Source organism: Porites lutea, chromosome 1, assembly GCF_958299795.1.
Source record: "Porites lutea chromosome 1, jaPorLute2.1, whole genome shotgun sequence".
Classification (NCBI taxonomy): domain Eukaryota; kingdom Metazoa; phylum Cnidaria; class Anthozoa; order Scleractinia; family Poritidae; genus Porites; species Porites lutea.
Window position 1 is genome coordinate 33,042,867 of NC_133201.1, and position 72,089 is coordinate 33,114,955.

The following is a 72,089-nucleotide window of genomic DNA, read 5'->3' on the forward strand; positions in this document are numbered from 1 at the left end:
GAATATTAACCAGTTTTGAAAAGGAAAATAGCACAGCTTGATGAAATCAACTTTTTAATCAGCATTCTGTTATATTTTTACTAGTTCTTAGAATCCACATTTCTTTTCACAGTAATAAAAAAATTTCACGTACAAAATCTCTACAGATTGAAAACAAGACAAAATAAGATTTTGTGTTGTTGAATGGGTGCATTTCATTCGTATGCTGAAATATGGCCATGAAACAAACAACTCTCCTTAAGTATATTAAGATGATGTGTCCCGCAGCATGTTGAATGCCTACTTTAAATAAGTAATTTGGCTGTAGTCCTAATTATTAACAAAGATATTATTTTGCCTTTGGGATTTTCGACCACGCGCTGGGAAACGCTTGTAATTCTTCAAACGATATAGGATTTTGTGATATGGTCGACCTTAGTTGTGAAAAAGTGTGAAGATTAAAAACAAAACTTTCGAAACAGCTTTCAAAAAACGTGAATCAAACAAAAAAGAAAAAAACAACACTTCCGGTTACGATGACGCAAACAGACAGTTAGGCAAAGGACAACGATATTCCAAGACGTATGTTTTTTATCCTTTTTTTTCTGAGAAGCTAAAAACTCCCGATAAAGGGAAAAAGACGCTCACTGTCTTGTATCCATTTCTTGCCAAATACTTAATCACAACATTGCAGCACAATTATGATTTATGAAAAGTCTGTCATAATCTACTTTTCTCACCATCGAGAATAAATTAGAATTGAATATTGCAACAGTATCTTCTTGATTATAAGAAACACTACAAAACAGCAACAAGTTATTGGTGACCAGGCCTTACTCTTAGTTGACAGAAGCTTGGTAACCCGATCATGTGTCACATCTAAGAACTTCACGTAAGGCCATAGGTGGGCAATGTAAACTCCATCTGAAGTGCCCAGTACTTTCTGTCTGTAACTGACCGTGGTTCCTGGGTACTTTTGAGTCTGTCTATATCTGTCAGAGCCAGCGGTTGTTTTACGTCATTGTAACGAAGCCAACGCCAGCTCATGAGACTTGGTTTGACGATCAGTTTCCTCGTCTCGTTTCATGTACAATATTTTATTTCTGTTCTTTATTTCCAATTCTATTTCTGTACCTCAGATTTAATTGCAAGTCATACCCAGTCATTTTGCAAACGAGACGAGAAAAGGGTGCGCACAAATTCACGCGAGGGCGCGTCCGCTAACAACGCGTAAAAATTGGCGGTCAAATCTTCATAATAAATAAAAAGCCAACTGACCACTTAGTATCTGTCGTTATAAAAAAAAGGTTTGAGCCCAGAAGATACGATTATTCTGGTTGACGCAAAATAGAAAGGATTAACAAAAGACGTTTAGGGAGCGCTCGCAAAGGCCATTTTGTGTGACGTCAGTCAAGACTCATCACTGCTAAAAATATTTACGAACAAGGCCAAGCTACCCACTTAAAACAGTCCCCTATTCAAAACAGGAGGCCATTTTGGTTTCGAATGTACCGAGAAGGGGGGGGGGGGGGGGGGTGGTGGCCTTTGGGGCGTATAGCGTGGCGAAATCAGACGGTGACCATTCACCCCGATACTATACAACCCTTAGCACACCCCCCTGGTACACTTAAAATCAAGATGAACACCCGTTACGCAAGCGCCCGGTCTACTTCTGGAAAGTAAGAGACTGTCAACAGTCAAAACGCAAACAGAAGCTTGCGTTTACGGTTTCCTCGCACACCAGAACGATGGAGACGTTCATAATAAACCGAATTCCACACCTTTTACAATTAACTGGTATCATAAAGCGAACATGATCAATTTCGTGATACGAGGCTGGAGGTGCATGATGCTCGACATCTAAAACTGATCTGAAGTCACTGCACTCTAGTGCACATGGGTGCTCAATCGCGTTCCCAGAGGTCGCGTTACTCTACCCCAGCGGAAAGGCAACGGGAACATTGGTAAAGCGGCCTTTGGGAGGGAACGAGGTTGCATTCAGCTGTCAATCATGATCATGTAAAAGTTATCCGATTAGAAGTTGCAAATTGAGACGTTGTCACTTTCGTAATTATAAGTATATTTCATATTCAATTTTCCCCTTTATTTCTGCTCTACCGCACTCCGGGACGATTCTCCATAATGTTAGTGTTGATCTTCTTAGCTGCACTGTTATCAGTGCAGCATTCTTCAGCAGAAACCAAGGTAAGAAAATTCTAATTCTATACTTCACAATCTGGCTATTTTATCTGAAGACTGCTACACCATCGTGTAGTACGAAACTATATAGTAATAAAATGCCTAGTCAAATCTTCAGTTTTTGTGATAAAATATGTACTTCTGGTACTTCACAAACTGGATAATTGTAAATGTTCTACCATTCCTTTATGGTCTACTTAACAAAATCCTCGAAGGATAGTTCTTCATAAGGCTCTTATCTACTTGTAGTTATAATAAGTTATCATCTCTCGCGAAAATTATCGAGATATTATATAAAACAATGAAAATTTCGGAGATGCTGTGAATTGCAGACTTGATGAGGTTAGTTTTAGGTAAGAACATTACCTTTCTTCGCCGCACTTTTCAGCATACTCACCCTACCCAACGTAACCATGAGTTAGAAACATGTTATACTCCATCAGCCCTTTAAATGTTTTTTCGAAAACTATTGAATACAATATTTCTCTCAAAAATTGCGAAATTTAAAACTCCCGAAAACAGCCCTTAAATTTTCGTTTATACATGTACAGTTAATAGGAACCAAGAAATACCTGTTTGTCTGCATGTCAAATCGCATGTTTCGCCACTTACAACCAAAGGCCAAGATCTTCACATGATCACACTGCGGAAAAAGCCCACGCAACACACGTAAAATATATCCAATTTCCCTGACACACGTTTACACCTTAAATGAAACATAAAGGCGCCACAAAACGAGGAATCATTACGCCGTGAAACAAGGACAGTCAGCTGAAACTTGCCGACGCAAAAATTTCCACTGCGAGGAGGACGGTTTTAATACGAGTAAAGAAACAGTTTTAATAACAGAATTGTTCAACGCAGTTAACGAGGCGTAACGCAACGACGTTCTATTCGGCAGCGCATATTTTATACAATCTTTTTTTACTATAAGAATATATTTTATATAATGAATATCGAGGCTGAAATTTGAGAAATTTTAAGAATATTTTAAGAATAAACCCCAGGCTGAGGTTTTGAAAAGGATATAATTTTGTGTGTTCAAAAACTGTAAATACAATAGAATTGTATGTTTTCAACTTATTCCATTCTCTAGACGATAAAACTTGCAAACAAGACCAAAAGTCCTGAACTAACTATAACTGATACCCCAATATATACCTTATTCTCCTTAATTTTCGCGGGTTCTTAAATTCGCTATTTTCGCGATTTTAAAAAATTCGCGAACTTAAAGACCTGCGAAAAATAACGACCGCGAACTTTGATCTGGCGAAATTTAATGGACATAGCAAAATCTTGTATTTGTGTTTTCAAGGGTCCTAAGCAATTTTCAACAGAAGGTGTTAGTACAAGGAGCTATCACCCATCAACTTTAGATTTTAATCAGTGTCAAGATTCGCCTCAAGTTCTTCTTCGGCATCTGAGTAATCATCTTCACACAGTTCCTCCAATACGTCCTTTATACAGTCGTCAAATTGACCATCCTGTACCGGCTCCTTGTGGTGTGTAGTTACGAGTGTCTTGTATCTTTCCATTATTGCCCTGTTCCTTGGTGTATCGTCCTTTTCACATATCCCCTCAACAGGAATTTCCAGACCTCCCTGAATCAATGGGGATCGACGATAGTTTTCATCAGTAACTTTGAAGATGAACCACCCCACCTCTCAATAAGAAAAAGCGAGTAGCTCTAGAAATCTCTCTGGGCAAATGGCCTATAATTGAATCGGCCAGGCGACCACGGAGCCGTTTGTTAGCTGCAATTGCGTAACGATCGTAGATTGTTTCGTTCGTGAGAACATCTCAAAAGCTGCCCGACGATGGGCTTCCAAATTTCTTTGTAAACATGGAATCCACGAAGGGCTGTACAACCATCTCAGCAGTGACATTGGTAGGCGCCACATCGCTAAAGAGTGGGAAAAGGCTGGCATCGCCCAACTATTAGATGAATCGTTTAGTCTTCCCCCTGAGGATCCATTTGAAGAGATTGAAGGTTCTATTGAGATCTCCTAGAAAGGACATGTAAAGATACTCTCAATACTCGATAATGACTCGGAAGAACAAGAAGACTTTTTTTATTACTGTAAGACTGACTTCTAGAGGAATACAGCTGCCGCTAAGGGACAGCATATTGGTTTTGTTTCAATTGTTGAGTAACGTACAATTTTTGTAAAAAAGAAAACATAAAGTCACTTAATCGTCAATTTCGCGAAATTAAATTCCCTGCAAACACAATTTTTCTCCGCGATCGCGAAATTAAAGACTCACGAAATGTACCCCGAAAATTTTCGCGAAATTAAAGTCCCGCGAAAATAAAGGAGAATAAGGTACAGTGAAACCTCTATTAAGCGGATCCCCAGTTAAGCGGCACGCTCTGTTAAGCAGACACAAAGCCTGGTCCCGAAACGAACGTCTGATATTTCCCTTTATAACGAACCCCTATTCTGCGGACACCTCTATTAAGCGGACGCGGACACTAAAATAAGTTGTATTTGGCTATTTTCTATTGCTAAAAACCTCTATTAAGCGGACATCGGACTGAATTGACAATGGTAGTATTGGATTACGTTCTTGAAATACCAGGGTCGTAACGAGGTATATAGGATCAGGGATCACAGCGCCGGGATCTGGGATCACAAGCCGTGGGATCGGGATCAGTAGTACTGTAAGGGGATCAGGGATCCGGCTCCTCTCTCGGATATAACAACCAAGACCACAAATGCTGAAATGCGCCTTAATTGGAGGGACCTGCCAACGTTCTAAAATTCAGTTGTAATTTTGCTTTAACATTTGGATCCGGTACTAAACTGTATGCAATCCGATCTAGCTGAATCGTCCAAAATCCAGGAAACAAAATCCGCATAAATCTGGAAATAAATTGATGCAAAATTGTGAAGCCAGATTCCTTTTAAATTTCTTGTCGCTACACCTTTTCAATTTTATACTAGCATCGTAAGCCGTTGTTGCTCATACGCCTGTTGCGATGGTAGCCTGCGTGGCGCAGGCTATTGCGATGGGGATTCTCTTATCATCCTGGTCTTGTAGAATTCTGTAGCTACTTTGATCGCTGGTCAAGCCAATCTTTGCCCAAAGAGATCTCATTTGGATCTCATTTTTCTGGAGCAGGAGTTACTGAGCAGCGTGGCGCCTATATACGCACACACGCCCGTACAGCTAAGATAAGAAAATAAAAAAAATTATTTCCTGAAAAAGCATTTTTATTGCTTGAAAATCAAGATGACTGATACCTCGTTCGCACTATATTGGTGACTTTGTGTTAGTGATTACTCAGTTATCCATTTATTATTCCACAATCCTAAGGGTGTCACTCGCCTTTTTTTCATAAAGAATGTACCTTACCGACAGCTCTAGAGATGGGTAAAGTAAACAATAACTAACTAACTGCACTTTCCTGCGTATCAAATCACTGCAAAAAATGCTGGAAATAGCATTTCCGAGACCCTAAATTTGAAAATTTTCTGGGGGAGCATGCCCCCTGACTCCCCTAGGCTGGGCCGCCTTCGGTGCTGCAAATCTTTATCACCGCATCGTACACCTTCAAGATCTCAGGCTACGCCCCTGAAGCTACGCACACTATGAGTAGTCTACAAGGATAGTTAGATGGTGATGCACGACTACAGGCGTCTAGTTTTCTGTCGTTTTTATATGATATGCAGCTAATCCAACCCAGATTGAATCCAGGGATCAAAAAATTTTCATGGGGTCAGGGATCAAGATTTGCAGCAATTTTGGGATCAAGGAGCAAAATTTAAGGTCGAAATGTGGGATCAGGCGGGAGAAAATATACTTCGTTACGACCCTGAAATACGTATTGAAGTCAGTTAATGTTTTTTCCATTTACAAACAAATTAAAGTTAGTAATGAAAGGTAATGGACTCGAACTCTGGATAGCTTCTTTAACAACATGCAACTTTATCACAGTACAGAGTAACCGTTGACTGTTGATCGTTAACAAACATTGCGCAATTTTTTCAACCTAGCTCTATTAAGCGGACACTTGGGAAAGTTCCGAATGTGCCCGCTTTTAAAATAGAGGTTTCACTGTAGTTCTAAAACGAAAATGTCATTAGCTATAATTTAAGAATAATACAGGAATAGTTCCAGCCTATAATCGGCAGACAAATAAAAATATCCAGTCTGGGCCGGATAAAACAAAATTCTTATAAAAAAGGGTGTAATCCACCCAAAATGCGAAGAGTTAGTGGTCGCTTTAATACGGGAGGCGGTCGCTTATTTTACAAGAATCGAACTGCATAGGCCCTTTACGAAAAGAAGTCCGGACACAGCTACTTTTCGGGGGGAATGTACATGTATTGTATGCAATTGTTAGGTTACAATGTATGTAAATTCATGTTGTTCCCATACGTTCTTCACATATTCTGAGTCTAGCGTACTGAATACAGCGAACACAGACTACTAAGATCAGACCATTGTATCAGAATGTCGCTAAGAAGAGATTAAAAACAATGGAAAATTCTAAAACCGCCATACTAAAAAGTGATCACGGTCGCTTCGCTTGCGAGAGGTGATCGTTTACGAGAGTTTCCAACTATAAGGCTTTGACTGGGAAATTTTGGTGTTTTGGATAGGTGGTCGCTTACGAGAGGTGGTCGTACATAGAGGTTCCACAGCACTGTAATTACAATTTGTACTAAAACTTATACTTTTTGGTCCAGGAGAAAATCCCTTACTACCAGCTGTTTACACCCATGAAGTTAGTGAGATCAGCAAGCTTTATCTACCATCAACATACCGTGACCGCCACCAAACTGACCTTCCTGAGAGCACCAGTGCATTTCGCTCGCCTCATACAAGTGCCACTTATTCCAGCAGAAACGCTAAGCGCCGATGCAAACCTTGTTATAAAAATGGTCATCGGGACTGACATTGACATCGGTCAGGGAGAAAGCGATCCCTCGTACGTGATTTCCGACGGTCAGTTTTTTGTTGGTGTTCAAATACGCGACAAAAACAATTACAAAACTTCGACACCTTGTCTTCTTATGGAAGCAAGCAGCGGCAACATTTTTGGTAGTGATCGTCGTTATGGTTCGCCTTTGCCAAAGCCCGCCGAGTCTTACTACCCGGGAAGGGTTGAGACCAAGCTAAGCCTGTCTGACCGGTGGGGAACCTGTTTTACTTTCCACGATGGCGGCTTCAGCAGAGAGATGATTTTCCAACGCAAGCTTAATCCTCAAAACGGCCTATTTCTGGAAATATACGCTGATGACAGCAGCGAAAAAGTGGGCATCAAGTACATTGAAGTGAGCATTGTTCGAGAAGGCTGACTGAAACGACAAGCCGTGTTCGTCTTGTTACTGTGGAACCGCGATATTACGAAGGGACAAGGATGTGGCAAAATATGTTCTCTATAACGAGGTTTCGTTATGCCGAGGTTCTTTTCCACATATTTTACTAGTGCTAAGGGCAAAGATTGAATAATCACCCTCCACCTGTGGCAAAAATGCAGCTATAGTAGAAACGAAAATCGCATTTAGTTCACGTTCCCAAAATACAACTTATATTAAAAAAAAGGGAGCGACGTCTTGTTTCACCTCTGTAAGGGGTGGATTCACTGAATATATTTAAACATGGAGGTTGTTAGGGTAAAAAATATCGGATAAGAAAAATTTTTGATATTTTGTAAAAAAAATCCCCTCACAGCACCAATGGAAATGTAGGTATAGACATTTTTCAAGGTAAGACTTTAAATAAGTAATTCATTTATTCACACGAAACTCCTCTGGACCCTGTGTGCAGATCGAGAAGGCGGATAACATCGTTCGAGATAATCCTAATTCTCCACATTATTCCAAAGCCGAATCCAGTAATTGTTTTTCTAATCTTTCACATATTTCCAACTTCAACAAAATCTGCTTACCTCGATCTACGAAAAGATTTTCTTTTGTTTTTAAATAAAATTAACATGGTTCACACAATTTCAGATAAACAAATTTCAAGGATTTTTCAAGGACAAATTACAGTTTTCAAGGAGTAAGATTTATTTAATAAATCGGAATTCTTTAACCCCCTTTGCCTCACGCCTATTGGCTAAAACACGTCATGGAGTCATTTACGATTTTTACTTCTTCGGCCATCGTTGATCACGTTCAGTATTTTATACTACTATCCGCAACAAGACTTTGCAAAAGGACTTGGTATGACTTGCAATTGCATTTGAGGTACAAATAGAATTCAAAATAAAGAACAGAAATAAAATATTGTTCATACACAAAAATGTTTTTGCGCTACCCGTGAGTTTCACAGGTTCTTTAACACCGAGGATAAGCCAAATTTTGCGTCGGTAAAATAATCTAATTTTAAAGGGAAAAAAAAGCCTGGCGTAGACAAGGTTGTGAATTTCAAGGACTTTTCAAGACCTAATAAAGAAGTCAAGTATTATTCAAGGGCCTAAACCGAATTCAAGGACTTTTCAAGACGACTGGTAAAATTCATGACCTTTTCAAGATTGTCCGAACCATGTAAATAAGTAAATATTTAGAGGTAGCTCATTTATATTAATAGGTGGTTCTTCGTCTGCCTGTTTCCTGGTCGAATCCGAATTTCAAAATGTTGGCTTTTGAGGAGAGTGGAATACCCGAGTACCGGAGAAAAACCTCTCGGAGCAAAGGCGAAAACCCAAAACAAACTACTCACCGCAGCATACAGTATACATGTATACATACATGTATTACAACATGACGTTTTTACATACAAACGATCCCACAGTTGTTTGGAACCCCAGTGAACATACTAGTCATTAACCAGTACAGTGAATGCCTTCGGCATTCCCGGGGGACTAAAATCGTCACCAACTGAAATCATACTATTATTTCCGTTCGGTTTTTGGGATGATGGCATTTTGTAAACTGAGAAAAAAAGATGCAAACCGGGGGTACTCCCCTATAAAACTGACGGTGGTGCTCGTCGGAAAATGTCGAGAACACCCTCAAGATGTACCAGAATCTTGTTTTACTAAACGTGCTCTAAATTCATTTCCACTCCTAAGAGGTACCAATTAAACAGAAACAAATTATATAACAGGCACTGCAAATTTTGATAGCAATCAAGATAACTTTCGAACACTTTCTTCTTAAGGACTTTTTGAAAGTATTGTCATAAATCAGCAGTCATTTTAGGTATTAGCACCCTTAGCGGTACCAATCCACAAAATCAACCCCCTAAAAGGTACAACGAGCACCCCCGTCACTTTTATGGGAGAGTAGCCCTCCCCCTGGATATGCAAAGCAGCCCAAGTGGATGAAGAGTTTTCATTCGGTTTAGCGCGATTCACATTAGATTGTGAAATAGTATCATCGAAGGATTTGAGGACTCGTGTAAGTGAGTCATATAGTTGACAAGAAAAAATGTTAAAATTGAGTTTGCATCTGCTTACTTTACATCATTTGACAGATTTCAAATAGGAAATTTTTTGTCTTAAATAATTATATATTTATTATGAAAAATTTTACCGATTTCCGTAAAACGGTGGAAACCGGTATGGGTCAGCGCTCTCATCATATATTAATATAACAAAAAACAGAAAATAAAATCTAAACTACGGATAAAATTGAACTACAGCTTACGTTGTACACAATGATAAGTGTGGGGAGTATGAATATAGACTTTAATAGCCAGGCCTAAATAAACCGAAGCCTTATTTATGTACTTATAAAATTATTTTATTTCAAAAAACTAACTTATACTATACTAATACTATACTTAACTTAAGGAGTCAGCCATTAAACGTAAGAGGAAGGGGTTGCGTGATTTCAGAAAAAAGAACTCATTAATAATTCATAGAGAAAAAAACAAAAGAAATGAATGTTCAACTGGTGTCTTTATATCTGATAAAGACACGGCTAAACTTTACGTCCAATTTTTTAGACCAAACTAACTCCAAATCTATTTATTAGTGCAAGAATGAGTTGATCTTTATCAAGAGACTTTGAAGCCGTTCAAAAAAACTTGCAGTCGTGTATTATCAGGTTTAAAAATACACTTCTACTCGTTTTTTTTTTTTAACTGTAAAAGTATCATGTTTAACAAAATTGCTTTAAATCAATCATATAACACAACTCTAAACAACGGACCACTTAGCTGACTAGAAAAGAAGTAGCCTCTCCCGCAGACATTCTTAGGCGTGCGTCACGCGTTCCTTCCCCACGAACGTTCGTAGGGAAGGAACGCGTGACGCACGCCTAAGAATGTTTGCGGGGGAGGCTAGAAAAGAAGTGGCTTTATTCCATTGAAATGGTCAAATCTTTTCTGTACTCAAGCTTTAGGGAAACGTACAGAGTTTCTGGTCTAAACTTAGGTCACAAGTCCTCCAGATAGTCAGACAATGGATAACGATATTCCATGATGTTTTTTTTATTTTTATTTTTATTTTTTTTTTGAGACGCTAAAAACTGATAAAGAAAAAACAAAACAAAAACTGCTCGCCTTCTTGAATTCATTCTATGCCAAACGTTGCACCACAACTTTGATTAATAAAAAGTCTGTTATAATCTACTTTTCTCACCATCGAGAATAAATTAGAACTGAATATTACAACAATGTCTCCTTGAATTCTAAGAAATTTCAAAACAGCAACAACTACATCGGTGACCAGGCCTTACTCTTGGTTGAGAGAGGCTTGGTAACCTGACGATGTTTCACATCTAAGAACTTCACGTAAGGCCATAGTGGCATACGTCGATGTGGGCAATGTAAACTCCATCTGAAGTGCCCAGTACTTTCCGTCTGCAACTGTCTGTGGTTCCTGGGTACCGTTGAGTCTGTCCATATCTGTCAGAGCCAGCGGTTGTTTCACGTCATTGTAACGAAGCCAACGCCAGCTCATAAGGCTTGGTTTGACGATCAGTTTTCTGCAAAGAAAATGAAAAACGCTCATTTAAGAAGTAGGAATAATGAAACGAGACGAAACACCACTGATGGCGCGCACGAAGTCATGAGAGAGTGCTATGGGTAACGACACGTGGATATTGGCGGTCAAATCGTCAGCTAGCCATCTGATCACTAAGTTTAATTGTTAAGTTTTAACAGCATAGATTTTTCTCGTTTCTATCGGACTATTTAATCTCCATCGGAAATACTAGCATTGTGAAAAAGAAACTTGATGAGAAAAATTATGTGGCACTAACTGGGCTTCGTAGTAAGTGCCCCCTTGGTAAATTTAAAACCAAGATGACCACCCATTATGTAAGCGCTCGGTTTCGACGGTTTTACAGGAAAATAGGACACTGTTAAGAGTCCAAACGCCAAGCGGCGCTTTCGTTTACGGTTTCCCTAATCACGAGAACGGTGGAAATGGTAAAAAAAAAACGGACTTCTACGCTCTTCACAATGACGATTTGGTAAACGAATATCATAAATAACGTGATACAAGAGTAAAGATGATGCTCGTACGTGATCTAAAATCAGTTGACCTGAAGTCACTTCATAGAGCCCAAACGCGTTCCCATGGGCCACGATACTCTAGCCCACTAAACGCCCTCTGGGAGGGAACGAGATTTCACTCAGCCGTCAATCATGTAAAAGTTATCCAATCAAAAGTCAAGAAGTTGTCACTGTCGTCATTATAAGTATATTCCATGTTTAATTTGCCCCTTTATTTCTGCTCTACCGCATTCCAGAACGATTCGTTCCCTAAAATCTGTCTCGTATAATGCTAGTGTTGCTCTTCTTAGCTGCACTGTTCTCAGTGCAGCAGTCTTCAGCTGAGACCAAGGTAAGAAAATTCTAACTCTATATTTCACAACCTGGATAAATGTATATGCTACCACAACATTATAGCATGGAATTCCTTTATGGGCTACTGTACATAATCCTCGAAGGATAGTTCTTCAGAAGGCTCTTATCTACATGTAGTTAAGTTATCAACTCTCGCGAAAATTATCAAGATATTACGTAAAACAATGAAACTATCATAGTTGCTATTAGTTGCAGACTTAATGGGTTTAGTTTTAGGTAAGAAAATTACCTTTCTTCGTCGCACTTTTCAGTATACACACCCGACCCAACAATGAGTTAGAAACATGTTACATTAAACGGTAAATATTTCTATAGTTCACTACAATATTTCTCACAAAATCGCGAAATTTAAAACTCCCGAAAACAGCCTTTCAGTTTTTGTTTATAAAGTTAGTGGGGACTAGAAATACCCGTTTCTCTGCATGTCAAACTGCATATTTCGCAACTTACAATCAAAGGCCAAGACCTTTACATCATCACACTGAAAAAGCCCACGCAACACGTAAAATGTATCCAATTTCCCAGACACACGCTTACACATTAACTGAATCCCAGGGGGGGGCGGGGGGAAGAAGGGTACCCCCAGAAAAATTCGGTGGGGGTGTGCAGCACGCTTTCTGAAACCCTTACCCTATTTCCGACCGAAATCTGTTATTTATCCTACCCTATTTCAGACCTGACGCGTGACCGGAGCGCGTGACAAAACGTCACGGCACGTAAACGGTTGACGTAAACATTACAAGGGAAATGGTCTTATCGCCTAATGATGAAGAAGTAGCCTCATCTAAAAAACATACCCAATTCAAGACAAGCATGTACAAACCATACCCTATTTCAAACCAAAATGGTCGAAATTAATACCCTATTTCAGACCAAAACAGCTAAAAAAACATACCCTTTGGCGCCGCACATACCTATATAGCCTATATAAGGGGGTACCCCCAACATAAGGGCACCACAAACAAGCAATCATTTCGCCGTCAAGCTTGGTTAATCCAGCTGAAACTTGCCGACGCAAAATGTCCGATGCGAGAAGGACAGTTTTAATACGAGTTTTAACGACAGAATTGTTCAACGCAGTTAATGAAGCCTAACACCCTTAAGTCAACAACGCTTACAGTGTATCGTCACAAGGTTGCCGCGCATACTTATAATACATTGTAATTACAATTTGCACTAAAACTTGTACTTTTTGTTCCAGGAAAAAATTCCTTACTACCAGCTGTTTACACCCATGAAGTTAGTGAATGCAGCAAGCTTTATCTACCATCAACATACCGTGACTGCCACTAAACTGACCTTCCTGAGCGCACCAGTGAATTTCGCTCGCCTCATGCAAGTACCACTTATTCCAGCAGAAACGCTAAATGCCGATGCAAACCTTGTTATAAAGATGATCATCGGGACTGACATTGATATCGGTCAGGGAGAAAGCGATCCCTCGTACGTGATTTCCGACGGTCAGTTTTTTGTTGGTGTTCATATTCGCGACAAAAACAATTACAAAAATGCGTCTCCTTGTGATCCAGTCGAAGGAAGCAGCGGCAACACAATGGGTAGTGATCGTCGTAATGGCTCGCCTTTGCCGAAGCCTGCCGAGTCTTACTACCCGGGAAGGGTCGAGACCAAGCTAAGCCTATCTGACCGGTGGGGAACCTGTTTTACTTCCCACGATGGCGGCTTCAGCAGTGAGATGATTTTTCAACACAAGCTGAATCCTCAAAAAGGCCTATTTCTGGAAATATACGCTGATGCCAGCAACGAAAAAGTCGGCATCAAGTACATTGAAGTGAGCATCGTGCGGGAAGGCTGACTGAAAGGACATGCCTAATTCATCCTATGTTACTGAAATGCGATTGACTTGATTCCTTAGTGAAACAAAAAAAATAAAAATATAAGAAAAGAAATTTGTAAAAGCCGATGCAGACCTGTGAAAACTATACCAAATTGAGTTGTGAATCATTCTTTAAAAATAGTATGATTGGGAATACACAATAAATATGTTTTGCATTACAACTGTTATTAGCAACTGAATGACGATTTTGGAAAAATCCACCTTTCAACTGTGGCAAAAAATTCGGCTAAAGCAGAAACGAAAATCGCATTTAGTTGACTTTCCCTCAGAATGACTTGAATTCAAAAAGAAGGGCGACTTCTTCAAGGGTTTCACCCCGGTAAGGGTTGGTGTTATCGAATATAATCAAACATGAAGGTTGTAAGAAAAATCGAGGAAAATGAGTTTTTGATTGTAAAACAAATTCTCCTCACTACACCAATGGAAATGTATGGAGAACAATGTGGGGAAAATGCGTGCTCATATAGAGCAATTATTAGATGTGGCTGAGTTATAATATGAATAATTATGCAGACCGAGGAGGCGGATAACACCCTCCAAGATCTGCCTAATTCTCTACATGTATCATTCAAAGGCCGAATTTAATAATTGTTGCAGTTATTATTCATTCAACATATTTCCAACTTAATAAAGCGTGCTTACCTCGATCTACGTAAAGATCCCGTATTCATATCATTGGTCTATTCCTCGGGAATCTCAGGATATGAAGGGACGTTTAGTCTAGCAGAAATTCTTTAAATAGCAATTGTTAACTGTTGAGTGGTATTTTTGCGAACGAGTGAAATCTTCTCCAGCCCTGGTAAAAACAGCTGACCTACCGCGCCTTCTGCTGCCCTATTTCTGTTGACGTCACTTCAGTACAATTGACCACTCCAGAAAACACCATAACGTACAGTAATACTGTTTGTTGGTCACTCCAAAATTTTGCATAAGCATTATCTGCCGTTTCTCTTGGGAGTTAAAATGGCTCCAAGAGAAACTGAAAACAATGCTTAAGCAAAATTTTGGAGTGACCAACAAACAGTATTATGGTATGTTATGGTGTTTTCTGGAGTGGTCAATTAGCGTGGATTGTATTAAGGCCGCCAAACATCTTCCAAACTTGGTCAACGCTAGCTGGTTTTAAACAATAAGCCAAGGGATTTATGCCAATCCGAAACAGGAATATTTTGAATGAATAAGAAGGGTTTTCATCATGGTTCCAATAAGATCAACTGACGTGATGCACCTGTGACGCCGCACTGAATGTCGAAATGTCGGTTACTGTAAAAAAAAAGCCCTATTCAAGACTACACTCAACCGTTCCACTTTTGTTAAGTAGACTTACCGATAAGCGCCAGACAGAGAATAATCTTTCACTTTATGCCGCATGTTACTGATGTCCAATCCATCATCAGCCATGATTTTCTTGTAGTGATCTTTCATGTGGTTGTCTGGGTAAACAACATCGTAACCAGGAAGTGGAAGAACGACGTCATGAATGGTGTACTGCCCGGATGTTAGATGCTCTTCCGTTAGTACAGTGACCGCGGTGCGACTGGGTTCGGAAATGAAGTCCACCACATCTTCCACTTGGAGATTGTCTGCAATAACAGTGTAGTTAGGGTTTTTAAACAAGTTGACTTATCTCGAACAGCGCTCAAGCTGGCTTCATTGGCAAAGTTTCCGAGCGGGAAACATTAGCGGGTTTAAGCAAAGAAAATATTAACGTCCCAGACGTTTATAATGCATTTCCAATGTTCTTGATAAGTGTTTGGAATGCGATATACCACATACAGTAAAAAAACTGACAAGGAAAGAGTAGTCAACCGTCTTAAAGGTAGGCACTGTTGGGACCTTGACTAAGAGAGGTTATCAACTCCGGTGCGCCCATTTTAAGGAAGCTCACCTCCGTAAAAGTCGCACAATATGTGGTAATCAGTGCACTCTGTAGTCCTTTTCAAATTTTCTAAGATTAAAATATCAGTCGTATCGAGATTTTATTTGCGCCGCATTCAATTGTCATTTGAAGCTAAAGCAAAGTCCTGTGGTTGAATCGCTGGTTGGGGAGAGCATCCAACATCAAATAGAGGCAGTAAAATTTATGAAATGTGTTTTGGTAAATTTCAAAAAAAGTTCAAGTTGTAGTAACCTGAGATCAGGGTCAATTTTAGTTTTGTTTCGCTTTGTAAATAACATTCCGGCGGGCAAAGCGAAACGAAAAGGGATTTTTTAGCGGTAGCCGTTAGAGAGAATGTATGAGAACCGCTAACATTGCGCCTGATCTCAGGTTAAAGTTGTAGTCATGCAGTGACAAGACAAGCAACAAAATTGTGATGCACTTGCAAAGATGAAGTTTGACTGTTTTATTTCTCCTTCAACTCGTTTCTTGGACATCGAGGTTGACATTACGGTCCTATTTCTTGTTTGTGGTACAAACGTTACTGAGAACGTACCGGTCAGCTATTGGCCAAAACGCCATTTGCAAGATCGCGTCATTTTACTACTACTACCAAAATCCATTTCGTTTTTCCTTTCACATTAAATTTGGTAATCCCAGCGAGGTTTAAAACAACAAAAGCGCTCATTTGAACAAGAAAGCAAAACACTGAAGTATTCTGGTATTAGTAGTCGTAACAGTAAAATGACGTCATCGCGTAAATGGCATATTACTTTCCCCTGTCCCTAGTAACAGTCCCAGGGGTCTTTGCGAAAGCAACTCGACTCAGCTCTCTTTTCCTTTCTAAGGGCCTGTTTACATGGAGGTGGGGGGTAACCCGCTTACATGGGGTAACCGGCCTGTCCATATAACCTCTCATTTTAACGTGATCACGTTTACATGTTAGGTGGGGTGATCCGCCGCATCTTACCTCACCTACCTGGGGTCCCCCACCTTCATGTAAACAGGCCCTTAAGCACCGAATTACTAAGGAGAAGTGACAGATAACATTAAATAGAAAAAACAAAACAAAGAGAAATCGAACAAAAATGGGATCATAAACGAGATAATTTGATCAAAATCTAGTACATCAAGTAATAGAAAGTTTCTGATACCCACCACTGTTAACTGTACAATCAGTTGACTTCTTTGATGTCACTACAAGGTCTCCTTTGACAGGTTGCAATCCATAGTCCTAATAAAGTGTAAACAAATATGAGCCTTCTCCAGGCGTTCAGATAGTGAAGTGCGGCGTCATTAATTTGGCCATTTGCATGATGGCATCATTTTACTACTACTACTAGAATCCTTTTCGTTTTTCCTTTCATATTCAAATTCGGTAAGGTCTAATTTGCACAAGAAAGCAAACTTCCGAAGGATTCCGGTCGAAGTAGTAAAAAGACGTCATCATGAAAATGGCCTTTTGCAACGTTTTAACAATCTGACCGTCTTGAGCTGGCTGAAAAATATTGGCATTAACAATAATTTCCTGCTCAGCAGAGATCACAAGGTCGTTGGCCAAGGTGGCCATTCCATATTTGTTCCTCAACCATTTCACATAGCTGGTCCAAAATCCGTGTTTTCATTTGAATTTCGACGATGCGTATCTTACCGATAATAGACAACGTCACAAATACCTTAATACGTTTAGAGGCCATGGAGTTCCACACATAGCTCTGATAGGCATGAACATACATGAGTCTTGTGTTCCTGGAGATACTCTGCAAAGCATTGACCAGTCCTGATGGGCCATGTCTAACCAAACCCTGTAAGAGATCACTCTCTATACACTTCCCCCTGGGGATCTTTTTCAGAGTTTCTTTGGCATTCTTAGTGTCCTTCCAATGCTGACGAGCTGTTCTTAAGTCATCTGGTTCCCCATCACGTGGATTAAGAAGGAGATCAATCGCTTCTGACCATTTGCTTAGAAGCAATGCAAGACCTGGAAGTGTTGTATTAAAAACATGTATGGTTACAGTGGCAGATCCAGGGGAGGCCCCCCCCCCCCCCCCCACACACACACACACACCCTTACTTTTGGACCAAACTGCTCCCCCCTTATCTCAAGGTCTGGATCTGGCACTGGGTTAGAAAGTGAAGTGAGCTCCTCCCTCAAAACAGGAGAACTATTGATAGAAATGTGATGGTGAATTTTAAGCTTGGTGAATAGACGAGGAAGATGTTATTCAGTCAATGAACAAGGCAGCTTGGAAGAAAACATCCGCATACACCCAACAGGAGTTAAACCTGCAAGTAGGGCCTTCTGGTTTACTAGTCCCAATGCTCTACCACTGAGCCACAGAAGACTGGTAGGAGCTAAGGCTACTAAACTAGGTTCATGTGACAAACATCCTACATACTGCTAGGATTAGTATATTAGTGATTTTGTTACAAATAGTTATGGTGAGTCCTGGAACTTATCTTGTGAAAAATCATGAGTCCCTGTTAAAAAAAATGAGTCTGAAATTAAAAATGCTTGGGCCTTTATGTAACCAGACAGTTAATCTGAAGACAGACTCCAAAACTCCCTATTACAGTACACTGAAATTAAAATATAGTCCTTCTATTTTAAAGCACAACAAAGGCTAAAAGAAATATGCATCATTAAACAACAACCATAATAACTGCAACAAACATTATGCCAACAAGCCGGCCAGATATTTCTACAAAATAATTAATATTCATTTTCAGATCAATCCATCAATCTTTGCATCCTACAGGATGCATGCCATGAATTGTTTTGGGCCTTTGGGGATTTTAATATGTCAATGATAAAGGACGTACAGGTAACAAAATCATTGGAATATCGCTAAGCTCTTAGTCAGTGACACAGGCTACTTGAAAGAAAAAAATCCAAGTACTCCCTATGACCCTCTTGTTAAGTAGCCCACATGCTGTACCAAAAAGCAACAAGGGACTTGTACGAGCTACTTGTGAGGCCACTAAACTAGGTTCATGTAACAAACATCCTGCTTATGTTCAATGATGGGAATGTGACGGCATCCCGACTAGTAACCAGAAGGTCACAGGTTCGATTCCTAATGGAAGTACTCTGTCACTATTTCTACCAAACCACCTGTGGCATGTGTAACTGACTTAATAACATCTTTCTCGGGAGCACTGTTGTGCCACAGTCACTTGGGAACAGATTCAATGCAATATGGCATGAGGGCACAAACAGAACCCATTTTGAGGGGATTATTTTATTAGTAGTAACTTGTTCTCTCATGGTCATTTTATTGTCTCAAGGTAATGTGACAATGTGCAAGTGCATAGGGCAAAGTATCGCTGGTTTGCAAATGACATCATGGCGGCCATGTTAGTGGTCATGAACAAACTTAACTCCATTAATTTTTCAAGTAAATTATTTGTAAAAAGTAATTTCATTGACCACCAACATGACTGTCCCGTTGCCATGTGGCTACAACGTTACAAACAAGGTGACAAACCAACTGAAGAAAAAGAAAATATACTCATGCTTCTTCCCCAAACAATTAAGGCTTTTTAGCCTTCTTTCTCACCCAGGGTGGGGGAAGGGGGGGGGGGGGGGGGTTAATGACATGATAATGTGGGTTAGGGTACAAGGTGCTTGTTGTCTCAAAGAGAATTTGCATACATTACAGACATCTCACATATAGGTATCAATGAGGTTGTTCCTTGTGGCTGTGTGAAAGGAAATTAAAAAAAAGCAGAAGAAAAAAAACAACAACAAAACATAGTAGTTACCTATTTTATGTGTTGGAACTGATGTGGTTCCAAACCGCTGCAGACCAAAGTAGTTGATAAAACCATTGACCTTTAATGACTCCAAACTCTCCTCAATTGTACTATGATCTCCAGTAACATTGCGAAGTGTGACAATAAACTGATTTCCTGACAGAGAACCAAGTTTTAGAGGCTCTTTACAATATCTAAAGTTCCCAACACACAAATTCCTTAGGGTGCTGTTAAGATTCTGTAACTGTTCAGCCCTGACCCTGTACACAGAGACCCACTGAGTGGTGATAGCCCTACGATCTTTTGTTCCAGCATAACCAAACATGCCTGATTTGATCTTCAGGAGTTTACTCAACAGGTTGATAGCATCCATAGTGTCTTTGTTTTCCTTATAAAGGACAAACCAACAATAATTCTCAAGCTCTGATGGCCACCTTGTGCCTCTTCGATTGCCAGTAGAGTCTTGTTTATGGAAAACTCTAACTGCTTTTTGGCTACCAACATCAACTGTGTCACTGTCTAGAATAGACAAAAGAATTCTTATGATAAGTGTTGATTCTAAAACTGTAACTCAAGGAAATATTTTTGTTGCTTGCTGTGACTATAGGCTGGAAAAATGTATACATGTATGTTAAATATAAAGATGAATGCCTCAATAAAATAAAGTGAACTACAGGAATTCTTTAATGTTAAGACCAAATCAAAGTACATAATAATTATTGTATACCAGCAGGTGCTTTCAATAAAAAGTGAAGTAGCCAGCAGGTTTGAATAGAGTAACCGACTGTATCAACAATGGGCCATTAGTCCCGTTTTTCTAAGGGAAGGGGGGTGTCTGGGGAGTGACGTGGTTGCCCAGAAAATTTTGAAATTTCAAAGCCCTAAAATGCGATTTTCAGCTTTCTGGGGGCTAAATTGAGACAAAAGACCTTGTTTTTCATTCAAGAAAATGTAGCTTTCATAATTCAACTTTCGATTTATCAGTCACAATCAATTCCTACAAGCAAAGATCAAATGATGAGAACTAAATTACGTACTTTAGCACGTAAACAAATTCTGGGTAGACCTATAAAGAAACTTCTGAAAAATTGACTGAAATATAGCATTCACATGACTAAAGCATAACGTAAAAGCAGTGGGCCTTCATGAAAAAACATCATAATTGTACCTCTCTAAGACTACATGTAATACCCAAACAAAAATTAATTATTATTTTTCTCATCACCAGCAGCATGCAGTTTAAATATACTAACCAATAACAAACTGATTTTTGTTAGGGTATTTCACTAAAATACTAACAAAGGAACCCTGACCTATTTCTTAACCCTCAGTTTTTTAATGCCCCATAATTTCAATCAAAACCTTCTTCCCTTTCAAGTCACACAGTGTCCCAGATTTTTCAAACCCTCCAGAAATAGGGCTAATTTCTTTTTCCCAGAGAGGTTAAAAAAACTCAGGATTCTTGAAACTGGACTAATTTTCCCTACCATTTCCCTACCCATTATTTGTACATGATTATGGAAGTTACACATCTGAATATAGAAAAGGGACTTCAAGGAATATTATTAGGAGGAGAAGGAAAATGAATGGGCATAGTAAGCATAATTAGCAGAGCATGAAAAACAGTGTACAATTAAGAAAGGTCACCTTGCTGCGCTTTTTAAAAACACATGAATTCTGCATTTCAAAAGCTGCCTTCACAATTTCGTTTTTTGCTGCTGTCAGTCGTAATTACAATCACCAGCAATGAAGCTTGAAACACAGAAACACACAAAACAGATCGAAATCCACCTATCACAAATCAATTTTGAACCCATTGAAGCAAACTTCTAATTCCTAAGGGGTTCACTTAGATGATTGACAGCAGCGAAGAACACAAAAATCAGCTGGCTTTTGAACTTCAGAATTCACGTGTTTTTGAAAAGCGCGGTTAAGTGTAGAAAGGAAAGCTGGGGACATATTAGTGAAATGCAACCTTGTCTTCATGGCCACTCCTCTGCCCCTCCTTTCTCACTCTGAGAGGGAGAGAGAGATGACTCTCGGAGGGGAGCAAGATACATCAAAAAGGCTGTTGTGGTTCAATTTTGTGGTTGGTTTAATCTTTTTTTCTTTGTTACAACCTGATTAACATACATTACCATACTCCAAAATAAAGCGAAATAAAATTTTCACCAAGGATAAACCACAACAAAGGCCAATCCTTATTTGCCTTTACAAATCCTGAAAGCAGAGGTCCTGCCATTTTTGTACAATGTTAAGCCTGTACCTGCAGGTTACCTCACCCTTAACAACCTCACCCCCCACCCCCACCCCCACCCCAACCTTCTCTCCGAGGGAAAAAAAAGAAAAAAAATCAAGGAGAAAGAAAGAAAAGAAAATGTATATATTATTGCAATATTTAATATAGATACCTAGAGCTGAGAAGTTTTCCCTGATTGCACGATGAACCAATCTCCTGTGATCTTTGTCATCATCAGGTGATAATGTCACTGACATTTTCTTTTCCTTATCATCGGCAACCGTCTTGATTTTGTCTTTATCCTCTTCGCTCAAAATATCAAGATCAAATTCTTTGCTCTTCTCATTTTGAGGAACCGACACATCTGTCAAACGCACAAGATTCCCTTTAAGATCTCGCTCGCTCACAATAAAATCAGCGTATCTTTGCTTGAGAACACCATGGAAGCCCGGTAAACTGCTGACAAATTCTAGAATTCCAACATCCTTTTCAGATACACTCACATATTTCAAACTCCCAGGTTTTGTTTTAGCAGAAACCTGACTTGGTTTTTTCTCGTCCTCATCGAAGATTTCCTCTGTTTTGTTAAGTTTATCATTTTGCACGTGTTCACCGACGTGTTGAACAGGGCAAGTCAACCATGCACTCTTTTCAGGATTTAATTTTTCTCTGCTTTCACATTGAGCCTGATTAGTCTTCAGTTCCTCATTCACACTTTGATTCCCAGTACTAGTTGACTCCAGGGATATTCTTGGACGTTTTGATTCAGGTTCAAAAACCCCTTGTTCATCTGCCATCTTGAAAGTGCGCCCGCAATCGATCTCACAGTCGATAATCGATAAATAGTCGATAAGTTGTCAAATTCTAAGTCCCAGTCTCCCTTCGGCTACACGCTGACTTCACTCCCAAGGTTCGTCCCGTTTATTTAAGATCATGTCCGCCTCTGAGAATACCACAATGAAAGCAGTTCTTTATAAGCCTGGAGGTGTGGAAAACCTATATACGGGTACAGTGGCGAAGCCTTCAGCAGAGAAAACTCAAGTATTAATCCGCGTTCGCTACTCAGCAATTAACCGAGCTGACACATTGCAGCGTCAAGGTCTTTACCCCCCTTTGCCAGGGGAATCTGAAATCTTAGGATTGGAAGTCTCTGGTTTGATAGAGGAGGTGGGCGATGAATGTGTTGGAAAATGGAAGTAAGTTCTTATGTAAAGCAGCTGGGAGATTAGACAAAATCAATCACTGATATGCTCAAAAAGCTTGTTGCTATATTTAGACACTCTTCAAAATACCCGCGGAAAATAAACTTGGGCGTCACAAAATTGGAATAAATTTAAACGGCTAAAGACAATTTTTGCCTGTTAAGACAATACTAGTTTACTAGTTCACTTGATTTTTAGCAATGGAAGGCGTTGTCAAAAATAATACCATTCTAGTCAGACTGTCCAAAGGAGAGGTAGATTGGACTTGTTGTTACCCATTGTAATCCCTGGAATGTAATGTTTGAGTAATTGGTATTAGATAAATGGTTTGAATTAAGGAGTCATATCTTAAATAACTGACATGTGAGCGTCCGGGTGAGTGTATTCCGTGTGGAACTACACTCGCAATGTCGACAATAAACGATAAATAAACAATCGATCACAGGTCTACATTCACCTAGACAATCATAGTCCACCCCTTGACAAATCAAGTCTGGTGAGAGCCTAGATCGCCTGGGATCCAGCTCAATCGACTCTCGATATGGCTACGCATATCGAGTTCCTTTCTTTAGTATCTACTTGTGCTGAAATGACTACAGTGTAGTTTGTATTAGTATGATCCAGTGTGAGAAGCATTGATGCATGAATGTGCAGTGATGCGGTGAAAGCGCCGTAAAAATAGAGAAAACGGGAGACTTTTGTCTAACTCTGGCTAAAATGTGATGAAGCAGATTATTATAGTTGAAGGGTTCAACCAGTAATCATTTTCACAAATAAAAAGAAAAGTAAAAGAGAAAGAAAACAAGTTGCAGATTTCAACACTGAATCGGGTCTTTTGCGCTAGCGAGTAACTATTGCAGTTTGAAAAACTGGGCATTAGTAAAATTTCGAGATCGGAGCACAGATCTTATTCCAGAATAAGGTTAATATAAAGATGATGAAGAAGTTATATAAAGGAGATGTCTTAACTACATGTTTAGTCGCTTTTTTCCCTGAATTTCTAGCAGAATCAGTTGCAGACATGTTGCGTTCCAAAACTTACCGCCGGTATGAGTCCGCCATTGTCTTTGTTTAAAATTCTCCCACTGAGAAAAAAATGCTGCATTGTTATTTCACATCGTGACTGCAAACAGTCTTTTATTTTTCTTCTTTTTTAATTCGCAAAATTTTACTTTTCCCTCACCGTGCGTGGCTCTGAGGTAAGAAGGACACCCGCATTATTTCACTGAGAAATTTCACTTCTGTCTAGGATCACCCACCCTAATAATTAATTGTGCACGCAAGGGCCAGCCCATGCTCTTTTTCAGTTCATTATTACATCTTTCATTGTGTGATTTCATTTTCACACTCCAGTGATAAATATAATTATGAGCAAAACCCTTATTCCTTTTATTTTTGTTTTCGCCATTGTCTAATTTACCTGAGAAGCAAGACAAGGCCAATATGCCTTAATTGGCTTCTTAGCTCGCTGATCACAAAACGAGCTGTAGCAGCTGTAAAGCAAATGTAACCATACCGGTGATGGCTACGAGCGTATGGCAAAAAAATCACTAGGCTCATAATTCCTGGTGTGCCTTAACCTGCGATCGGGCGTCCTTTTTTCGGGCATAGCGCGAAAGTCGGCGGACGGGTAAAGGGGAAAAAGAACGCCCCTTTTTGCCTCGCCTAAGAACCGCCTGATCGTAGGTTGGGTCTGCAAGTATTTGCTAAAAACGGAGAAAAACCGGGGCTGGATGTGCGTGAACGGAGAGGTAATATTTAAGGGTTTCTCCTCAGTTATCATTTCCGAGCCACCTCAAGCGAAACATTTACTCTAAAACGGCCTCACACTTCAGTTCTCGTATATCTCTCTGTAATCGCTTCTATCGTCTAAACGCGACGCGACTTTACGACGGCGACGGCGACGGCGACGGCACCGACAACGTCAAAAAGCGATAGGTTTATTGAGCAAAACAACAATTTTGAACGTGCATCACTCTTTTATCTATATTTCTGGCTGTCACTGCACGACTACGATGTGAAAATGCCTAATTTTACCTTTCATGGAGTACACGTAAACAAGCGACGAAGAATTTGCGTTTCACTTTCCAAACTTAAAGGAGGTCCCAAAGAAATCAGCTTCAGGGAAATTCCCAACATTTGACATTTTCAGCGAACTGGAATAAAGGCGAAAAATTGAGAAAAAACGCGAATTCATCACTTTTAAAGTGATGTTCTCGCTGCGGTCGCCGTCGTCGATGCAAAAACTCCTTATTAGCGAGCTTAAAAACGACGGCGATGGCTACACGAAAACGTCATCACTTAAAAAGTGAAATCACGCTGCTTCAAACTTTATCGCGCTTATTCCATGTCGTTCAGTTCGTCAAATGCCGGCTTCAAAATTTCTTGAGTTGAACTCTAAAAGACTGTATCGAAGTTCAGGAAAAGAAAAAGAAAGTCATTGTCTTGTGTTCATGTCCTCCACAAAACGTGGAATTGGGCAGTTTCACGTTGCAGTCCTGCGGAGACGGCAAACAGAATTATGTACAAACTAGAAAGAACGTATCTCTCCCTCGGTGTGGCGCTTAAGTTAAACCGGCTGCTGGGCGCGGTTGGAAACTTGCTCCCTTCTGGCCTCATAGCTCAGTTGGCAGGGAATTTATAATCCGGAGGTCGTTTGCCTCGCCTGTTCTCTAATTCCCTTTCAGGGTAGGGCTAAGGCTTAGTAGGGCCTATATATGGTCATACGGGCTTCACTTTATCGTCAGCTTTCTTTTAACTTGAGAGGTTTAATTCTAACGTAAGGGTCTAAGGGAAAGTTAAGTCAATGGCAGGTGATACGGAATGACCAACCATGCCTTTCTCGGTTATCTATAGACCTAGCCTCCCGCGCAGGCGTTTTTAGGGGAGCTCGTAGGAAGAAATACGAGCTCCCCTAAAAACGCCTGCGTGGGAGGCTACTATAGACCCGACTACAGGTGTTGTGTCGGAGTTGTACTCTTCCCTTAACCCTTTAAACCCTAAGAGTGATCAGCACCTAATTTCTCCTTGCAACATCAATGCTTTGTAACTGAGAATTACGGACATGATTGCAGAAGATAAATATGCTTGATATATTATCAATTTTTCCCCACTACTTCTGTAGGAAATGAATAGGAGCAACAAATGAGAATTCAAGTTTTGATCTCTTAGGGTTTAAAAGGTTAAGTTTCCCTCCAAATCCGCCCTAACCAGGACAAACCAAGTGAAGAGAGCCGAATTTGTTCCGGTCTCATCCTAAGCATTGCTGCTGGTCTTTCTTCGCATTCAACCAGCAACCATTTCGCGAAATTTTACAGACTTTTGCTCACCATTCAAATGCCAGAAAAATCTTTCGCAACTTTACGGGGGAGCTATATCTTTCCTCTTATCTGATATATCACTCTCAAACCTTCAAAAATTTTGACGTCCTCTTTGTGTTGTTGGATTATCGCTCCTTTTGTTCTTCGCGGAAAGTTGAAAAAAAGAGGGATGCTCTACTGCCCGCTTAAATAGCATGACCCCGCGACTAGTTATCTAGTCTATTAACTCAGCCCTTCCAGTTTCCTTAGAGCGGTTTTCATTTGAGTGTCGAAAAGTAATTGGTTTTGCACTTTCTACACGATGCAATTGGCTTAAAAGATTCGCGCCACCTTTTCATCCAATCAGAAGTAAAACCAAAGCCAATTGTGACGCGCTCGCATGCATTTTCCCGCGCTTTGCGTCAGCCACATGTAATTACTTCGAGTTTTGATTGGTTCAATGTATTGTCTGTGTCCTATGTGATTGGCCAGAGTAATTACTTTGGTTTTGGTTTTACGACACTCAAACGAAAACCACTCTAGCTTCACAAAATAACTTTAGGCACTGTTACGTTCTTTTTTGTAGGAAAGGTGACCAAGTTATGGCCTTGTTAGGAGGTAAGGAATGCTAACAGTCTGAAATACACAATCATTATATTGATTATAGGTTTCTGGGAAACTGCTCACCTACCCCTCCCCTGAGCCAACATTAACACTAACTTCTCACTAAGGGCAAAATGTTAGCTTTGGGAAGGGGTAGTTGGGCGGTTTCCCAACAAATCAAAAACAAAGAACCAAATAAACTATTGCTTCCTTCAAACACCTGGCTCATGGTGTTGCTACGTTTACTCTTCCTATGATAATCATGCAATTATTTATTGGACATCTAAATTTGTTATGTAAAGTCCATTTTCATTCTTCTAGCAACAGATTTACAGAATCAGCAGTAACCTGTTCTAAACAAAACACGGACGAGATCAAATCAACCTCTTTACCCTCGAAATGATAAAAACTTTGATCCGATCACATCCGATCCAGTTATTAGTTATTAATAAGGAGGGCGCAGGATATAGACGGCAGTGAAAACATCATTTACAACTTCAACTTCAACTTTATTTCATAAGACTATTGGTTACAATAGACTGGCCCGCAAAATAGCAATTGCTAATCTAGGCGGACCAGTTAAAAGAAAAATAAACTGAAAGGAAAAGAAGGGAAAAGGAAAAGGAAGGAAAAAACTACAATTTTAAGTTACAATAAATAATATTCTATCACAGTTTTATTTTAATTACATTAAATCTGAACTAGCAAACAAACAAATACATTAAGTGCATTTGCATTCTTTAAAAATTTACGGCCGTTACTGTAACTGACTCAATTAGTGAGATGAAGGCAAGTTTTCTTGGAGTTGAATTTAGAGAGCACGTCAAAGGGTAAAAAGAGAGAGGAGAAAAATGTCGTCGAACGTTTAAGTCCTCTAAAAAATGTCACATTTATGGAAGTTCGACGTTTTAGTCGTGCAGTCACAACGATGAAATGTACAAAAAAGCGTGATGCACGTGTAGCGTTGTTTTGGCGACCCCGTTACCGTCACCGTCGTTGTAGCCTGCGCCACAGACGAAACTAAGCCTCTGGTTAAGTCCGTGAGCGAATCAGCGCGGAAATCCTTGTTCTGGGTCCCAGCTGTTTACCAGGATTTGAGTACGCGCCATGATTGGTCTGTTAAAAAAGCCATTGTTGATTTGCCAATTAGGACGAAAGAAAATTCGAAACGCGCTTCCGGTAATTAGTTGAGTCCGTCGGGGGTCCAGAACAAGGAAATCGGTACTGCCTCTAGTCTCCTTCGCAGCCGTTATTAGGGTCGTCACGCAACGCTCCTCCCCACTAGTTAGTGCTGCATCGCACTAACCAAGGTTAAATTATGTCTCCAACACAGGCTACCGTCGTTGTTGCTTTTAAGGAACTCCCTACGTATTGTGAACAGCCTATCTAAACTACCTTCTAAAAATTTTTTTGGTTATTGCTTTTACAGGTGGAGGTTATGCTGAGTATGTGGCTGTTGATGAAGCACTTGTAATGCCTGTCCCAGACTCTTCCAAACTCTCGGATGCCGCGGCCATCCCTGAAGTTTGGTTAACAGCATATCAACTATTGCATTTTCTTGGCAAAGTTAAAAGCGGCGAAGTAGTATTAATCCATGCCGGGGGCAGTGGCGTTGGTACTGCTCTGGTACAACTGTCAAGGTTAGCTGGAGCAAGGCCTTTTGTTACTGCAGGATCAGAGGAAAAGATTAAGATGGCTGAGTCACTAGGAGCTGAAGGAGGTTTCAACTACAAAACAGGAAATTTCTCCGGTTGGGTGGAAAATGTTACAAATGGTACTTGATGTTGTTAACTTGTAATGGTAATAGGACTGAGTGGAGTCCAATTCGGTCTGTAATCATACGAGTGATTAACAAAATCGCACGACTGCCTAGCGGGAGTCCGATTTGTTTAATCACGAGTATGATTTCAGACCGAATTGGACGACACGAAGTTCTGTTACCAATTAATCATAACTATAACAAAATTTGTTATATTTTAGACTTTTTTCTAATTAAAACACAAGAAATTCCTAGAGTTTTTTTTTTCCAAGCAGTGAAAAAAGGCCATTTAAGCACGCGTGTGCGATGGCGCGTACTGTCCCATTACACCGTCCTATTAGTGCTAAAATCAGAACAGTTGATAGCCAATCAGATTTTGAGGATTTTGTAACAGTTATGATTAAGGATGAACAAAAGTAAAATCGTGGTGTTGTGACCTCCTCAGATACCGTGGGTGCCAGAGACTTTTTTCTCACTTGTGGTGGAATACTTCGGTTTTGCTTGCAGGCTGACAGGTGACTTGATCGAAACAAGGAATGACGCTTGAAAAGCCTCTGGCATCTAGTGTATTCTTGAGATTGCAACTCTGAGAAACTGAGCCTGTATGCAGATGTACCCTACCCCGCTTAATGGACACCTCAGTATTATGCACAGTTAGCTTTGTCTCTGAAGAAAGACAGCCCTCACATTTCCTCTAAATTCAACCTGCTCAGTACGGAAACCCCGTTAACAAGGACACTTTCTGTGGTCCCCATAGTGTCCGTACTAACAAGGTGTGACCGTATCATATTATGTTTCTGTCTCAAGAGCCTGTTCTTGCTCCCATTTTTCCCTCACCCTGCGGAAATAATATATTTCAACCTATCTACGTTTTCTGTTTGTACAGTCCCATAGCATAGATTTAATGCTTTATCAATTCACTATACTTACCATTAATGCATGTATTCTCCCAGGTCAAGGGGCAAATGTGATCCTTGATTGTGTTGGAAGCTCATTTTGGGAACAGAATATAAAGAGTCTTGCTGTTGATGGTCGTTGGATCTTGTATGGATTGTTGGGCGGTAATAATGTCTCAGGTAACCTCCTTGGACCTGTCCTCAAGAAGAGAGTTTCACTTATAGGAACAACACTCAAGAGTAGACCACTTGCTGTAAGTTATTATTCTCAGAAGTATTAGGATCAGAATAAAATGGAGCTAGAGAGAAAATCATAAAAAGAATCATCTTTTTAGTAAGATTCACGTGGTAACATATTTGTTAACCAGGCACCTGCACTGAAACTTAAAACCTAACAGACTCATGCATACCTCAATCCACTCACTAACCCCCTTCCCGCCCACTTTTAGAAAAAAACGTTTATTGCATCAAATTGTGCCGTGTAGGAGGGTTTTACCTGTTCGCTATGTTAATAATTTTTTCTTTGTCTCTGTGTGTGAAAAGCCAAGGGATGAGGGAATTTACGATCAACAACGGAAACAAGAACATCCCTAAAAACTGAATTTGCGTTCTTTTAGTCATACTTTGTCAAAGTAGGTGAACCCTCCTGAAGTTTAATTCTAAGCGACTCTATCCAAGTTCAAACCTGTACAAACTGTACTGAAGTGGTGGAAGGGAGCGTGTACCACTTTTCAATACCTATGGTGCCTCACTGTACTTTTTGATCATTTTGCAGTACAAAAAAGAGCTGGTAGAGGAGTTTTCAGACAGAATTGTTCCACAGTTTGCAAATGGGACACTCAAGACTATTGTGGATTCAGTTTTCACCATAGATGAAATCCAGCTTGCTCACAAAAGAATGGAGTCTAATGAAAATATCGGCAAAATAGTTTTACAAATAATGTAAGACTGTCAAATATGACCTTTAGCCAAGAAGAGTCAACTTTAATTTCTCCATTTTTTTTCCAATCGTTATCGTTATTTTTTTTATTTATATATTTATGATTGCTTTGATTGTACATATAGCTCAAGAAAGGAATTTTGTTAAGTACCCAAAAAGAATCGCAAATAGTGAGAGAGACTTTGCCAGCAGCACTGTAAACTTATTTCCTTGGCCACTTACTAAAGGGAGCTTATTAATAGTAACAATGACAGTGGTGGCAACAAATTGAAGCAACATAGGTTTAACAAGCAAGACAACAACTCTGTACCTGCATGACGTATGCATACGTTTTCAGTTGCTTTCCAGAACAGTTAGTTTCTTTGCCATCACTTTCCATCACATTATCTACAGAACAAACCAAAGAGGAGCATTTTGAAATTAAAGTTAGTAAAAAGCTTTAAAGGTCAAAATAGGTAATACTTTCTTGTCACATTCAACCGTAGCTCTCTTGACCTTTGATATTCAGTGCTTTAAATTTCTTCATACAACAAGACTAGAATAAGTTACGAAATTTCATTTGAGTTTTAAAGTTTGAGCATACTTTCATAAAATATATAGGATGCAAATCCTTCTCTTTTTTGTGTACAGTTTGCTTGCACTTTCAAAGTGGCCACTATGGCTAAACCAAGAAACTTCTGTCCTGACCAAGGGCCATAAATGTAGCAACCATTTTTTCTTTATGATGCAGGATTATTTGATAAAGCTCAGAAGCTGTTGGCTTTTCACAAGCAAGTAGAATGTTATGGTACTACGGAAGAAATTTCAGTTGACTACTGTTCTTTTACCATTTACGTTTATTTATATTTTCCTTTCAATTGGTTCAGACAAAGGGAAACAAACCATGTATGACTATTAAACTTGATGATCATCACTTGAAAGTGTTACAAAAGACAAGGATCTGCTAAGGTGGTTCGGTGTGCTACCCCCCCCCCCCCCCCCTCCTCCTTATAATTATAACTTCTGATACCTAAAACTGAGAAGAGTGCCCTCTTTGCACGATAAACCATTCTTCTGTGATCCTTTTATGCCACTATAATATTTCTTATGGTCTTCCCACTTGAGAAACCTACCTGTCGTTAAATACCTGACAAGACTGACAACAAGATCCCAGTCCCATACAATAAACCCTGCATATCTATGTTTTAGAATGCCATGAGTACTTTCTTTACTAAAATCCAAATCTGGACTTTTCAATTTAAACAAGGACATTTTGTTTCTTTACTAAAATCCAAAACTCAGATTATTGGTTGAAATGATCCACAATGGAGGTGGATTCTTTTGACGACCTTTGATCATATCCAAAACCGAATACTTTGAATACATGATCCGAAGTGTTTCTTTACTGTGGATCCGAAAAGAATGAATATTGCTGGTGGAAACTCAAAACAATTTTAATACAAACATCAGCTTTTTGACAAGACTGCTTATCTTTACGGCCATTTTTTTACCAGAGTCATGGAAAAACAATCCATTTTATCCGTTTTATCGGCGTGGTAAAATCGCAGTACTAGCAGGCCCTGCATTGTTCTGGTTACAAGCAAAAAACTGCGTAAAGAGTTAGCCCTGTAAAATGTTCAGAATGAACACCAAGATCCATCATTGATCAACTGTTTCAATTTTGACTACCAGTACCTTCAGCGACCTTACTCGTTGTGCCAAACATCGATTTCAATCAACCAGCTGAAGGGTAACCGGTCAAGTCGCCCGAAAGTCATCTCGCCCGGAACCAGAGTTATGTCGCCCGAAATACATAGTCATGTCGCCCGCAATTTTATCGAGTGTATAAACTTGAAGAAAAGGAAGGAATAAACTCGTAAAATGTTCACTCGCTAACCTATGCAAATATGAAGTTAAACAAAGACCCCAACATCGCTGTTCATTCACTGTTCATTTCAGTGTTGTTCGTTGTTCGTTGTTATGAACTAAGCCGCTCATTCTACAGTAAAGACTAAGGTGCTCATTCTACAGTAAAGATTCTTGTAATTATTATTCTTGTAATTATTTCAGGTCTTCTGTTTACGATAACATACCTGGCAATAATACGTTTCCCAGCGAGAAAATTTTCGACAAAAATACTCAATTTTTCTTGAAGGACTGCGAACTCAGTGTGCATAAAACAGAGAGTAAAAGTACAAGGAAAAATTTTGCAGAAGAAAGATGTAAACGCATGCAAATCGCATATCAACAGAAAGCTTAAAGCCTGTAGAAATTTGTTTTTGAGTGGGAAAAACTCCCCTAGTACCCATTCCTCCGCAAATTGCCAAATTCTGACCTGGACTCTTGAGCGAAAATGGCTGCCAAATGACCGCGCTATAGAACTGCTAATTAGGGACTGGAAACTGGGGACACTTAACTTGGCCAAAATTGGCACCAAAATTTCCAAGCGTGTAAATACTCATTTAGCTATGGTACGAGAACTAAATAGATAAATAGCTATGTTACACTGTTATTAAGTTCTAGTGAGCTCACTAATATAGACAGGAACATAGACTGATGTTAATTTAAAAATTTTTAGTCTGCTCAGAAGGTCTGTCATTCTCGTCAGGGGCACAGTGAACAGACCTGGAAAGAGAGTCAGCGCCGAAAAGTGAAAACACCGACTCGGTCCGGAGAAAACTTCATCTAGAAACCCGACAAAGCGCGCGTTGATAAAGCAGAAAAAAATAAACAGTTAACGGTGGATGAAACCTTGTTTTTTTACTCTCTTTCCGCACGTTTCAAACCGTGGTACCACAGCTGGCCCTACGTGCCTGAGTCGACTACCATCAATCCATGTTTAAAAATAGTTATTTTTTACCGTACAAGTCCTGAACTTCGGTGTGGTTATTGATCTGTTGTGTACTTATTGAACTGCTGTGTGGTTATTGAACTAACAAAAAGAAAAACTGAGCTGTTAAATCCATATACTGGGCTATTCTGGTATATGGCAACCATGTCTTTCCCTTAAACTGCCCGCTGTGCGCCAGATCTGTCAGCTTTGTTTACTGTAAAAGGTCATTGCACTTGTGCGACAGGCATCCTTTTGGTTGCTTGTAAAATCAGATAGGGATGTTTATGGGCGGGTATCATGGTTGTAAAACCCCGTCATATCTCATTATCATTTTCATTTAAATGCTTGCTTGTTTGCTTATATGTCACCTTCATCACATTTATTTATTTATTTATTTTTATTTTTTTGACTTAGCCCATAATGGAAATGATTAACTAAAGCAGTGCTGTACAAATTTTTAAATACATAATAGTTTAAGTAATTTAAGTCTATATCTACATTGGAATACGAAAACCGAACTGGTGAGAAAGAGGCCTCACTTGCACACCAGGATTACTGTGACGTAACTCCTTCAAGTTGCGCGCGAAAGTTGACGGCGGTTGCCGGTTAACATTTGAAGAAATTGCGCATGATATGGAATGACGTAAGCCATCGAGTGAAGAAAACATAGTACGGTCATCCTACTGGTTGTTTTTATTCGAGCTACAGTGAGGTAGACGCATTTGAAACTTTATTTCTAATTCGTTTTAGAAAGAAAACTGTTGGCACCTTTCTGGGCATCGCCTACAATTGTTGTGATCTCTTATATTTGCACAGACATTGCCGTATCGAAAGCAGATTTTTAAAATATGGTCAGGAAACGAGCAACGGCCTTTCAAGTTTGAGGCAACCAAGAAAGTTAGAAGTTCAGGACTTGTACGGTAAAAAATAACTATTTTTAAACATGGATTGATGGTAGTCGACTCAGGCACGTAGGGCCAGCTGTGGTACCACGGTTTGAAACGTGCGGAAAGAGAGTAAAAAAACAAGGTTTCATCCACCGTTAACTGTTTATTTTTTTCTGCTTTATCAACGCGCGATTTGTCGGGTTTCTAGATGAAGTTTTCTCCGGACCGAGTCGGTGTTTTCACTTTTCGGCGCTGACTCTCTTTCCAGGTCTGTTCACTGTGCCCCTGACGAGAATGACAGACCTTCTGAGCAGACTAAAAATTTTTAAATTAACATCAGTCTATGTTCCTGTCTATATTAGTGAGCTCACTAGAACTTAATAACAGTGTAACATAGCTTTCTATCTATTTAGTTCTCGTACCATAGCTTAATGAGTATTTACCACTTACTTAATGCTATACATTCTTATTAAAAATAACTAACGTATTTGTGGCTATTTTTCCCGCAGCTACATGTAGTTTACGCTCAATGAACTAATGTGTGGTCATTGAACTATACTGGTGTGGTTATTGATCGTTGTGTACTTATTGAACTGCTGTGTGGTTATTGAACTAACAAAAAGAAAAACTGAACATTATCATTTTCATTTTAATACTTACTTGTTGGTTATATGTCACCTTCATCACATTTATTTATATTTTTATTTTTTAATGTGTGGTCATTGAACTACTGGTGTGGTTATTGATCTGTTGTGTACTTATTGAACTGCTGTGTGGTTATTGAACTAACAAAAAGAAAAACAAGGGCCTCAATAGTACTGTTTACCTGAGACGTGATGAGAAAAAGTATGTTTAAAAGGCTGGTTTATACGCCACCAGATTCGTCGCCAAGATTTACTAGTAAACTAAACTTGTCGAACACAAAAAATCCGGCCTGATTTTTTATTTTGGCCTCTCTTTTAGACAGAGGAATGCAACATGTAAATTGGCTGCCACCAAGGACTATCGTGGCGCGTGTGTTTCTTAAAATTATATTTCGGGGTTGTCCAATTATCCATAGTCTCTCAAACGGAGCAATGTTGGAGAGAGTGGTTAATGCCACATTATGATGCAACAGCTAATGCATATACAATACACGAATAGGTAGGTCTATTTGTTTTCCAGGTCTAATCTACTGTGATCGAACACGATTGCTATTTTTGGGTGTACAAATAAGACTATTTAATAACTCGATGTAAAAGCTGTTTCACTCTTAGACTGTCAAATTATTTTTCTCTAAAATCACTTTGCCTCAAAAGTCAAATGAATGTGCCCTGATCTGTGGATTACAAGTTTATTGTTTGATTTAAATTATGAATTTATTAACGGGAGCTTCGCTTTTAGCCCTGGCTAAATCTATATATTAGGATTAGTTTATTGCGAAATCCCGATTATTTTATTTGATTCAAGGATCAGAAAAAGTGAACTGGGAAATATCTCAAAGGTGAGAAACTTGAAACAGTGCTCCATGTTTTTGTTGGGTTAGTTTATTGCGAAATTATTTATATCAGTTGTGTTCAAGAATGTCACACTCGAAGCCAAAGCAGCCGTTCGACACATTAGTTAGCGGACATTTATATTGTCACTAACAAATAAATAATTAAAGAAGGTTTTGTTGTTTAACACGCGTTCTATTACATTTGCATTGTTGGTTGAACTCATTGCCTAATTTCATGCCGCGCGGGAGCCTGGCACTACCGGATTTTCCCGGACTTTTTAAATTCCGGATTGAAAATGGCTTCCAAAATAGAAGGTAAAACAAAGGTCATTGCGTATAGTTGAAACGATATTAAGAGCCAGATTACTCCAGAAAGTTAAGAGCGAATGCACAGAAAAATCGAGCAAAATCGGCAAATCGTGGCCACAGCTCAAAAACTAACTTACCCTCATTTTCAGTCTTTAAAAAGGTTTTAATGAGTTTATAACACTGCTGACGTTTAAATTTCAAAATGCGGCCGACTTTGGGAATTATTTGAGATTTTCGATTTCAACGGTCAGCGGGCCTAAAATTAGCCGCCGAACTCGGGAAAATAGCCCAGTGACAGAATTGAGCTGACTTTCATAACGAGGGAATATATTGGCAATCTTCCACTTAAATCTCTAAAAGCAGATATCTAACAATTTCTGAACGGCACATTTTTTAGATTTAGAGTATAAAATATCGACGAACCAGCAGAATTTTGAAACGTAATTTGCATAATACTTATACCTGGTTTTTTGAAAACCAGGCTACTAAAAAATGTCAGTCTCTCGCACTGATTGTTAATTTGATGGCCCTTGTTACTTGAAAAGTAAAATCTCACCTCAAAAAGAAATTATTGAATACATGAGCTTCCATTTGATAGAATCGTCTGTCTTTAAGGTAACAAAAGTGAAGTTTTCCTCATTAATCTGGAAAATAAGGCATTTTAAGAAGCAAGTTTTAGTGTCGGTGTCACCGATTGCAAAGCCAATTCCCCAGTTCACCCCATTTTTAATTGAAGCTGGTCTCCCAAAAACAATCTAAGCGAACACTGCTCAACAAAACCAAGTCCTAAAACCAGCAGTTCAACTGCTTGCTGACTAGGAACATTATCAACAGAGTGGGTCATTGCTTGCATGCAAACAGCACAAACAAACTGCATAAGAGTGCAAAAACACATCAAACTTTACAACAACCCCACTCCCCTGGAATTTAACCAGGCTACCCCAAATGCATACCAGACGATAGCCCCGTATATGTGCAACAACATGGCACCCAGAGACACAACCCCCCCTTTATTTGAGGGAGACATTGAGCTTTGAGAGACAGGGGTAAGCCCAGATACAAAAACTCAGCAAATCTGCGCTCTAGCACAAAGCCTAGTCTTTACAACAACCCCACCCCCCTGGAATTTAACCAGGCTACCCCAAATGCATACCACATGATAACCCTGTGTCTGTGCAACAACATGACACCCAGCCAGTACAACCCCCTCTTTATTTGAGAGAGACATTGAGCTTTGAAAGACAGGGGTAAGCCCAGGTACAAAAACTCAGCAAATCTGCACTCTAGCACAAAGCATAGTCTTTACAACAACTCCACCCCCCTGGAATTTAACCAGGCTACCCCAAATGCATACCACATGATAGCCCTGTGTCTGTGCAACAACATGACACCCAGCCAGACACAACCCCCTCTTTATTTGAGGGAGACATTGAACTTTGAAAGACAAGGGTAAGTCCAGGTACAAAAACTCAGCAAATTTGCACTCTAGCATAAAGCATAGTCTTTACAACAACCCCACCCCCCGGAATTTAACCAGGCGACCCCAAATGCATACCACATGATAGCCCAATGACTGTTCAACAACATGACTTTTAGTTTGACGGAAGCCCCCCTCAATCTGTTGTTGGGGGCAACGGCCCGTCCCTACGGGCCAGGCTGTTGCCCCCCTCGTGCAAGTTTTCTGGAATTTGCACTGATTTCTGTCAATTCCAGGAAGTTATTTGGAGCCCATGGTTAACAGGTGAGGGTGGTTAGTCCTGAAGAGCGAGATTGTTATTTTTACACTAAAAGTATCAGGGCTTTAAGCAAATTAAGTTTTGAAAGATTGCCTGCAATGTGCTGGACTTGACTTAAGATTTCAGGCAACCCGGTTTTCAAAACTCCAGGTAGACTTATAAATACAACAATTTACCGCTAAAACCAAAATCGAATTTTCTATATGGGGGAATTCTCCAACTCACCCCAAATCACGCTTACTACCCAATGAGATATAGTACTTCAACATTATCTAAAAGTTAGTCTGGTGTTCTTGCGAACGCTTGTAAAATAGATTGATCATTTTTAGGTTATTTTGCCCCAAACAACCGCTAATTGACCCTAGGGTCAATTGACACGTGCACGTCACCTTAGTTTTATGCATCGATCTGAGCTCGTTAAAAGTGAGAAACTAACAAGATTCTTTTACTATGTACCTGCTTTAATGAAATACACTCAGTCTTCAAAAGGAGAGGCCGTTCAATGGCTAATTTCTGTTCTTGAGATCTTGTAGATTGCAGCATGGCGTCTGCGAGTGGACCTGAGTCTAGGTCTGTTTCCCGGGGTCTGTTTTCCCGTGACTGCGAAATCAGAATAACATCAAGAAATAATTCTCCCTCGAATCTTCGTGAGTGAATCAGCTTTGCAGTGCCTTACCTGAGATAAAAAGTGGGCCGAATAGCAAAACATTTCTAGCGCAATTTGGGTCCTTTGTGGAACGCAGTGTATTGCTGAGCGAAAGGTGAGTAAACAAACGTGGGAAAGTACGTTACCTTTGATTGCGTGACCAGACAGTAAACGATAGTCTCCAGGGAAAAATAGGATTCGCAAAAAATCTTGCTGATGTATATTTAACAGTTTGTTACTGTAAATTTACACCTCGTTTGTCCAGAACTTTAAACAATGCATATCTGTCCAAGAGTATATAAAATGTTTCGAAAGATCCACCCCTAAATAACTGTGGGCTGCTCTTTTTTCCCATCACCGATGTACACTTCCTTCACATTGTCTTTTGCATGAGGCTTGTACGCCTTTTTAACTGTTATCGACACTTAAAACTGGCCATTTAAGGCCTGGTTTAAGAACTTGACTGACTTAAAAAACCGTCGCGAACATGGGCTATTATTGTTGGACTTTGGAAGCTTTAAGCCCAAAATGATGGTGCAATCTCGAGAAATTTGCCCGGGTCTAATTATAAGACAGGGAACGGGTACTAAGAAAGGGACGGTCTCATTTAGCAACCCGTGGACAATCTGGGTATGCTTGCCTTCTGTCGCAGGGGCAACCTTTAAGGCCAGGTATGCCGCCCCCACCGGAGAGGATTGCATGGCATCCACGATCTCAGTCGCTTTTTCCACATCATGATCTTCAATTATCATGAATTATAATGCGGGCCTTGATCGTTGCCACCTTACCGGAAGTCTTATCTTCGCACTGTTAGACCATAAGAATCTCTATTATTATTCCATAAATGCACCACTGACTTTTCCTTGCTCAGCTTCCGGTAAAACGATACTCCGAAGCAAAAATAGCTTTACAACGACTCTATCCAGGCCAGAACTCCTGATATCAACAAATATACACCCCCCCCCCCCCCTAAAGAGAGCAAACGTTCCCCGAACTATTCACTTGACCCACCCCATCCCTTCGTTAAGAAAAACTACGCACTACGCACTCAGTTCACTGGACAAAACGCACTCCTGAAAATACCAAACTATAGCCGTTCATCCTACAAGCAATCTCAGTTTCAGCGTGGTCACGTTTCCAGTTGCTGTAAGATTAATTCGACACCTACAACAGACACTGTAAATTAAATAGCAGCCACAACGCCCTTCTTTGAAACCGTCAGGACGAGAAAGTTTATAAAAGACTTAACAGGTGTGTTAACTCTACCAGTTTCTTGCAAAATATGCTGTGACATCCGTTTGCTCATTCCCCTTTCTGCCTTAGGCCGCTGATTAGGTTTGGTTCTGTGCTTTGAAATAACTTTAGGAACGAAACATGATACGTGAGGGGCGTGTCCGGCAAAGGGCAAGTGACTCTCGGTGGTGAAGACATATACTGAGCTTGTCAGTATTTCGTAGCCTGTACCACGTCGCGAAAATAGAACAAGCCAAAGAAAAAATAAGACGCCTTTCTTTCCCCAGCCCCCGCAGGTTTTTCGCTTTACTTTTTACTGCACAACTGATTCTACCTGTTCGTGCCGGAGCGAACATGGACGCCCTTGGGGTTAAGTTTCCACTTCATTTTCGGCACCTGACTAAACGCAAGTGCTGACTTGTGCGCCTATGCTTCGTTTGCACTGAAGTAGCAGTATATGACCACGACAGACTTGCTGCTATCCTTGGTTTGAAACCGCAATGGGCAAGAACAATTTCTTGAAAAGAGCAAACTATTTCCTCCTTAGCAGACATGGAGAACAACTACTAGGACTTAAGCAATGCCATTGCTTAAGTCCTACTAGACTTGAAAAGAGAAAGCATGATGCTTTCTCTTTTTAATGATTTACGGCTAAACAGTACAATTTCATGTAGCTTTTACGCAAAATTAAATACTTAGTTGTTTGCAGAATTGCACTTAACAACAAATTACAGAAATTTAACTAAGTTTAGATCTCTTAAATAAGAATTGAACGGAAAAAACTTTTGGGGTAAAAAAGTCAAAAAATAATGTTTGCTGGAAAATCACTTAATGGACATACAATAGCAGAGATATCATGCCTGTAATTTTCTGTTCAATGCACCTTATGACAAGTCTGACTAATCCACTGGTAACCCATGCCTTAAAATCGCCTTGAACCTTAAAATATAATCCATTTGCCTTTCAGGCGTAGTGCAAATATATCTTCTGAACACTCCGGGGATGGGGGTAAAATCAGAAGAACAGAACATTCAGTTACTGTACCATTTTTAAAAGTGGGACAGTATGTTTGCTAATCATCTTAGTTAACCGCTTTTAGGACAAATAGGACAAAAGAACACCTGGTCATACAGGAAAATGAATTGACTGTATCCCGAAAGCTTTGGTTTCCCGTGCACTTATTTTTCGCAGGCGACAATCGATAATTGCATGGTAACGCAATCGGAGGTGAGTAACTAATTAAAAGTCATTGATACCATCGCCGCTTAGCAAATACACTACGTGCTGCAAAGGATCCAAATTGCGCTAGATTGTTTTCCTATTCGGCCCACTTTTTATCTCAGGTAAGGCACTGCAAAGCTGATTCATTTACGAAGGTTCGAGCGATAATTATTTCATGATGTTATTCTGATTTCGCAGTCACTGGGAAACAGACCCCAGGAAACAGACCTAGACTCAGGTCCACTCGCAGACGCCATGCTGCAATCTACAAGATCTCAAGAACAGAAATTACCCATTGAACGGCCTCTCCTTTTGAAGATTGCGTGTATTTCATTAAAACAGGCATATATTAAAAGAATCTTGTTAGTTTCTCCCTTTTAACGAGCTCAAATCGATGCATAAAACTAAGGTGACATGCACGTGTCAATTGACCCTAGGGTCAATTAGCGGTTGTTTGGGGCAAAATAACATCTATTTTAGAAGCGTTCGCAAGAACACCAGACTAACTTTCAGATAATGTTGAAGTACTATATCGCATTGGGTAGTAAGCGGGATTTGGCGTTATTTGGAGAATTCCCCCATATAGAAAATTCGATTTGGTTTTAGCGGTAAATTGTTGTATTTATAAGCATTATGCAAATTACGTTTCAAAATCGTGGTCGTTCGTCGATATTTTATTCTCTAAATCTAAAAAAATGTGCTGTTTAGTAGGGGCACTCAACGACAATTTTCGGAAAATATCTGTTCGGAAGACGATTTGAGATCTAGAATTTTCGGAACATTTGTTGTAAAATTTCTTGCTTGCCCGCCTCTCCTAGGATTTTCGAACATCTAAAAAATTGTATAATTGCCAATTTTTAACCGATTTTTACCCTTAAAAGGTGACCTAGAATTTTCGGGAGCCTTTTTTCTGGCTGAAAGTTTCGAAAAGATAAGTTTTGATCCCTATAATTTTCGGATCACTAGACTTTCAGCTAGGAAATCCGAACAGATGAAAAATTTTTAGGGGATGAAAATATGTCCATATCTACTGTTTAAATACTAAAATACGTTTAACAATGCTATGTTTAAGAGGTTTTGAACTATATTCTCGTTGGGTGCCCCTGGTTTAGAAATTGTTAATGTCTGTTTTATGAGATTTAAGTGGAAGATTGCCAATATATTCGCTCGTTTATGAAAGTCAGCTCATTTCTGTCACTGGGCTATATTGTCGTGTTCGGCGGCTAATTTTAGGCCCGCAGACCGTTGAAATCGAAAATCTCAAATAATTCCCAAATTCGGCCGCATTTTGAAATTTAAACCTCAGAAGTGTTATAAATTTATTAAAACCTTATTACAGACTTAAAATGAGGGTAGGTTAGGTTTTGAACTGTGGCCACGGTTTGCTCGATTTTTCTGTGCATTCGCTCTTAATATTCTAAAGCTAAGAACAGTTGTTTTACTGTTATAAAGAACCTCGCTTAAAAATTTCGAGAAAAGACAGATCTAATCGGAAACTTTCGCTACTTGGAAGTATTGGAAGGATTCCCGAATTGTTCGACAAAAAATTTGGACAAAGAACCTTCGAGTTTAGCTCTTTTTACGGCGCTGGATCCGACCGAATATTGGGGAACTCGGATAAGGGAGTGGGTGTACCTGTTTTTACAAACTGTAAAATAAAAACTACCAAATAGCGAAACACGCCAGAGTGACCCGAGTGAAAGGGCAACACTGTATATTAGGTCGGTAAGGCTTACATTAGATTTTCTACCCGTTACTGTGTACGGTATCAGTAGAAATCCTAAAGTTCAGACCGGAAACAATTCTCACTGAACATGGATAAAAGCAAGTATACTTCAGTCTTACTTGAGAGGCATTTCTCGTCCGGTAACACCGCAGTTCCTGTAATTTGGGCAATCAGCTTGTATTAACAGTCAAGAATGTCACGTACATCTACCTTTTGGCTAGCATGCACTGAGTATAGACTAGTCCCTTATCTCCCTTCATGTGAACAACACTAGGTTTAACATATATAACGCCACAAAGTTCACTACACTCAGTACCTTTCACGGACATTACTCTTTTCCGCGACGGGAATAATCCAGGTAAGCCCTTCTGTACTGCCCTTTTAAGTTTTGCTCCAGCATACTTAGGCTACGATCGGTACGTGCGCAATGACATCTGTGTTCTTTCCTGCAATGATCCTCTACTTTTCACATGCGCGTAGAATTAAACACAGGATCCTTTGCTGTAGAAAATTTATAATCATGTTTGATTCGAGCGACCGGTTCATCGAACAATTGCTCATGCACTTGCTGAGTGTCGGCTCCTTCAGTTTTGCTTCAGGGCATGGCAGAAATACTGCATCCTTTCCTTACTAAGTTTAGACAGATTCTCCGAGGAAATATTGATCAATATTTCTTCGAAAAATAATGCTTTCGTTCGAGTTTTTACTCCGACTATCCGCCATTTTGAAACTAGACTTTTTAGAAAGTCCGGGAAAATCCGGTAGTGCCAGGCCCCTGCGCGGTATGAAATTAGGCAATTGTCCATCCTAAGCATGACATGTATGAGGATTTTCATTAACCCAGGAAACAAAGTGTAATAATTGAGAAAACTGCATTTCAAAGGTTCATGGCAAATACATGGACAACCACATGGAGTCTTAATTCGGTTTTTAAAAGGTCGGGGGCAGATTTAGTGACAACTATGACTAGTTTAGATTTAGAGAATCGACAAACGAGCATAATTTTGAAACGTAATTTGCATAATGCTAATAAATACAACAATTTACCGCTAAAACCAAAATCGAACTTTCTATATGGGGGAATTCTCCAACTCACCCCAAATCCCGGTTACTACCCAATGAGATATAGTACTTCAACATTATCTGAAAGTTAGTCTGGTGTTCTTGCGAACGCTTGTAAAACAGATTGATTATTTTGAGGTTATTTTGCCCCAAACAACCGCTAATTGACCCAAGGGTCAATTGACACGTGCACGTGACCTTAGTTTTATGCGTCGATTTGAGCGCGTTAAAAAGGAGAAACTAACAGGATTCTTGTTATATGTACCTGTTTTAATGAATCGCATGCAATCTTCAAAAGGAGAGGCCGTTCAATGGGTAATTTCTGTTCTTGAGATCTTGTAGATGGCAGCATGGCGTCTGCGAGTGGACCTAAGTCTAGGTCTGTTTTCCCGTGACTGCGAAATCAGAATAACATCAAGAAATAATTCTCCCTCGAATCTTCGTAAATGAATCAGTTTTGCAGTGCCTTACCAGAGATGAAAAGTGGGCCGAATAGGAAAACATTCTAGCGCAATTTGGATCCTTTGTGGGACGCAGTGTATTGCTGAGCTAAAGGTGAGTAAACAAACGTGGGAAAGTACGTTACCTTTGGGTGACCAGCCAGTAAACGATAGTCTCAGCGAAAAATAGGATTCGCAAAAATCTTGCTGATGTATATTTAACAGTTTGTTACTATAAATTTACACCTGGTTTCTCTAAAACTTTAAGCAATGCATATCTGTCCAAGACTATAAGAATGTTTCGAAAGATCCACCCCTAAATAACCGTGGGCTACTCCTTTTTCCCCATCACCGATGTGCACTTCCTTTCCACTGTCTTTTGCATGAGGCTTGTATGCCTTTAAACTGTTATCGACGCCTAAAACTGGTCGTTTAAGGCCTGGTTTAAGAACTTGACTGACTTAAAAAACCGTCGCGAACATGCGCTATTATTGTTGGACTTTGGAAGCTTTAAGCCCAAAATGATGGTGCAATGTCGAGAAATTTGCCCGGGTCTAAGACAGGGAACGGGTACTAAGAAAGGGACGGTCTCATTAGCAACCCCTGGACAATCTGGGCATGCTTGCCTTCTGTCACAGGGGCAACCATTAAGGCCAGAAATGCCACCCCCACCCGCGAGGATTGCATGGCATCCATCATTTGCTTTTTCCACATCATGACCTTCAATTATCATTTATTCTAATGCGGGCTTTGATCGTTGGCACCTTCCCATGCAGAAGTCTAATCGTCGCACTGTTAGACCATGAGAATCTCTATTATTCCATAAATGCACCATTGACTTTTCCTTGTTCAGCTTCCGGTAAACCGATACCCCGAAGAAAAAATAGCTTTACAACGACTCTATCCAGGCCAGAACTCCTGATATCAACAAATATAACCCACCCCCCTAAAGAGAGCAACCTTTCCCCGAATTTTTCTCTTGACGCACCCCATCCCTTCGTTAAGAAAAAGTACGAACTCAGTTCACTGGACAAAACGCCCTTGTGAATATACCAAAGCTATAGCCGTTCATCCGACAAACAATCTCAGTTTCAACAGGTGTGGCGACGTTTCCAGTTGCTGTAAGATTAATTCGACACCTGCAACAGACACTGTAAATTAAATAGCAGCCACAACGCCCTTCTTTGAAACCGTCAGGATGAGACATTTATAAAAGACTTAACAGGTGTGCGCGGCGGTTTCCTTTTCTTCCTTCCCTCCCATTCTAGCACTCAAATTCTGACCCTGATATTCTAGTAGTAATCAACCGTTCCTGAGCCGATAAGCACAAGGATACCGGTTTCTTGCAAAATATGCTGTGACATCCGTTTGCTCATCCCCTCTCTGCCTTCGGCCGCTGATTAGGTTTGGTGCTGTGCTTTGAAATAACTTTAGGAACGAAACATGATACGTGAGGGGCGTGTCCGGCCAAGGGCAAGTGACTCTCGGTGGTGAAGACATATACTGAGCTTGTCAGTATTTCGTGAGCTGTACCACGTCGCGAAAATAGAACAATCCAAAGAAAAATAAGACGCCTTTCTTTTCCCAGCCCCGCAGGTTTTTCGCATTACTTTTTACTGCACAACTGCTTTACTATCTTGGATTGTACCTTTTGGAGCCGGAGCGAACATGGACGCCCTTGGGGTTAAGTTTCCTCTTCATTTTCGGCACCTGACTAAACGCAAGCGCTGACTTGTGCGCCTAAGCTTCGTTTGCACTGAAGTAGCAGTATATGACCACGACAGACTTGCTGCTATCCTTGGATTGAAACCGCAGTGGGCAAGAACAATTTCTTGAAAAAAGCAAACTGTTTCCTCTTTAGCAGACATGGAGAACAACTAGTAGGACTTAAGCAATGCCATTGCTTAAGTCCTACTAGACTTAAAGAGAGAAAGCATGATGATTAACGGCTAAACAATACAATTTCATGTAACTTTTGCACAAAATTAAAAACTTAGTTGTTTGCAGAACTGTATTTAACAACAAATTATAGAAATTTAACTAAGTTTGGATCTCACAGATAAGAATTGAACGGAAAAAACTTTTGGGGTTAAAAAGTCGATGGTTTACTGGAAAATCACTTACTGGACATACAATAGCAGAGATACCATGCCTGCAATTTTCTGTGCAATGCACCTTATGACAAGTCTGACTAATCCATTGGTAGCCCATGCCTTAAAAACCGCCTTGAACCTTAAAATTTAATTCATTTGCCTTTCATGCGTAGTGCAAATATATCTTTTGAACACTCCAGGGTTGGGGTAAAATCAGAAGAACAGAACATTCAGTTACTGTACCACTTTTAAAAGTGGGACAGTATGTTTGCTAACCATCTTAGTTAACCACTTTTAAAATATGACAAAAGGACAGCTGGTCATACAGGAAATAATAAATTTACTGTATCCCGAGAGCTTTGGTTTCTCGTGCACTTATTTTTCGCAGGAGATAATCGATAATTGGCTGGTCACGCAATCGGAGGTGAGTAACTATACAGAATTAAATTCTGTATGCAAAAATAGCAAATCAGGGTCGGGAAGTAGTATTTCCTGTCCTAAACAGTGTAGAGAAATGAACAATTTTGGTCTTAAATAGGGTCGGGGTTTGCGGGCCTTGGGGGCACACCTCTACCCAAACTTCCCTTGAGTGCCCCCCCCCCCCCGGCATCTGCTTACTTTACAGTATTCTATTTTCCGTTTCCTTCACCAAGTCGACGATGACGTGTATCTAATCCAGTTTCAGGAAAAACGGAGAAATATTATTCTGTTAGATTTCATTCTGCGTTAAATTTTGGCGGCAAGAAAGGACTTTGTTCACGACAATCCAATGTATAAATGTAAACTAGCCGAGGAGAAATTTTATTTTGTTCCGAACTCAGGGCGCGGATGAAATACTGACCGATTTCCTAAACAAGCGCCGAAAAAGCAAGGTTCTAGTGGAGTCCGGGGGCTTCCTCCCTCTGAAATTTTTTTTGAATTTCAACTACCAAAAGTCTTCTGAGTCATTCAGACAGGATGTTTACTGTCTGCCAAAACCAATTGACAGATTTCAACTCGGAAATTTTTCTGTTTAAAATAGTTATATATTTATTATGAAAAATCTGACCGATTTCCCTAAAACGGTGGTAACCGGTGTGGATCAGCGCTCATCATCTTATATATAAACAAAGGAAAATGAAATTTAAACTACGGATAAAATTGAACTACAGTTTGCGTTGTACACAATGATAAGTTTGGGGAGTAATAATATAGATTTAGCCAAGCCTAACTAAAGCGAAGCCTTTTTTATATACTTAACATTTCACCTTAAAAAATAAACTTATACTATACTTATAATATTCATATACTACACTTATACTATACTTAACTTTAGGAGTCAGCCATTAACGTATGAGGAAGGGGCTGGGTGATTTCAGAAAAAAAAAAATATAAAACTCATTAAAAATTCGTGAAGAAAACACAAAAGAAATTAATGTTTAACTAGTGTCTTTATATCTGATAAAGACACGGCTAAACTTTACGTCCAATTTTTTAGACCAAAATAACTCCAAATCTATTTATTAGTGCAAGAATGAGTTGATCTTTATCAAGAGATTTTGAAGCCGTTCAAAAAACTTGCAGTAGCGTATTATCAGGTTTAAAAACACACTTCTGCTAGTTTTTTCAACTGTAAAAGTATCATGTTTAAACTCTTCACTGGTATGTACGGACATGCAACAAAATTGCTTTAAATCAAACATATACCACAACTCTAAACAACGGACCACTGACTAGAAAAGAAGTGGCTTTATTCCATTGAAATCCATGGTCAAATCTTTTCTGTACTCAAGCTTAAGGGAAACGTACAGAGTTCCTGGTCTAAACTTAGGTCACAAGTCCTCCAGACAGTCAGACAATGGATAACGATATTCCATTTTTTTTTCTTTTTCTTTTTCTTTTTTTTTTTTGAGACGCTAAAAACTGATAAAGAAAAAGCAAAACAAAAATTCCTCGGCGTCTTGAATTCATTCCATGCCAAACGTTGCACGACAATTTTGATTAATAAAAAGTCTGTTATAATCTACTTTTCTCACCATCGAGAATAAATTAGAACTGAATATTACAACAGTGTCTCCTTGAATTCTAAGAAATTTCAAAACATTGGGATTCCGGATTCCTACAGCTGTATTCCGGATTCCAAGGCCCAGGATTCCGGATTCCACAAGCAAAAATTTCTAGGATTGCGGAATCTGGATTCCCTCACATGGGGAGAAGGATTAAAAACTCCAACGGGCTGGAAGCAAACAGTTCGCTATTTACAAACGTCGCTAAGGATATGAATTCGGGACGACCCATAACAAATCCACATACGGGGTCTGAGCGAAACTCGAACCCGGGACGGCTGGAAACGAGTCCGACGCACAAACCACTAGGTCACGCTGCCTCCTTAAAACAATCCCCTACTCTCACGTAAGATGAAAACCTCGTCCCCAGGGAACGGATAGGAGAGGATCCTGGGGACGAGGTTGGTAAGATCGACGATTTAAAGATCGCCCATCTTGGTTTCCACTGCGCCGAGGGAGGAGGGCTTTGAGGTGTACATCGTCGACGCAAAATCACACTGTGGCCATCTATCCCGATACGATAGAACCCTTAGTACGCTTGCCCTAACCTGAGTTCAACTTAGTGTTTTCTCTCTCCGTAGCTTCTTTGTGTCACCCTGTGGGCACATGCTTTGAGAGGAGAGCCCAGTTAGTGCCACCTAAAGTTTCTCATCAAGTTTCTTTTTCACGACGTCAGTTTTTTCTGGCACGACTTTTTTTTCACCACGACTTTTTGTTTTCGCCTCGACTATTGTTTTTTACGACTTTTTTTTCGCCACGACTTTCTGTTTTCGGTACGACTTTTTTTTCGGCACGACCAGGAGAGGTCGCCGCTGACCAATATTATTGTAGTGGCATGGAGCACATGGTCATCGTAATTCACTACTGCAACCAATATCAAAATACAGAAATCATAACTTAAAGATACCACCGACTTTATAAATTTTATTGAAAACAAAAAGGTGAAAAAACAGACATTTCTTGTTTCGATGGACGTCACAAGTCTTTACACAAAAATATACCACAGAACGAGGGCATTGGAATTGTCTGTAAAGCATATGAAACTTCTACGAAGACAACCCTTCTATTCCTACACATTACCTGCGGGAAATGCTTAAACTACTCCTCAAAGAAAATTCTTTCCAGTTCAATGGAAAACACTAGCTACAAACCCATGGTACTGTAATGGGCACAAAGATAGCAGTTTCTTTTGCCAATATTTTTATGGCACATATTGAAACAACAATTCTAAGCAGAACCGTTTTTAAACCTACAGTTTGGAAACGCTACATCGACGATATCTTTTCCCTATGGGACATAAGTAAACCAGACATCGAAGCCTTCATCGAACAAGCAAACTTACACCACCCAACTATCAAATTCACGGCCGAAATATCTAACACTGAGACTGTGTTTTTAGACACGGTTGTATACAAAAGCACAAGATTCAAGGAAAATCTATCCTTGATGTAAAGACACATTTTAAAAACACGGAAACCTTCCAGTACACACATTTTACCTCTTGTCACCCGCCGAGTGTTAAAAAAGGATTTGTCAAAGGACAAGCCTTGAGAATCCTACGAACAAACTCCTCAAAAACTACGTTTGAGGATAATATTTCAAATTTCAGAAAACGTTTGATTGACAGAGGCTACCCACAAACTATGATAGAAAACCTTCTATCACATATAAAGTTCACAGAGAGGGAGTCTGTACTCCTGAAACAAAACAACGAGAAGCAAAAGAATATTGCCTTTCGTGACACAGTACCAGCCCTCAGTGTCTACTTTAAAAGAAGTTTTAACGAAAAAATGGAATCTCATACAAAACCAACCGTTACTTCGCCAAATTTTTAAAGAACCACTCATCATTTCCTACAAGAAAGGAAAATCCCTAAAGGACATGGTCGTTAGAGCTAAAATATAAAGGGTTAACACAAGGTTTCACGCCGGTATAGATGTGCGGCCTGTCACCCTTTGCATTTTCTCAAAAAAAAAAAGTCGTGTCGAAAACAAAAAGTCGTGCCGAAAAAAGAGTCGCGCCGAAAAAAAAAAATTGTGTAGGAAAAAAGTCGTGCTGAAAAAGAGGAGTCGTGCCAATAAAACAGTCGTGCCGAAAAAAAAGAGTCGTGCCAGAGAAAACTAACATTGTGAAAAAGAAACTTGCTGATAAAAATTATGTGGCACTAACTGGGCTCCGTAATAAGTGCCCCCTTGGTAAATTTAAAACCAAGATGACCACCCATTATGTAAGCGCTTGGTTTCGACGGTTTTACGGGAAAATAGGACACTGTTAACAGTCCAAACGCCAAGCGGCGCTTTCGTTTACGGTTTCCCTAATCACGAGAACGGTGGAAATGGTTAAAAAAAACGGACTTCTACGCTATTCACAATGACGACTGGTAAACGAATATCATAAATGACGTGATACAAGAGTAAAGATAATGCTCGTACGTGATCTAAAATCAGTTGACCCGAAGTCACTGCATAAAGCCCAAACGCGTTCCCATGGGCCGCGATACTCTAGCCCACTAAACGCCCTCTGGGAGGGAACGAGATTTCACGCAGCCGTCAATCATGTAAAAGTTATCCAATCAAAAGTCAAGACGTTGTCACTGTCGTCATTATAAGTATATTCCATGTTTAATTTTCCCCTTTATTTCTGCTCTACCGCATGCCAGAACGATTCGTTCCCTATAATCTGTTTCATATAATGCTAATGTTGATCTTCTTAGCTGCACTGTTCTCAGTGCAGCATTCTTCAGCTGAGACCAAGGTAAGAAACTTCTAACTCTATATTTCACAACCTGCATAAATGTATATGCTACCACAACATTATAGCATGGAATTCCTTTATGGTCTACTGTGCATAATCCTCGAAGGATAGCTCTTCAGAACTGAAGGCCCTTATCTACACGTAGTTAAGTTATCAACTCTCGCGAAAATTATCAAGATATTACGTAAAACAATGAAACTATCATAGTTGCTATTAGTTGCAGACTTGATGGGTTTAGTTTTAGGTACGAAAATTACCTTTCTTCGTCGCACTTTTCAGTATACACACCCGACCCAACAATGAGTTAGAAACATGTTACATTAAACGGTAAATATTTCTGTTGTTCACTATAATATTTCTCACAAAATCGCGAAATTTAAAACTCCCGAAACAGCCTTTCAATTTTCGTTTATAAAGTTAGTGGGGACTGAGAAATACCCGTTTCTCTTACAATCGAAGGCCAAGACCTTCACATGATCACACTGAAATAGCCCACGCAACACGTAAAATATATCCAATTACCCTGACACACGCTTACACCTTAACTGAATCTTAAGGGGGGGGGGGGGGGGAGGGGGTACTTCCAGAAAAATTTAGTGCGGGTGTGCGGCACGCTTTCTGAAACCCTGTTATTTTCCCTACCCTATTTCAGACCTGACGCGTGACCGGAGCGCGCGACAAAATGTTACGGCACGTACACGGTTGACGTAAACATTAAAAGGGAAATGGTCTTATCGCCTAATGAGGAAGAAGTAGCTTCTTCTAAAAAACACACCCAATTCAAGACTAGCATGCACAAACCATACCCTATTTCAGACCAAAATGGTCGACATTGATACCCTTAGTTTCAGACCAAAACGGCTAAAAAAACATACCCTTTGGCGCCGCACGTATATAGCCTATATAAGGGAGTACCCCCAACATAAGGGCGCCACAAATCACAAATCATTTCTCTGTCAAGCATATTTAGTCCAGCTGAAACTTGCCGACGCAAAATTTCCGATGCGAGGAGGACAGTTTTAATACAAGTAAAGAAATTTTTAACAACAGAATTATTCAACGCAGTTAATGAAGCCTAACACCCATAAGTCAACAACGCGTAACGCGTACATTGTAATTACAATTTCCACTAAAACTTATACTTTTTGTTCCAGGAAAAAATTCCTTACTACCAGCTGTTTACACCCATGAAGTTAGTGAATGCAGCAAGCTTTATCTACCATCAACATACCGTGACTGCCACTAAACTGACCTTCCTGAGCGCACCAGTGAATTACGCTCGCCTCATACAAGTGCCACTCATTCCAGCAGAAACGCTAAACGCCGATGCAAACCTTGTTATAAAAATGGTCATCGGGACTGACATTAATATCGGTCAGGGAGAAAGCGATCCCTCGTACGTGATTTCCGACGGTCAGTTTTTTGTTGGTGTTCATATTCGCGACAAAAACAATTACAAAAATGCGTCTCCTTGTGATCCACTTGAGGGAAGCAGCGGCAACACAATGGGTAGCGATCGTCGTTATGGCTCGCCTTTGCCGAAGCCTGCCGAGTTTTACTACCCGGGAAGGGTCGAGACCAAGCTAGGTCTGTCTGACCGGTGGGGAACCTGTTTTACTTCCCACGATGGCGGCTTCAGCAGTGAAATGATTTTCCAACACAAGCTGAATGCTCAAAAAGGCCTATTTCTGGAAATATACGCTGATGCCAGCAACGAAAAAGTGGGCATCAAGTACATTGAAGTGAGCATTGTGCGGGAAAGCTGACTGAAAGGACAAGCCTAATTCATCCTATGTTACTGAAAAGCGATTGACATGATTCCTTAGTGAAACAGAGAAATAAAAATATAAGAAAAGAAATTTGTAAAAGCCGATGCAGACCTGTGAAAGCTACCTAAACTCAGTTGTGATTCATTCTTTAAGAATAGTATGATTGGGAATACATAATAACTATGATTTGCAGTACAATTGTTGTTAGCAACTCAATGACGATTTTGGAAAAATCCACGTTCCAACTGTGGCAAAAAATTCGGCTAAAGCAGAAACGAAAATCGCATTTAGTTCACTTTCCCTCAGAATAACTTCAGTTCAAAAATAAGGGCGACTTCTTGTTTCACCCAGGTAAGGGTTGGTGTTATCAGTCCGCAATATCCCTAAATTTAAGGACAGGGCCAAGTGGTGACGCGACACTTTTTAACCAGTGAGAAGGCGCGCTTGTGTTTATCAACAAATAAATCAAAACATCGCCCCAGTGATCATTTTCAAAACAGCGGACGGAGTCGGACAGAATTAAAGATGAGCTTACAGTATTCGTCTAGGTTTCACATTTAATATTTCAAAGAAAACATTTCATGTAAGAGAATAAGAACATTAATCATTGCAAGGAATCATTGGGGTGTTCGAACTGATTCCGGACCGATCGCAGAGCTCGTGGGCTTCAATGGCGTGGCTTGCAAGATTTTTGATACAAGCAAACTGGTCCCGTGTAAAAATAGCCTTATAAAGAGAGTGTGAAAATTTGTTGAGATCGCACAAAACAAGATTAGTACTACCTATTAACTTCTACAGGTCAAGAATCAAAGAACCAGTCATCATAACCAGAATAAAAAGTAGTTCAAATTTATTGATTTTTCTTGTTTGTTTTTTTGTGTTGTTTCGTGTTGACTTCACGCATCTGGTGCTTTCTTTGGTTGCTGTAGTACCTGCAATGTTTTAATTTTATCCCAGATAATCAGTGCATGTTCAATGAGTAGCGAAATACATCATTTACAGTTGAAATTTGCCTTCTTTCTTTGATTGTTTTTTTACTGGTGGATGAACATTTTGAGAATCAAACAGCATTAAATCTTTCCAGATTTGGTGAATTTCAGAAACAAAGCGGTTAGTATCTACCTTGCGCTTGTGATCTTCAATTTCATCCCCGCAAATTCGGCAAAGTGAGGCGAGATGTTGGACTTGAATATCCATAACGCTAATAAAGTTATTTTGGCCTTGAAAAGAAAAACGGCAAAGGCTCGTACTAATGCGAAAAAAAGGTAATAACACGGCTCTGTGAGAGACCCGGGAGTGGAAAACGTGCGTGTTTTGGACCTCGGCCGATTCAAAAATTGTCTACCAAAATTCTAGGTTGTCTACCATCCCCACTTTCAACATGATAAAAGTTAACCGATGTGACAATCGAGGAAAAATATCTAGAACTTCGCAAAAAATCTGTGAATCGAAAAAATAATAGATGCTTGTTCACCTACCTTGAAAACCGACCAAAATCTCACCTATACATCGCGTTGTTTAAAAGAAGAAATAAGCCACAAAATGTGCTGAATATTTCACGAGACACTTCCAATATGGCTTCTGATACGCTGTCCACTTAAAAAAATTGTGCATGCCTCATGAAAAGTCTTAAAGATATGCCTGAGAGCCTCGAAACGATGACTGATTCTGTCCGACTCCGTCCGCTGTTTTTAAAATTTTTGATCACTGGGGCGATGTCTTGATTTGTTTGTTGATAAACATAATTGGTTGAAAAGTGCCGCGTGACCAGTTGGCCCTGTCCTTAAATTTAGGGATATTCCGGACTGGTTATCGAATATAATCAAACATGAAGGTTGTAAAAAAAATCGAGTAAAATGAGTTTTTGATTGTAAAACAAGTTCTCCTCACTGCACCAATGGAAATGTATCGAGAACAATGTGGGAAAATGCGTGCTCATATAGAGCTGAGTGGCAGAGTTATAATATGAAGAATTATGCAGACCGAGGAGGCGTATAACACCCTCCAAGATATGCCTAATTCTCTACATGTATCATTCAAAAGCCGAATTCAATAACCGTTGCAGTTATTATTCATTCAAAATATTTCCAACTTAATAAAGCGTGCTTACCTCGATCTACGTAAAGATCCCGTGTTCACATCATTGGTCTATTCCTCGGGAATCTCAGGATATGAAGGGACGTTTAGTCTAGCAGAAATTCTTTAAATAGCAATTGTTAACTATTGAGTGGTAGTTTTGCGAAAGAGTAAAATCTTCTCCAGCCCTGGTAAAAAGAGCTGACCTACCGCGCCTTCTGCTGCCCCTATTTCTGTCGACGTCACTTCAGTACAATTGACCACTCCAGAAACACCATGATAACGAACCATAATACTGTTTGTTGGTCACTCCAAAATTTTGCATAAGCATTATCTGCAGTACTAGTTTCTCTTGCGAAGTAAAATGGCTTCAAGAGAAACTGAAAACAATGCTCAAGCAAAATTTTGGAGTGACCAACAAACAGTATTATGGTATGTTATGGTGTTTTCTGGAGAGGTCAATTGGCGTGGATTGTATTAAGGCCGCCAAACATCTTCCAAACTTGGTCAACGCTAGCTGGTTTTAAACAATAAGCCAAGGGATTTATGCCAATCCGAAACAGGAATATTTTGAACGAATAAGAAGGGTTTTCATCATGGTTCCAATAAGATCAACTGACGTGATGCACCTGTGACGCCGCACTGAATGTCGAAATGTCGGTTACTGTAAAAAAAAAGCCCTATTCAAGACTACACTCGACCGTTCCACTTTTGTTAAGTAGACTTACCGATAAGCGCCAGACAGAGAATAATCTTTCACTTTATGCCGCATGTTACTGATGTCCAGTCCATCATCAGCCATGATTTTTTTGTAGTGATCTTTCATGTGGTTGTCTGGGTAAACAACAGCTTACGGTGTTTATATATCTCAACTGGTGAGATATGCTAGAATTTGCACGTCCAAAGTTGACTTCATCAATAGACTCCGTGGACTTTCATTACGACTCAGACAGCAAGGCTTTGAAACCAAGCTACTTCAGAAATCATTTAATAAATTCTTCAGTCGCCATGGTCTTATCGTCGAGAAGTATGGTGCAGCCCTGCGGGAGATGAGATTAGCAATCCAGCCTTGAATTGCACCATCGTATCCTTACATTACTTATTTATTACCTAGTGTTGTATTTCAGATGTATCTCGGTACGTGTGCGCGTACAATTTTATTTTGAGCGCGCGCATTATTTCTTTATTTATTTAATTGACGTGTACATTTAGTTCGTTTATTAACGTCTTAATTTTACTTTGCGTTATTTTCCTCACTTATACATTGTCCGTGACTGTGCTCACATGGTGGGTGGCTCCTCCTAAAATGTTCTGCAATTGGTATAGGATTTAATGGAGCCGAAACCAATTGTGGAATTGCACGCATTTTAGGCATCCTACTGATGAACAGTTGCGACCCGTAGATATATATTTTTTAGCAACTAAGATAATTTGCAGTCTGTCTACTTTGAATCGTAACCAGGAAGTGGAAGAACGACGTCATGAATGGTGTACTGCCCGGATGTTAGATGCTCTTCCGTTAGCACAGTGACCGCGGTGCGACTGGGTTCGGAAATGAAGTCCACCACATCTTCCACTTGGGGATTGTCTGCAATAACGGTGTAGTTAGGATTTCTAAATAAGTTGACTTATCTCGAACAGCGCTCAAGCTGGCTTCATTGGCAAAGTTCCCGAGCGGGAAACATTAGCGGGTTTAAGCAAAGAAAATGTTAACGTCCCAGACGCTTATAATGCATTTCCAATGTTCTTGATAAGTGTTTGGAATGCGATATACCACATACAGTAAAAAAAAACTGACAAGGAAAGAGTAGTCAACCGTCTTAAAGGTAGGCACTGTTGGGACCTTGACTAAGAGAGGTCATCAACTCTGGTGCGCCCATTTTAAGGAAGCTCACCTCCGTAAAATTCGCGCAATATGTGGTAATCAGTGCACTCTGTAGTCCTTTTCACATTTTCTAAGATTAAAATATCTGTCATATCGAGATTTTATTTGCGCCCCATTCAATTGTCATTTGAAGTCAAAGCAAAGTCCTGTGGTTGAATCGCTAGTTGGGGAGAGCATCCAACGTCAAATAGAGGCAGTAAAATTTATGAAATGTGTTTTGGTAAATTTCAAAAAAAGTTCAAGTTGTAGTAACCTGAGATCAGGCTCAGTTTTTGTTTCGCTTTGTAAATAACATTCCGGCGGGCAAGGCGAAACGAAAAGAGATTTTTTAGCGGTAGCCGTTTGAGAGAATGTATGAGAACCGCTAACATTGGGCCTGATCTCAGGTTAAAGTTGTAGTCATGCAGTGACAAGACAAGCAACAAAATTGTGATGCACTTGCAAAGATGAAGTTTGACTGTTTTATTTCTCCTTCAACTCGTTTCCTAGACATCGAGGTTGACATTACGGTCGTATTTCTTGTTTCTGGTACAAACGTTACTGGGGACGTACCGATCATCAGCTATTGGCCAAAACGCCATTTGCACGATCGGGTCATTTTACTACTACTACTACCAAAATCCTTTTCGTTTTTCCTTTCATATTTAAATTTGGTAATCCCAGCGAGGTTTAAAACAACAAAGCCCTCATTTGCACAAGAAAGCAAACCACTGAAGTATTCTGGTATTAGTAGTTGTAGTAATAAAATGACGTCATCGTGCAAATGGCCTACTGTTTTTCCCTGTCCCTTGTAATAGTCCCAGAAGTCTTTGCGAAAGTAACTCGGCCCAGCCCTCTTTTCCTTTCTAAAGCGCCAACTTACCAAGGAGAACTGACATAGAACATTAAATAGGAAAACAAATCAAAGAGAAATCGAACAAAAATGGGATCATCCACGAGATAATTTGATCAAAACCTAGTTCATTAAATAATACAAAGTTTCTGAAACCCACCACTGTTAACTGTACAATCAGCTGACTTCTTTGATGCCCCTACAAGGTGTCCTTTGACAGGTTGCAATCCATAGTCCTAATACAGTGTAACAAATATGAGCCTTCTCCAGGTGTTCAGATAGTGAAGTACAGCGTCATTTGCGCCGTTTTAACAACCTGAACGTCTTGAGCTGGCTAAACAAATACAGTCTAACCTCTCCTTACGGACACCTCTCTATTAAGAACAGTTCGTTTGGTCCCAGGAATGCCAAAAATCATACCTTCCCTACCTCTATAATACGGACACCTCTGTAAAGCGGACAATTGGTTCTGTCCCTTTGGTGTCCGTATTAAAGAGGTTTGACTGTATTGGCATTAACAATTTCTTGCTCAGTAGAGATTACAAGATCGTTGGCCAAGGTGGCTATTCCATATTTGTTCCTACAACGTTTTACATAGCTGGCCCAAAATCCGTGTTTTTAGTTGAATTTCGACGACGCGTATCTTACTGATTTCACTCCAGGAGAGTAGAGTGAGCTTAATACGCAACGGCAAGAGCGTTCCACAAACGTCACACGCTTCTCGCCTTTCCTCGCAGGAGGCGTCTTTCACGCGCGCTGGCGTATGTCGCTAGCTCGATACTAATCCTTTCAGGGAAAAGGAACTACTCGTTGCCTAGTTTGAATTTTTTGGATAGCATATTTTCAAATGGTGCTTGCTCTTTGCACAAATTCATGTCCACCGCACGCAGTTGAAAAATACAGAAAATAAAGAGGTCTTTTGTTTTACGTCATCTGTGTCCGCGAACACGAAGTAAAAGCAAAAATATTTTGTACTTTGGTATTAACAGAGCACGGGAAATACTAGTTTCTATACACCTGTACCTAGTAGTCTCTTCAAAACTTTTTATTGGATCAATATTTTCGAGTTCACGCTTTTAAAAAATATTTCAATCATGTGGTTAAAATCTCTAAACTGGCATTAAAACAAATTCTGACTTTTATCCGGATATGCGCATGATATGATGCAAGAACAATTATTTATGTATACATGTATGTACTATAAGAAAGCCTAACATACCCGCTATGTCACCTTTGGCTTTTTTTTATGTAGGTCGGCCTATTTGTGTTTTTTAAATAATCAGCTTAATGTCTGAATGGCTAAGCTCTTACAGTAACCGCATCTTGGATTATAAGTGAAAGCATGCACGATTTAAGCAATAGAAAACGTTTTCTGTGTTTGCATAGCCTGATATAAATACGAGAGGGGTTGGGAGAATTCGAGACAGTTATGCAAACCCGAGACGAAGTCGAGGGTTTGCATAACTGTCGAGAATTCTCCCAACGCCTCGAGTGTTTATATCAGGCTATGCAAACTCAGGAAAAAAGTTTTCTATTGCTTTTATAAAATAACTTTTCCGAGAAAAAAACGCAAAACTCTTTGTATGGCACTGATTAAAAGAGAAATTCTTACCAGTCGCAAAATCTTGTCCACGAAGTCTTGCACGCGTAATCAGTTCTTGTTTTGCAAAAAGATGCTTTGCAAAATACGGATTTTTCTCGCTTAAAACGGTCAGCTTAAGCGAAGAAAAATATACACACCTTCTTTGTAACGATTTTCCAAGTTTAAGCCGACGAAGGAATGGGTAAATAAAGTAAACGTTTTGAGTTTTGAACTCGAAAACTTTTTCAAATTTGTGCTTGCGTGATTAGCGCGCGAAAAGCCAAACAACTTGAGGCCACAACCATGTTTACATACTCTGATGCAAACACTCCTCTCGGCCAATCAGAGCGCGCGTACTATCTTAGTTATTTTATAACTTTTAGTAGTAAAACTTAAAATTACTAGAAGAATCACTGAAAATAATAATAGACAACGTCACAAATACCTTAATACGTTTAGAGGCCATGGAGTTCCACACATAGCTCTGATAGGCATGAACATACATGAGTCTTGTGTTCCTGGAGATACTCTGCAAAGCATTGACCAGTCCTGATGGGCCATGTCTAACCAAACCCTGTAAGAGATCACTCTCTACACACTTCCCTCTGGGGATCTTTGTCAGAGTTTCTTTGGCATTCTTAGTGTCCTTCCAATGCTGACGAGCTGTTCTTAAGTCATCTGGTTCCCCATCGCGTGGATTTAGAAGGAGATCAATCGCTTCTGACCATTTGCTTAGAAGCAATGCAAGACCTGGAAGTGTTGCATTAAAAACATGTATGGTTACAGTGGTGGACCCAGGGGAGGGCCCCCCCACCCTTACTTTTGGACCAAACTGCCCCCCCCCCCCCCTTATCTAAAGGTCTGGATCCGGCACTGGGTTAGAAAGTGAAGTAAGCTCCTCCCTCAAAACAGGAGAACTATTGATAGAAATGTGATGGTGAATAATAATACTATTTTAGCCTGGTGAATAGATGAGGAAGATGTTATTCAGTCGATGACACAGGCAGTTTGGAAGAAAACATCCGAGTACGCCCAACAGGAGTCAAACCTGCAAGTAGGACCTTCTGGTTATTAGTCCCGATGCTCTACCACTGAGCCACAGAAGACTGAGCTAAGGTCACTAAACTAGGTTCATGTGACAAACATCCTACATACAGCTAGGACTAGAATATCAGTGATTTTGTTACAAATAGTTATGGTGAGTCCTGGGACTCATCTTCTAAAAAATCATAAGTCCCTGTTAAAAAAAATGAATCTGAAATTAAAATATGTAACCAAACGGTTATAGTGAAACCTGTATTAAGCGGACACCCTCGGGGAATGCTGTAGTGTCCGCTTAATACAGGGTGTCCGCCTAATATAGGTTTCGATATATAATGTAAAATGAGGTGTCAAATGCCATTCAAATGAACAGTGGAAGCGTTTATAATACTCCCAGAGACTTTGACGGTAGACGTTTGCATTAATTTCTTAATCAAAGTGAACCAATTGATCATAGTACCATAAACATGAATTACAACTCAAATTTGAAGAAATTAGATGAGTGAAACAAGCTCTATACAAACAAAACGAAATAGAAAACAATCATGTACTGTGAAACTAATCAAATAAGTTCGTCAAGTCACGTTTTTTAATGTAAACATCGAAAAATTTGTGGGTGGCAATTCGAGGCAATCTTTCGCATTTCCGGTGTCTGGCATGTTGGGTGGTGGAATTTAATTACAAGTGTCCGTTTAATACAGGTTGGCAATAATAGAAATGACCATTTCAGGTACTTTTAGGTGTCCGCGTCCGCTTAATAGAGGTGTCCGCTTAGGAAAGGTTTCATTTGAGGTAAATAAGGGAAATAAATTTTGGTACTTCGGCTACTGTCCGCTTAAGAGGGTGTCCGCTTAGTAAAGGTTTCATTTGAGGTAAATAAGGGAAATAAATTTGGGTACTTCAGCTACTGTCCGCTTAATAGAGGGTGTCCGCTTAATACAGTGTCCACTTAATACAGGTTTCACTGTAATCTGAAGACAGACTCCAAAACTCTTTATTTACAGTATACTGAAATTAGAATATAGTCCTTCTATTTTAAAGCACAACAAAGGCTAAGAGAAATATGCATCATTAAACAACAACCATAATTACAGGCCGGATATTTGTACAAATATACATTTTCAGATCAATTGATCAATCTTTACATCCTACGGGATGCATGCCATAAATTGTTTTCTGCCTTTTGGGATTTTCATGCGTCAGGGACGCAAGACGTAGAGGTAACAATATCAGTGGAATATTGCTATGACTGAGCTCTGAGTCAGTGACACAGGCTACTTGAAAGAAAAAAAATCCAAGTACCCCCTGTGACCTTCTGGTTTACTAGTCCAGATGCTGTACCAAAAAGCTACAGGAGACTCGTAAGAGCTACTTGTAAGGCCACTAAACTAGGTTCATGTAACAAACACCCTGCTTATGTTCAATGATGGGAATGTGATGGCATCCAGACTAGTAACCAAATGATGGGAATGTGATGGCATCCCGACTAGTAACCAAATGATGGGAATGTGATGGCATCCCGACTAGTAACCAGAAGGTCACAGGTTCGATTCCTAATGGAAGAACTCTGTCACTATTTCTACCAAACCGCCTGTGGCATGTGTTACTGACTGAATAACATTGTTCTCAGGAGCACTATTGTGCCACAGTCACTTGGGAACAGATTCAATGCAATGTGGCATGAGGGCACAAACAGAACCCATTTTGAGGGGATTATTTTATAAGTATTACAACTTGTTCTCTCAAGGTCATTTTATTGTTTCAAGGTCATGTGACAGTGTGCAAGTGCAGCAGGCAAAGTATCGCTGGTTTCCAAATGAAGTCATGGCAGCCATGTTGGTGGTCATGAATAAACTTAAATGCATTAACTTTTCATGCAAATTATTTGTAAAAAAATAGTTTCATTGACCACCAACATGACTATCCAGTTGCCATGTGGCTACAAGGTTACAAGCAAGGTGACAAACCAACTGAAGAATAAGAAAATATACTCATGCTTCTTCCCCAAATAATTAAGGCTTTTTAGCCTTCTTTCTCACCCAGGGTGGGGGAAGGGGGGGGGGGGTGGTTAATGACATGATAATGTGGGTTAGGGTACAAGGCGCTTGTTGTCTCAAATAGAATTTGCATACATTACAGACATCTCACATATAGGTATCAATGAGGTTGTTCCTTGTGGCTGTGTGAAAGGAAATTTAAAAAAAGCAGAAGAAAAAAACAACAACAAAACATAGTAGTTACCTATTTTATGTGTTGGAACTGACGTGGCTCCAAACCGTTGCAGACCAAAGTAGTTGATAAAACCATTGACCTTTAATGACTCCAAACTCTCCTCAATTGTACTATGATCTCCAGTAACATTGCGAAGTGTGACAATAAACTGATTTCCTGACAGAAAACCAAGTTTTAGAGGCTCTTTACAATATCTAAAGTTCCCAACACACAAATTCCTTAGGGTGCTGTTAAGATTCTGTAACTGTTCAGCCCTGACCCTGTAGACAGAGACCCACTGAGTGGTGATAGCCCTACTATCTTTTGTTCCGGCATAACCAAACATGCCTGGTTTGATCTTCCGGAGTTTGCTCAACAGGTTGATGGCATCCATAGTGTCTTTGTTTCCCTTATTATTCCCTGTCTAGAAAAGACAAAAGAATTCTTATGATAAGTGTTGATTCTAAAACTGTAACTCAAGGAAATATTATCGTTCCTTGCTGTGACTATAGGCTGGAAAAATGTATACATGTATGTTAAATATAAAGATGAATGCCTTAATAAAATAAAGTGAACTACAGGAATTCTTTAATGTTAAGACCAAATCAAAGTACGTTATAATCACTGTATACCAGCTGGTGCTTTCAATAAAAATTGACGTAGCCAGCAACTTTGAATAGAGTAACCGACTGTATCAACAACGGGCCATTAGTCCCCTTTTTCTAGGGGGGGGGGGGGGAGGTGTCTGGGGAGTCATGTGCTACCCCAGAAAATTTTGAAATTTCAAAGCCCTACAATGCGATCTTCAGCTTTCCGGGGGCTAAACTGAGGACAAAAGACCGTGTTTTTCATTCAAGAAAATGTAGCTTTGATAATTCAACTTTTGATTTATCAGTCACAATCAATTCCTATAATGTACAAGCAATGAACAAATGATGAAAACTAAATTACATACTTTTGCACATTAACAAATTCTGCGTAAACCTTTAAAGAAACTTCTAAAAAATTGACTAAAATATAGCATTCAAATGACTACAGCATAACGTAAAAGCAGTGGGCCTTCATGAAAAAACATCATAATAGCTCTCTAGGACTACATGTAATACCTGAGCAAAAATTGATTATTATTTTTCTCATCACCAGCAGCATGCAGTTTAAATATACTAACCAATAACAAACTGATTTTTGTTAGGGTATTTCACTAAAATACTAACAAAGGAACCCTGGCTTAATTCTAAACCCTCAGTTTTTTAATGCCCCATAATTTCAATCAAAACCTTCTTCCCTTTCCTTGTCATACACTGTCCCAGATTTTTCAAACCCTCCAGAAATAGGGCTAATTTCTTTTTCCCAGAGAGGTTAAAAAAACTCAGGATTCAACGGGACTAATTTTCCCCACCATTTTCCTACCCATTTTTTGTACACGATTATGGAAGTTACACATCTGAATATAGAAAAGGTACTTCGATGAATATTATTACGAGGAGAAGGAAAATGAATGGGCATAGAAAACATAATTAGCAGAGCATGAAAAACAGTGTACAATTGAGAAAGGTCAACTTGCTGCACTTTTCAAAAAAACGCATGAACTCTGCATTTCAAAAGCTGCCTTCACAATTTCGTTTTTTGCTGCTCTCAGTCATAATTACGATCACAAGCAATGAACCTTGAAATACAGAAACACACAAAACGGATCGAAATCCACCCATCACAAATCAATTTTGAACCCATTGAAGCAAACTTCTAATTCCTAAGGGGTTCACTTAGATGATTGACAGCAGCGAAGAACACAAAAATCAGCGGGCTTTTGAACTTCAGAATTCACGTGTTTTTGGAAAGCGCAGTTAAGTGTAGAAAGGAAAGCTGGGGACATGTTAGTGAAAAGCAACCTTGTCTTCATGGCCTCTCCTAGCTCTGCCGCTCCTTGCTCACTCTGAGAGGGAAAGAGATGACCCTGGGAGGGGGACAAGATTGATCAAAAAGGCTGTTGTAGTTCAATTTTGTCGTTGGTTTAATTTTTTTTCTTTATTTCAACCTGATTAACATACATCACCATACTCCAAAATAAAGCAAAATAAAATTTTCACCAAGGATAAAATTGAACCATGACAAAGGTTACCTCACTCTTACCAACCTCACCCTCACCCCCACCCCACCCTTCTCTCTGAGGGAAAAAAAAAAGAAAAAAAATCAGTGAGAAGGAAAGAAAAGAAAATGTATATATTATTGTATATAGATACCTAAAGCTGAGAAGTTTTCCCTGATTGCACGATGAACCAATCTCCTGTGATCTTTGTCATCATCAGGTGATAATGTCACTGCGTAGTTACTAAAACAAGGAATGACCTACAATGACCTACAATGACCTACAATGATCTACAATGACCTACAATGACCTACAATGACCTACAATGATCTACAATGATCTACAATGATCTACAATGACCTACAATGACCTACAATGATCTACAGTGATCTACAGTGACCTACAATGAGCTACTATGACCGAACGTGTAATCCCTGTAATGAGCTAACATGAAAATTTTAGAAAAAGACAAAAAAAAAAAGATCAGGGGACGTGTGCGTAAACGTAACGCGTTTAGTCTACTGCATGACAGCCCATTTAACGATGACAGCACCTCTAATTATTACGTTTGGAGATAAATTTACAGTGTAATAATACATGTATGATGATACTGTGACTTTTGTCCAAACCATCCCTTGCAACCTTTCCCATTAGTTTTATTTCGTCTTGTCTTTTTTTCAAACAAATTGAACAAACACAGTCACCCCAACAGTCGATCCGGGGGGATCTTCAAGGGACGTAAGGGTAGAGGTGAACAAAGAAGGCCTTCAAATTCTGACCCTGTTCAAAAGAAAAATTGTTCATTTTTTTTAAGTACCCTGGCCTATATAAGACATCATAAGACCCTTTAAATGGCTTCCGGTCCAACAGGATGCCCTGTTTGCTAAATAGTAAAATCCATATCCTGCTCAACGGCCCATACCCATCTAGGCCAAATGAGGAAGTGCCTGCATGACTTCCGTCAATACAGGGTATAATAGTGATATACCGGTAAAAACGCGATTGCAATAATCTATTTTCAAGTTTCTCGAGTTACCTGAGATCAGGCACAATTTTTGTTTTGCCTTTTCAAAATGTGCTCGGCAATTTGATACCATGAGCCTAGTGTCACGTCCAAGCGTGACACACGACAAACATCATTGTCTGTCATTTTCTAGCTCATTGTAGGGCTTATTTTAACTCATTTTAGCTCGTAGTAGGTCATTGTAGCTCGTAGTAGCTCATCGTAGATCATTGTAGGTCATTGTAGGCCGTTGTAGGTCATTGTCGGTTATTCCTTGTTTTAGTAACTACGACACACGTCCCCTGATCTTTTTTTTTTTGTCTTTTTCTAAAATCTTCATTTTAGTTCATTACAGGGATTACACGTTCGGTCATAGTAGCTCATTGTAGGTCATTGTAGATCATTGTAGGTCATTGTAGGTCATTGTAGGTCATTGTAGATCATTGTAGGTCATTGTAGATCATTGTAGGTCATTGTAGGTCATTGTAGGTCATTGTAGGTCATTCCTTGTTTTAGTAACTACGGCTCAGAACGGCCTTTGAATAGAAACGAAGCTGGGGGTGCAGGCCTTGTTTTGTTACACACAAAACACGGTCACTCCCCACCCTCGCTATCTTTGAAAGGCCTGGAAACTAATCACACAACTGTTGAATGGTCTGCTGGACAACCTTCAATGTGTTTTATCAACATACTCTAACACTGAAACATTTTTTCATGCATTGACAGCTTACCGCTTCTGACTTTTCTGTCATCTCTTGTGAGTGTGCATGGGGTATATGATAATGAACTGCTTTCCTGAAGGTTTTGTAGGGTGGCAAATACTCAGCAATTACTCTTGGAATTATACAACATAGGTCTGATAAAATGGATTCTTGAACCTCAGCAGTTGGCAAAATTTCCTGCATCTCTACTTCATCAATACCCTTTTGTGGTCGTTGGTTAGATAGCCCCTTGGGAATGACCCTGTCTTTCACAGCATACGCGTGGAAGTAATGCAGAGATTTGTTGTTCTGTGATTTGGTCTGACATCTAGCTTTTACCTCCAGGTCCCAATTATCCCCCACAATCCTACACATTAAAACAAAAACAACATGGTTATAATTTTCTTGCACTATCTTAGAAGAGAGGATGATCATGTTGAATACTATAGTGTTGCCACTATATTTATTCCACAGATTCCTTTCTCTGAGCATCAAAATATCACAGTTGTCAAGTTTAGTTGAACTAAAGAGCTTGAAAACCTGTTAGGTTACTATAAAAACCATTGAAAATAAGCAAAATGTAGGATCAAAGCTTACATGCAGTTAGGTTTCCAAAGAAGTTCACATCTTCTAATTGGGTTCAAATTTTGTTGAAGTGTTTGTATTCTTTAATATCATTGGTTCATTGACAAATGATATCACCATACCTTGTTCTTTGTTAATTATTCATTGGATAATTTTTTCTATAAGTGGCTTGGTTTGAGTTGATGCATTATAATGGTCTTTATCTCTTGAATTACCTAGTTTGTTTGCTCACATGCTTATGTCAGTATTTAAGATAAACCGCCTGCTGATCATGATGCATTAAGGTTTTTTAAACACATACCGTATTCTGTCACCACTGTAACAAAATTTGTCGTCTGAATTATTTTTTACCCATTCTTTTCCCTTTTTTTGCTTGCCAGTGTTTGTCAGAAAAGCTTTATTAATTTCTATTTTTTCAAGTTATAGTTATAGTACCTGAAGTTTTGGGTCTTTTCTCCTTTAAGTGTATCCAATACAGAGAGCACGTCAGTATCTTCAATAAGGTCATCCTGGTTCCGTGGAAGCATTTCCTTACAAGCTCTGTAAACTGCATCACTGTAATTCTTATATTTAGAAACAGCATCCAAGGAAAAATCGACTGTACAAATTTCCATTGCATTTTCATCTTTTTCGCTGAGACTGTTGATCACTTCTTCAAGTAATTTGATTTTGTTATGGCGGTTCACTGTGTCAATTTTCCACTCATTTACTGACTTGTCAAAAGATGCAGCTGCTTTTTTTTTGCATATTACGCAAGGTGTTGGGGTGACTGGAAAGGCCTAACTTGTGGAAGCAGTCGACTTCTTCCTTCTTGCAACCCCCGAGGACTAGAATTGTGTTAATTCGATACGCAAAGTTGGAAATTGGCATCCAAAGATTGAGGTAACTGGAAATAATTAATGCCTCTTGGTTGACAGGATTTTTCACTTTTTGGCAACCTTGAACAGATGCCTTAACAAAGGTATGCAGTGAGGGGATTTTCTCTTCTACATCTTTAAGTAGACTTTCATTAGTGAACTCAGCTAGCTTCTCTAAATTACCACGATATTTGAACACGTTGGAAGGGTCTTTCGAGTAACGTTTGATCTCCCTTTTTACTTGTTTCCCCAGTTCAAGCAGGACTTTACTTTTCAGTGCCTCAAAGTTCATAACACCATGTGCAGCAGCTTTGTAATTTTCTAAAGCCAAATTTGTGACAAGCATTTTTTCTTCAGGGTTAGTCTCATGCTCAATGACGCGTCCATTTGGGTATGCAATAAATATCTGGAAAAAGAAAAAGAAGGGAAAGTGATTTACCGCCAGTACATCGGTAAAAGAAGGTCTCATCGCAAATTATTTTAAGCACGTTAGAATATTAAAAGGTTTGAAATGAACATGTTGGTAAATTGGCAACAGAATTTTACTTTCACTCCTAGACTGAGAACACATTCATTGAACACTTCATTGTAAACTGCGATCAGCCGTTCTTTTTTTTGTCTTTTTTTTTTCCGTACAGTTTCGTAAAAAAAAAAACCCGCAGCCTGATCGCCGATTTCTAAAACTGGAAAATAAATAATTGTCCAACTTATCTTTGAGCTTTGTCAACAATACATGGAATGATAAAGAGCACTGCAAAAGAGAACGGCTTTACCTTCTTATAACGTCTAAATCTTTTCTCTTTCTTTCCTTTTCTCAATTTATGTCAATTATTGTTTGAAAATAGCGGCTAAAAACGTGAGAGCGAAGAAAGGTGAAAGGGCACAGCGTGTATCAGTTAGTTACATTATAGTAACCAAGATCACGGAATATTTCAAACAAAGTAAGTCTCACTTCTGGAATATAAACATAAGTGCAAGCAACAAGAATAGAATAGGTAAACCCCCACCTTGACAACTGCTGACGAGTAATCATCTTTCACATCAGTTTCTGTCACTGGTAAACACATTAAGTTTACAACAGAATCGTCCAGCTTTTCTTGCGCCGACCAGGCAGAATTCAACTGAAAAAGCGTTTTCCTCGATCTACTCCCACCTTCTGCTCTCCGGGACGAAGAACCTTTCTGCTTTTTAGAACCAGGAGTTAACCCGCTTGGTGAATAATTCTGACTGTGAAGACGCTTATTTCCACCACCGCTACATTCATCGTCGTTTGTTTCGCTCGCAGAAACGATCTTTGACATAAATCCTTCTTCCACCTCATGAAACATAGTACAACAATTGACAATTTTCCTTGCACATTTTTTGCACAGTGACGAGTCACTTTCTGAGGTAGAATCAATATCTATTCCGACGCTGTTAATAAGATCGGAGAGGATGACAGTTCCAGTTTTACAAAAACTTTTCCCGCAAAACTCTTTGTTTTTCGTTGGCTTAAAGAGAGGAACAGTGCCTTCTCCAGATGAAACATTAATCGCACAAAAGTGACATGTTTTGTTCACCTTCTTAGGAAAACTCATCTTAAACTGCCATACGACACGACACAAAATAAGCCTGCTTAACTCGCCTCTGCACAAACCTCTGCACAGCTGGTCCAGAGACATTTCGCGCCTTAATCTGTAAATTTGCCGCCAACGAAGCTACTTCCGGTAAATTTTGATTGGCTCACGCTTGTCGGATGACGTGGCCAACATTCCCGTTGACAGATCCTTTAATTAGGGGGCGGCAGACGAATTGACAAACAATTGTATCAGACGTATTTTTTTTTTCCCCCGCCAAAAAAAAAAAAAATTCGCCTGATCGCAGGTTACCTGCTGAAAAACATGGCCATTTTCTTGAATTTTTGTTGCTAAAACAGCTCTAATCTGATTGGTTCTTGTTGGTTCCTTTTGTGTTTTCAGCCAATCAGAAAGCATTTGTAATTTGCACTCGTGTTACACATTTTGCACTCGTGTTACAGAAGAGCTGCACTCCTTTCTCAGCCAATCAGAATTGAGTAATTTTTTCGTGTATATTATTACTAATTAAAACACAAGAATACAAACATCAGCTTTTTGACAAGACTGCTTATCTTTACGGCCATTTTTTTTACCAGAGTCATGGATAAAACAATCCATTTTATCCGTTTTATCGGCGTGGTAAAATCGCAGTACAAGCAGGCCCTGCATTGTTCTGGATACAAGCAAAAAACTGCTACACAACTTCACCGGCACATCTTGGAAGACTTTACTTTCCCAATTATGACATATCTTATTTCAAGACTTGTCTTAATTTGGCCCGTCTAAAGCAGCATTCTAAAGCTAACCGTCCAGAATACAATGAGAGATCAGCAAACTTGCAACCTTGTCAGCAGCCGTGTTATTCCGTCTCCAGGATACTGTCGATATTGTAGGTCGTTTCTATGGAAATGAATGAAGTTTAATTCCAAGCGACTCTATCCAAGTTCAAACCTGTACAAACTGTACTGAAGTGGTGAAAGGGAGCGTGTACCACTTTTCAATACCTATGGTGCCTCACTGTACTTTTTGATCATTTTGCAGTACAAAAAAGAGCTGGTAGAGGAGTTTTCAGACAAAATTGTTCCACAGTTTGCAAATGGGACACTCAAGACTATTGTGGATTCAGTTTTCACCATAGATGAAATCCAGCTTGCTCACAAAAGAATGGAGTCTAATGAAAATATCGGCAAAATAGTTTTACAAATAATGTAAGACTGTCAAATATGACCTCTAGCCAAGAAGAGTCAACTTTAATTTCTCCTTTTTTTTTCCAATCGTTATCGTTATTTTTTTATTTATATATTTATGATTGCTTTGATTGTACATATAGCTCAAGAAAGGAATTTTGTTAAGTACCCAAAAAGAATCGCAAATAATGAGAGAGACTTTGCCAGCAGCACTGTAAACTTATTTCCTTGGCCACTTACTAAAGGGAGCTTATTAATAGTAACAATGACAGTGGTGGCAACAAATTGAAGCAACATAGGTTTAACAAGCAAGACAACAACTCTGTACCTGCATGACGTATGCATACGTTTTCAGTTGCTTTCCAGAACAGTTAGTTTCTTTGCCATCACTTTCCATCACATTATCTACAGAATAAACCAAAGAGGAGCATTTTGAAATTAAAGTTAATAAAAAGCTTTAAAGGTCAAAATAGGTAATACTTTCTTGTCACATTCAACCGTAGCTCTCTTGACCTTTGATATTCAGTGCTTTAAATTTCTTCATACAACAAGACTAGAATAAGTTACGAAATTTCATTTGAGTTTTAAAGTTTGAGCATACTTTCATAAAATATATAGGATGCAAATCCTTCTCTTTTTTGTGTACAGTTTGCTTGCACTTTCAAAGTGGCCACTATGGCTAAACCAAGAAACTTCTGTCCTGACCAAGGGCCATAAATGTAGCAACCATTTTTTCTTTATGATGCAGGATTATTTGATAAAGCTCAGAAGCTCTTGGCTTGTCACAAGCAAGTAGAATGTTATGGTACTACGGAAGAAATTTCAGTTGACTACTGTTCTTTTACCATTTACGTTTATTTATATTTTCCTTTCAATTGGTTCAGACAAAGGGAAACAAACCATGTATGACTATTAAACTTGATGATCATCACTTGAAAGTGTTACAAAAGACAAGGATCTGCTAGGGTGGTTCGGTGTGCTACCCCCCCCCCCTCCCCCTTATAATTATAACTTCTGATACCTAAAACTGAGAAGAGTGCCCTCTTTGCACGATAAACCATTCTTCTGTGATCCTTTTATGCCACTATAATATTTCTTATGGTCTTCCCACTTGAGAAACCTACCTGTCGTTAAATACCTGACAAGACTGACAACAAGATCCCAGTCCCATACAATAAACTCTGCATATCTATGTTTTAGAATGCCATGAGTACTCTCTTTACTAAAATCCAAATTTGGACTTTTCAATTTAAACAAGGACATTTTGTTTCTTTACTAAAATCCAAAACTCAGATTATTGGTTGAAATGATCCACAATGGAGGTGGATTCTTTTGATGACCTTTGATCATATCCAAAACCGAATACTTTGAATACATGATCCGAAGTGTTTCTTTACTGTGGATCCGAAAAGAATGAATATTGCTGGTGGAAACTCAAAACAATTTTAATACAAACACCAACTTTTTGACAAGACTGCTTATCTTTACGGCCATTTTTTTACCAGAGTCATGGATAAAACAATCCATTTTATCCGTTTTATCGGCGTGGTAAAATCGCAGTACAAGCAGGCCCTGCATTGTTCTGGTTACAAGCAAAAAACTGCTACACAACTTCACCGGCACATCTTGGAAGACTTTACTTTCCCAATTATGACATATCTTATTTCAAGACTTGTCTTAATTTGGCCCGTCTAAAGTAGCATTCTAAAGCTAACCGTCCAGAATACAATGAGAGATCAGCAAACTTGCAACCTTGTCAGCAGCCGTGTTATTCCGTCTCCAGGATACTGTCGATATCGTAGGTCGTTTCTATGGAAATGAATGAAAAATAATCCCTTTTTTGGATACATTGTTTCTTTTGTCAACAAAACATCCTATTGGATTTTTGATCTGATCT

General features: G+C 39.5%; 4 protein-coding genes and 1 pseudogene across 4 annotated transcripts; 3 read left to right on the forward strand and 2 right to left on the reverse strand.

The window, feature by feature from the left end:
* Positions 1 to 10,584: 10,584 nt before the first annotated feature.
* LOC140928217 (pseudouridylate synthase 7 homolog) lies at positions 10,585 to 22,478 on the reverse strand. Its single transcript, XM_073377938.1, has 6 exons — positions 21,854 to 22,478; positions 19,452 to 19,961; positions 17,363 to 17,667; positions 16,845 to 16,920; positions 15,135 to 15,390; positions 10,585 to 11,066 (listed from the first exon to the last, which is right to left on the reverse strand). The coding sequence occupies exons 1-6, from the start codon at positions 22,476 to 22,478 to the stop codon at positions 10,814 to 10,816; spliced, it is 2,025 nt and encodes a 674-aa protein (XP_073234039.1). The 3' UTR covers positions 10,585 to 10,813.
* Positions 11,867 to 13,910, forward strand: LOC140948754 (uncharacterized). The gene is made up of 2 exons (XM_073398026.1): positions 11,867 to 11,929; positions 13,154 to 13,910. Exons 1-2 carry the CDS (start codon positions 11,867 to 11,869, stop codon positions 13,763 to 13,765), a joined length of 675 nt encoding a protein of 224 aa, XP_073254127.1. The 3' UTR covers positions 13,766 to 13,910.
* Positions 22,479 to 22,617: 139 nt separating the features above from the next.
* LOC140928225 (quinone oxidoreductase PIG3-like) lies at positions 22,618 to 30,386 on the forward strand. Its single transcript, XM_073377950.1, has 5 exons — positions 22,618 to 22,877; positions 26,769 to 26,800; positions 28,215 to 28,559; positions 29,498 to 29,694; positions 30,216 to 30,386. The coding sequence occupies exons 1-5, from the start codon at positions 22,639 to 22,641 to the stop codon at positions 30,384 to 30,386; spliced, it is 984 nt and encodes a 327-aa protein (XP_073234051.1). The 5' UTR covers positions 22,618 to 22,638.
* A 20,349-nt stretch (positions 30,387 to 50,735) lies between these two features.
* Positions 50,736 to 52,726, forward strand: LOC140937347 (uncharacterized). The gene is made up of 2 exons (XM_073386905.1): positions 50,736 to 50,821; positions 51,976 to 52,726. The coding sequence occupies exons 1-2, from the start codon at positions 50,759 to 50,761 to the stop codon at positions 52,585 to 52,587; spliced, it is 675 nt and encodes a 224-aa protein (XP_073243006.1). The 5' UTR covers positions 50,736 to 50,758; the 3' UTR covers positions 52,588 to 52,726.
* A 2,664-nt stretch (positions 52,727 to 55,390) lies between these two features.
* LOC140928235 (pseudouridylate synthase 7 homolog) overlaps positions 55,391 to 72,089 on the reverse strand; it is a 93,832-nt pseudogene continuing 77,133 nt past the window's right edge.

Coding starts and splice junctions, on each gene's coding strand:
- LOC140928217 (XM_073377938.1), bottom strand. CDS start 22,478: ATGGCAGATGAACAAGGGGTTTTTGAACCTGAATCAAAACGTCCAAGA. Junction 17,668..19,451: donor AGTTCCAACACATAAAATAG/GTAACTACTATG, acceptor CAACACTTCCAG/GTCTTGCATTGCTTCTAAGC. Junction 11,067..15,134: donor TCTCTGTCTGGCGCTTATCG/GTAAGTCTACTT, acceptor TTTTCTTTGCAG/AAAACTGATCGTCAAACCAA.
- LOC140937347 (XM_073386905.1), top strand. CDS start 50,759: ATGCTAATGTTGATCTTCTTAGCTGCACTGTTCTCAGTGCAGCATTCT. Junction 50,822..51,975: donor ATTCTTCAGCTGAGACCAAG/GTAAGAAACTTC, acceptor TTTTTGTTCCAG/GAAAAAATTCCTTACTACCA.
- LOC140948754 (XM_073398026.1), top strand. CDS start 11,867: ATGCTAGTGTTGCTCTTCTTAGCTGCACTGTTCTCAGTGCAGCAGTCT. Junction 11,930..13,153: donor AGTCTTCAGCTGAGACCAAG/GTAAGAAAATTC, acceptor TTTTTGTTCCAG/GAAAAAATTCCTTACTACCA.
- LOC140928225 (XM_073377950.1), top strand. CDS start 22,639: ATGAAAGCAGTTCTTTATAAGCCTGGAGGTGTGGAAAACCTATATACG. Junction 28,560..29,497: donor GGTGGAAAATGTTACAAATG/GTACTTGATGTT, acceptor GTATTCTCCCAG/GTCAAGGGGCAAATGTGATC. Junction 29,695..30,215: donor TCAAGAGTAGACCACTTGCT/GTAAGTTATTAT, acceptor ATCATTTTGCAG/TACAAAAAAGAGCTGGTAGA.